The following is a 72,089-nucleotide window of genomic DNA, read 5'->3' as shown; positions in this document are numbered from 1 at the left end:
TCATAGGGTATTGGAATGCAAAAGTAGGAAGTCAAGACATACCCAAAATAACAAGCATGTTTGGCCTTGGAGTACAGAATGAATCAGGGTGAAGGCTAAAAGAGCTTTATCAAGAGAACATGGTGGTCACAGCAAACACCGTTTTCCAACAACCCAAGAGATGACTCTTCATAGACATCACCAGATGGTCAACACTGAAATCATAATGATTATGTTCTTTGCATCCAAAGATGGAGAAGCTCTCTATAGTCAGTACAAACAAGACCTGGAGATGACTGTGGCTCAGATCATGAAATCCTTATTGCAAAATTCAAGCTTAAATTGAAGAAAGTAGGGGAAATCACTAGACCATTCAGGTATGACCTGAATCAAACCCCTTATGATTATACAGTGGAGGTGACAAATAGATTCAAAGGATTAGATTTGGCAGACAGAGTACTTAGAAAACTACAGATGGAGGTTCATAACACTGTACAAAAGTCATTGACCAAAACCATCCCCAAGGAAAAGAAATGAAAAAAGGCAAAGTAGTTGTCTGAGGAGGCTTTACATATAGCTGAGAAAAGAAGAGAAGTGAAAGGCAAGGGAGAAAGGGAAAGATATACTCAACAGAATGCAGAGTCCCAGAGAATAACAAGGATTGATAAGAAGGCCTCTTCAACAAACAAATCAAAGAAATAGAGGACAAAAATAGAATAGAAAAGACTAGACATCTTTTCAAGAAAATTGGAGATGCCAGGGGAATCTTTCATGCAAAGATGGGCATGATAAATGACAGAAACAATAAGGGCTTAACAAAAGCAGAAAAGATTAAGAAGTGGTGTCAAGAATAAACAGAACTATACAAAATAAAAAGGTCTTAATGACCCAGATAATCACGATGGTGTGGTAATCCACCTACAGGCAGACACCCTGGAGTGTGAAGTCAAGTGGACCTTAGGAAGCATTACTATGAACAAAGCTAGTGGAGGTGATGAGATTCTAGCTGAGCTATTTAAAATTCTAAACGATGATGCTGTTAAAGTGCTGCACTCAATATGCCAGCATATTTGGAAAACTCAAAAGTGGTCACAGGACTAAAAAATGTGTTTTCATTGAAATTCCAAAGGCGGCAATGGAAAGAATGTTAAAATTACTGTACAATTGTTTTCATTTCACATTCTAGCAGAGTTATGCTCAAAATTCTAAAAGGTAGGCTTTAGTAATACATGAACCATCAACTTCCAGATGTATGAGCTGGGTTTCAAAGAGGCAGGCAAACTGCCCATATTTGACAGATCACGGAAAAAGCAAAGGCGTTCCAGAGAAACATCTACTTCTGCTTCAACGCCATTGACTGTGTGGATCACAACAAACTGTGGAAAATTCATAAAGGTAGGAGTGCCAGACTACCTTACTTGTCTCCTGAGAAATCTGTATGTGGATCAAGAAGCAACAGTTAGAACTGGACATGGAACAACTGACTGGTTCAAAATTGGGAAAGGAGTACGTGAAGGTTGTATATTGTCGCCCTGCTTGTTTAACAGATATGTAAAGTGCATTATTCAAAATGCTGGGCTGGATGAATCACAAGCTGGAATCAAGACTGCTTGGAGAAATATCAACAACTTTAGATACACTGATGATACCACCATAATGGCAGAAAGCAAAGAGGAACTAAAGAGCCCCTTGATGAGTGTGAAAGAGGAGAGTGAAAACGCTGGCTTGAAATTCAACATTAAAAAAACTAAGTTCATGACTTCTGGTCCTATCATTTCATGGCAAATAGATGGGGAGAAACTGAAAGCAGTGACATATTTTATTATCTTGGGCACCAAAATCACTGTGCACAGTGACTACAGCCATGAAATCAAAAGATGCCTGCTCCTTGAAAGAAAGCTATGAGAAACTTAGGCACCATAATTAGAAGCAGAGACATTACTTTCCTGACAAAGATCTGTGTAGTCAAATCTGTTTTTTCCAGTAGTCATGTACAGATGTGAGAGTTGGACCACAAAGAAGAATGAGCACTGAACAATTCATGCTTTTAAATTGTCATCCTGGAGAACACTCTTGAGAGTCCCTTGGACTGCAAGATCAAACCAGTCAATCCTATAGGAAATCAGTCCTGAATATTCATTGGAAGAACTGATGCTGAAGCTGAATCTTCAATACTCTGGCCACCTGATGCATATAGCTGACTCACTGTAAAGGACCCTGATGCTGGTAAAGATAAAAGTAAAAGGAAAATGGAGTGTCAGAGGATGAGATGGTTAGCATCACTGATACAATGGACAGGAATTTGAGCAAACTCCAGGACATAGTAGAGGACAGAGAAGTCTGGCGTGTAGCAGTATATGGGATCACAAAGAATCAGAGAAGATTCAGTTACTGAACAACAGCAAGGTTTTCTCAAGACCTCAGTTTTCTGATGAGTCTAATGTAAGTCATTAATTTTCAGTTTGTTAATCTTCCCATCCTTGCTGTAAGGATAGAAGAGATGTTTTTAGTTCTTTACATTTTTAACTGATAATAGGTAATTACATTTATTTTAATGACTACTGTATCAGTTCAGTTCAGTTCAGCTGCTCAGTCCTGTCAGACTCTTTGTAACCCCATGGACTGCAGCATGACAGGCCTCCATGTCCATCAACTCCTGGAGTTTACTCAAACTCATGTCCATTTAGTCAGTGATGCCATCCAACCATCTCATCCTCTGTCGTCCCCTTCTCCTCCCACCTTCAGTCTTTCCCAGCATCAGGGTGTTTTCCAATGAGTCAGTTCTTCACATCAAGTGGCCAAAGTACTGGAGATCCAATTCAGCATCAGTTCTCCCAATGAATACTCAGGACTGATTTCCTTTAGGATGGACTGGTTGGATTTCCTTGCAGTCCAAGGGACTCTCAAGAGTCTTCTTAAAACCACAGTTCAAAAGAGAAAATATTATAATGGGGCCAGTATGGAAGAAATAGTGCTCTTAGGAGACAGTTGCATTTTGACTATATTTTAAGGGAAGCCTCAAAAAGTTTGCTTTAATAATAGAAAGACAAAGTTGAGAGAGAGAGGGAGGAAGAGGTGAGAAAAGAATGACATCAACATTTTTATTATGAACAACAGAGAATGGAATGCCATTTACTCTCATTATGGAGAGATAGAAACAGGCAAAGGTTTTAGGTTGGCAGGGGGAGAAAAGACCATAAAAAGACAACAAAATATCAGAAAATTATTATTAAAAAAGAATTCACTGTTAAGGAAATGTCAAAAGCAGAGGGCATAACCTGGAATAATAAAGCGATTGTGTGGGAATATAAAGGGAAATTTGGTCCAAAAATATGACCTTATTAGAAGTCAGTTTATTGAGAACTAAAAATCCTTCCCCTAAAGATTGAATTTATTATAACCTCATTCTATGGAATGAGAAGGGTAAAGTAATTAAATTTGGTTAGAGAAATACCTTGGAAACCAGGGTCATCTTGCTGTTTTTTAGTTCAACAAATTATTACTTGAGATATTTTCTCTTTAGATTCTTCTAAGCTTGTAATTGCTAAAAGAAAAAAAAAAAAAAGAAACTACTTCTTACTACACACTGGTTAAATGTGAAATTTTATATTTCTTTTTCCATCATCAAGTTTTTAATTATACTGCAATAATCTTAGTTTGTATTGTGAGCTAATGCTCTCTATAAATCTGATTATGATGGTAAATGTCTTTTAGTGGCTTTCTGAAAGTTCATCTGTAAATTTGAAAGCAAATGGAAAGAGTACATTATGAAAAATAATAACAGCTTAATGAAGCTGAAACTTTCATTCTTATTCTGAGATTTTAAGCAGTAGAAATATATACCCTTTTAATTATTTAGTTATGCCAATTTCTGGTGTTATTTAGAGGATGGAGACCTTTTGAGTATTCTTAAGTTTAACACATGTATTAAATTCAGTCTAATACTGAACTTAATTGGCATGGGTAATTTTGACTCTTACGGAAAATACTAGGGACACATTAAAATACAGTATTTTTTACACAGTCTTCCAAAGTACATGTTGAAACATTTATACTATTTTTTTTTTTTAAATTTCAATCCAATGTGTTTATATTTCATATTATTCAAAACATAACTTTAGCAATTAGCTATTTCTCTATTTCTTGTTCCAAGTATTTTCTCTTATATTCAGTACCATTTTCTTCATTAGAAACATTAGAATATATTTATATTAGGTTGGTTAAATGGCTAGCTATGAGGAGAAAAGAGAAACAAAAGGCCTGGAGTCAACAAACCCTTGGCAGTGAATTGAAAGCAGTAACTTGAATGCTGTGATCTTCTCTATTTCTCCCTCCTTTTCCATTTCTGCCCTTTTCAAAACTCCTATGCACTCTTTTTCAGATGTTTTGAATCCTCCAGTTATCATGATAACACAGATCAATTAATATGACCAAGCTTTATAAGCCTTTATTTAAGAAATTAGCCACAGAGAAGCAATAATCTCTTAACTCAATCCCACATTTCCTAAAAGAGATTTCACTCACTTCAGTTAGGGAAAGAAATTTGGTCCTAAAACAATCTCTGGCATAGTCTGATAATGTTGAGTTTGAACATTACTAATCTTCTTTTTGGACTTCCTTGGTGGCCCAACAGTAAAGAATCTGCCAGGCAATGCTGGTGACTTGGGTTCAATCCTTGGGTCAAGAAGATCCCTTGGAGAAGAAAATGGCTACCCACTTCAGTAATTTTTGCCTGGAAATCCATGGACAGAGGAGCCTGGCAGGCTAGAATCCATGGGGTCACAAAGAGTCTGACATAACTTAGCAACCAAACAATAATCTTTTAGCCACCACTTTGGGTAGGAGTGATAGGATTTTTTCTAAGATGGTATGAAAGATTCAGTTCAGTCACTCAGTCCTGTCAGACTTTTTGCAACCCCATAGCCTGCAGCATGCCAGGCTTCCGTGTCCATCACCAACTCCAGGAGCTTACTCAAATTTATGTCCATTGAGTCGATGATACCATCCAAACATCTCATCCTCTGTTGTCCCATTCTCCTCCCGCCTTCAATCTTTCCTAGCATCAGGCTGTTTTCCAAAGAGTCAGTTCTTCGCATTAGCTGGCCAAAGTACTGGAGTTTCAGCTTCAGCATCAGTCATTCCAATGAATATTCAGGAATGATTTCCTTTAGGATGGACTGGTTGGATCTCCTTGCAGTCCAAGGGACTCTTAAGAGTCTTCTCCAATACCACAGTTCAAAAGCATCAATTCTTTGGCACTCAGCTTTCTTTATAGTCAAACTCTCACATCCATACATAACTATTGGAAAAACCACAGCTTTGACTATACAGACTTTTATTGGCAAAGTAATGTCTCTGCTTTTTAATGATATCTAAGTTGGTCAAAGCTTTTCTTCCAAGAAGCAAGCATCTTTTAATTCCATGGCTGTAGTCACCATCTGCACTAATTTTGGAGCCCAATTACATTTCTAAAATTACATGGGTGGTGAAAGGATACCTGTGTGGGACAGTTTGTCCTAACAAAGTATTCATTGTGATATTCTTTTCTAGTCAAAATTAAGATTATAAGAAAATTTCAGTAAAGTAAAATTAAAGCAAACTACTATTTTACCCTTCTCTACCACCTCTCCCCCACCCCCTGCAAGAAATAAGAGACAAGACAGGTAAAAGTTCATGAAACAACTTCTTAAATGAAATTTTTTCTTTCATAGTTCCCTAGATGGTTGATGATACTCTGACAAAGAGAGTTTGTGTACCATGGACCATTGTGCTTTCAGGGGTTGAATATAAAATCATAAGTGATTAGTGGATATAAACACAAAAAATATTGCAATGTGAAAATATTTGTAAAAGGGCTAATACTTCTTTACTAAATGTATGAATGCATTCCTATGTTTGTATGGGCATTTACTAAGTGGAAACTTAACATTATGTGTATGTGTAGATACATACACATACACATATGTACATACATGTGAGGCTGGATAAACTTCATAACATATGACATTATTTCATCCACATATTCACATAAAAACAATCAGATTATGCAGTTTCAGAGAGTATGGAACTTGAGTTTAGAGACAGGTTTCTTTCTATATCAGTAATTTAAGTCAGTAATTGTTTACTTTGCCATTCAACTTTTCTGTGCCTCACTATTCTCACCTATAAAAAGATAATTATAATATCTTCTGATGAGGTATATTCACAGAGTTACATATGATAGTGTTTTAAAAGTTCCTGGCATACAATATGTGATAAATCAAATGCAGCTCCTGTGATTAAGTTTATCATTAATCATCATCATCAATTATTTATTAAGTAATCAACATGAGGTAGGAATTAGAAATGATACTGGGGAATGATGTAATTTTCTTTAAGGTGCTCACACAGAAACCTTCACCTTGTAGCTAACAGCTGACAAGTGACCTAAACCACAGAATTCCTACAGGTGATCTCTGTGGCAATGTTGGATTTACACTGCTATTTATATGCTAGAAATTTTGAACTGCTACCAGTTGTGATGTGGCAGCTTCAAGTCTTCCATTACTGACTCTACAAATTTCATCTTCACAAATATTTTCTAGGTCCTTTGTCTTTCTCCCTTTTGTCTATAGAGCACTCCCAATATTTAAACAAAGTTTTCACACCAAACCTGAGTTTACAATTGTACAAAGGTATATTTATCATTTTTTAGATAATACTTTTTTATATTATGAGTATTTAAAAATATTTCTTTGCTTGGGGGCCAAGCAACCATTTATAACTACCATTTTGTTTTTGTAGTTCCATTGCACTGACATACTGCAAAGGGCTTTAAAATGTAATTAACTATACCTAGCATCTTGGAAGGTGCTTGTTTTCCGCTATCATAATAACCTATCTGTAATGAACCATGCCTTGCAGTTATGAAAAGACATGAGCTCCAGTGTTTCACTAGCTTTTTCTGACAGAAAAAAACAATGTAAGAATTAGTAAGACAGAGCAAAAATAAACAACAAAAATCACAAAATATTATTAGTAAAGGTTTTTCCCCCCTGGGCAGAATATAGATATGATAAGGATAACATAATGTCATAAATTCTCATCTTCCCTGATTTACCAATCCATTTAGAATTTAGTGTATAATATTTTAAATGTTTTATTCTTTTCTGCAATTATTGCAATGTATTAGAAATAGACAGCTTACTTTCATATATATGTTAATACAGAACTTTAGTATCCTTTTTAATACTATGTCACATATCCACTTAATTCAAAACACATGCAACTGCTTTGTAGAGTATTTAGCCATTATCAATTGCAATTCATTTATGATGGTTTTCACTAGATATCAGTCAATATTATATTATTTCTGAAAAGTGATATATTCTTACGGACATATATGGTGAAAAATATTCTAAATTAGAGATGAGTATTACTTTCTGTACCTCTTTCCTCAAAAACCACAGAGAAAATAGTTTGCAGCTTTAACAGTTATATTATATATAAAACATATAGCTTTGATTTCATGTATTTTATATTAATTTCAAAATGTACATATGACGTTCTTTGCCTTTAAAAATAATAGTGAAAAGCTAGTTTATATGCCTTTTAAAAAAAAGTGAGTGGTTTTTGCTTATTCTTTCTCAGTTGGTGAGACATTTCCAAACAGGACTCTGTATAGTATTTAAAAACTGACTGGTTCCAATTAACAGTGTTTAGTGAAGGTTTCCATCCTCTATCTATTTTCCAACAGCCTATGAATATTTAGATTCCTCTTTCTCGTAAATTGCTTACAGCAATTCTCACAACAAAAGGAGGAGGTGAGTTTTTAAAGTTTTGTGAAAAAAGCTAGATTTGGCCAGACACTATTTACTTGTGGTTAATTCATCAGTGACCTACTGGGTATTGTTTGCAAAATAGTTATGTACTTTATAAATCTAAATGACAAACCACAAATCTTTGAGAAAATAAAGATGACTAGAAAAACATATACAATTTGTAGTAATAAAAAATTTGTCAAAAATATGATTATTATACAATTTGGCTATTCTAAGAGTCTCGGCTTCATCGTGGGAGTATTTCATTCATTTCTGCATAATGCTATCCTCCTTTCCCAAGGGCTTCCCTGATGGCTCAGATGGTAAATGGTCTGCCTGCAGTGCAGGAGACCCAAGTTCCATTCCTGAGTCAGAACAATCCCCTGGAGAAGGAAACAGCAATCCACTTCAGTATTCCTGCCTGGAGAATTCCATGGACAGAGGAGCCTGGTAGGCTACAGTCCATGAGGTCGCTAAGAGCCAGATATGACTGAGTGACTAACACATCATTCTCCCTAAAGAGAGTCTGTAAAAATGAATATAAGGGATTCATATTTTCTACAGTGAAATTTTCCACACTGATTGTTATAAAATTGGGGGGAGACATATTATTTAAAGTTAGTCTTTTTCTAAGTCTACATTCCCAAATTTACTTTCTGTTTGGAAAAATCTCAAGTATCCCCCTGATTAAAAATGACTGATTTCTTCAAACTCACAGTAAAAGCCAATAATGACGTTTTGGATTTCTCTAGTGGATTATGCTTTAGGAATGAATATTCCACGTGTGTGTATATATGTGTGTGGGTGTGTATATATACATATATATATGCACACATGTATATTATATATATATATAATTCTGAAATAAATAGCTATACATTTGCCTTCAAATTATTCTATATATGAAATATAATATATACTGCTATATTTAAAATGGATAACCAACAAACCAACAAGGACTTAGTGTACAGCACATGGAAATCTGCTCAAGGTTATATAGTAGTCTGGATGGGAGGGGAGTTTGGAGTAGAATGGATACATGTATATGGATGGCTGAGTTCCTTCACTGTTCACCTAAAACTATCACAACATTGTTAATTTTGCTATACCACAACAAAAATGAAAACTCAAAAAACTGAGTATAATATAATGTATACATGATTGCAAACACTTATATTTTTATTTATTTATAAATCATAGAAATCTACATTTCTATTTCATCTGTATTCCACTTAGAATGCTTTACTATTATACTTATGTTAAATATTTGTGATATTTATCTTTATTTTGTATATGTAGAATTTTATTCTATTGTCTATACAGTAAAATATAAAGTCTGTTTAGTTGACCTGTGAAGTGGGTGTGGGGGGGTAGATATTCTTTCTTGTTTGTAAGTGAAGAAACTGGATAAAAGTAAAATGATTTACCCAAACATAATGGCTGGTAACTGGTTGATCTGGGGCTGTTATTCCTGTTACTCATCCAATACAGTTTCCCCTATTCCAGTATCTTACATTTGCTTATGAAACAATACTGTGGATATCAAAGCACTATTATCTTCATCTAGACCATTCTGATATTTCTGCTTTAAGCACCTTTCTTATTATTTTCATCATGTAGTGAATGTTTATTCACAAGATCCTAAGTGTTTTAATTCTATTAAATGATTTTACCCTCCAGCAATGGTATCAGAGGATAAACATGCTACTTAAATTCCTAGAGAATTTTCATTTCTCATATTAATCCTGGTAGGTAGACTTTTACCATTTTCCCCATTTTAGATATAAGTAAACTAAGGTCTAAAAGCTAAAACAGACTTTGTAACCAGGCTATCATACTAGATGATAACACCACCTACAAGCTGTGTGATCTTGCATGAGTTCTTTCCTTTCTCTGGGCTTGCATTTTTCTGATCTCCATGATGAATAAGATAATAGTTCTTATGTTTAAAAATAGCTATGATAATAAAATATGTTTAATGGGGTTAGGAGAGTACCTGGTGCAGGATTAGTTCTTTAGAAAAACAGCTCTTATTTCACTGAGTTTTAAATCAGTGTCTCAGACTTAATTCATCAATTAATTTAAACAGTAAAATTAGACATAAATTTAATTTTTTAATCAAAGATATGTCAACATTAGAACCTTAACCAATCACCTATGCTCATGGCCACACAGAAGTGAAGTCATATCAGCGCTGAGTTATGTCTAATATGATGAGAGCAGTTGTCTATAAATAAAACTGACATGGGATAAGCACGACAGAGTAACAACTAAAAGTCCAAATGAGGCAATACTATGCTGTAATCCTCTACTGATAGATTCCTTGGTGGCTCAGTGGTAAAAAAATCTGCCTGCAGTGTGGGAGACCTGGATTTGATCCCTGGGTCAGGAAGATCCTCTGGAGAAGGAAATAGTTACCTACTCCAGTATTCTTGCCTGGAGAGTTCCATGGACAGAGGAGCCTGGTGAGATACAGTCCATGCGGTCGCAAAAATTCAGACATGACTGAGCGAGTAACATACACACAATCATCAACTATTAAATCTAACTCCTATGTGTGTACATGCTAAGTTGGGTCAGTAGTGGTCCAGCTCTTTCAGACCCTATGGACTGTAGCCTGCCAGACTCCTCAGTGCATGGGATTCTCCAGGCAAGAATGCTGGAGTGGGTTGTCATTCCCTCCTCCAGGGGATCTTCCCAACCCAGGGATCTGAACCCACATCTCTTATATCTCCTGCATTGGCACTAGAGCCACCTGAGAAGTCCCCTAACCACTATAACTAAAGGAATAGTTAATAATATTCTATTGATAGTAAATAACATAATTTATTTGTTGGAATTTAGAAAGAATTGTTTGTTTCTTTTTTAAGAAGAAAATAAATACCACATGGCTACTATTGTTCTAGTTATCTACCATTGCGTGACAAAGCAAACCAAAATTTGGAGACATGGCACCTGGCTTCCCCTAGTGAAAGCATCCAAGCATTCTCAGGAAAGGGAGTAAAAACTGTTAGTCTCAAAGTTTGGGATAGGTAACTAGCATGTAATCAATTATTCCATATTCAATAATAAAAATAGTCCCATGTCTGCCCAGATTCAAGAGGAAATAGATGCCACCTTTTAATGGGAGAAATGTTAAAGAATCTGTGGCCATCTTTAATCTTTCACAACCATCCTAAGATAAATAGTCCACATACTTTCAACTATTTTATCCATTTATATTTGTATCATAAAAAATGTATTATTTCTCAATGAATGAGATCACTTAATAACAGACAGTATTTAAAGCTTTAAAAAAAGCATTTAATGCTTTTATAGTATTTCATTAATGGAGAGCTATAAAGTCTAATTACTGCTGCACATTTCAGTTTGTTTATCATTTCTCAGTGTTAAAATCAATACCTTGATGAGCTTAATTGTGGAGGAATTCCAAAGTAATTTCCATAAGAATTACTCTTAGAATCAGGATTACTGAATTTTCATAGGTACTGGGGAATATTTAAATGTGAAATTAAAACATGAATCCCATAAGACATCTTTCCCCTATATAAATCAAAGGATTTCTATAACTCATCTCACTTCCACCACACCACAAAAGAAAATTTGTAGAACATCTTCATAGAGAGAGAACTTCATAGAAATAATATACTTAAGATGTTCACAATCAAGCAGTGCTAAGGCTCAAATTCTTTCAGTATTTTATGTTTTGCTATGATTTATGCAATGGCTGCAATAATGGAATCATTGAGGAAATCCTAGATTTTAGATAGACTGTGCCCACACTTTAGGTACTAAAATTCTGAACAATAACATGGAATCAATAAATTCTTAACTACATCTGAACGTAGAAATGAACATTGCAAGAACCAGGATAAAAAAGTAAGAGGAGGTGGATAATTCCATTCTAAAATAACCCTAGCTCCTCATTGGAAGTGTATCCCCCACAACCCAAAATGTCAGTAATATTAATTCTAACTGAAAATAACGTGCAGATTATTTTGGATCAATAGGCTATTCTTAAACTATGTGGTCCTGTTGTGCTGTTACTTATGCAATCTTCAACAACTTCCAGGACTCAATCATACTTCTCAAAGCTATTCTATACAGAATACCAAGGGTATTTTGAGAAATTCTGGGAAATCAGACTTAGTAGCTTTTTCACTTGTTAAAGATAATAGCTACTTTCTTTGAAGTGTGGAAAGACTATGGCAGTGGAAGATATATTGAGTTATGACAGATCTCTGGGGCTCTTATTTTCTATTCAGAGAGGCAGGACTTTATATTGTTCTAAATCCTGATGATTAAGTTGGGTAGAGGAGCAACACTAAGATGATACAAATCTGATATGTTTCTCTTAGGATTTATAGTTTTTACTGGTGAGAAGTCAGCTTATCCACCAAGATAAGTATGTCATCTTTTACACTGAATATACTTTTTCCCATGTAAAACATAATACAAATTATTTAATATAAGTATTAATGCATTTCTCAAAAAGTTTTCTTTGTATATAATATTGTTCCTTTTATATTAAAAAAATTGCAAAAGTGGACACCAAACTTCATTAAGTAACAAATTTCAGGTATGTTCTGTAGATGGTCTTTCAGATCCTATATCATTGCTCTGTAAATAGTCAATGTAAATTTATAATTTAAAAGGTTTTATCTTTTTTTCTCTAGAAGCTTTTAGTACTTTAGTATATTTGCTTAATTAATTTTCTAATTAGCATTGTACAAAATAAAGAGTAGCCAGAGACACTTTTCACTGTTCACTTGATACAATTAAATGTACATTACATTGTATAAGTAAATCCATTTTTGTTGTTGTTGTTGTTTTTTAAATAACTCTGCTGGCTCAGATGGTAAAGAATCTGCCTGCAATGCAGGAGACCTGGGTTCAGTCTCTGTATCTGGAAGGTCCCCTGGAGAAGAGAATTGGCAACCATCTCCAGTATTTGTGACTGGAGAATTCCATGGGCAGAGGAGCTGGGCAGGCTACAGTCCAAAGGGTGGAAAAGAGTTGGGCGCAACTAAATCTTTTACTTTCACATAATACTAAAGGCAATTGAATCCTGCAGGCAGAACAATTAATGGATAACTCTGCCAAGATTTTCATTTGCTAGGTTAATATATATATTACTTAGAATCAAACCAGTTGTCTGGTTGTTCAAACACTGAAAGAAATAAAGCAACAGGCAAAGTCATTTTGTATATGTTTAAAATAATGTTTAATTTCATATTTACATTATGCCTCTCATAAAATGCTCCACTGGAACACACAACAAAAATGTAACATAGAGAAACAAATAATAAATCATAATAGAAATTAAACAGATCACCAGCCCAGGCTGGATGCACAAGACAAGTGCTCGGGCCTCGTGCACTGGGAAGACCCGGAGGAATCGGGTGGAGAGGGAGGTGGGAGGAGGGGTCGGAATGGGGAATACATGTAAATCCATGGCTGATTCATGTCAATGTATGACAAAAAACACTACAATATTGTAAAGTAATTAGCCTCCAACTAATAAAAATAAATGGAAAAAAAATGTATTGAGACTTCTAATCTGAAACTTCAAAAGCCATTCTGATTGTTCATTTACATGAAATTGATGGAAAATAACAGAGAACAGATTCTTCCTTTTTAATGATAAAGCAAATATTTTTTAAAAAGTCCTATGTGGTAAACAGTACAGATCTTTCCTATTTTGTCCATTAAATTATTTTAGATTGAAATAGATGTTAATTTCTAACATCTCTATTCAGAGATCTATTAGAGATCTCTTCAGGATCTCTAATACTACAGAATTAGACACTAGAATTTAAATAGAATTTTATTAGACTAAGTCCATGTAGACTTTCTCAAGTTTATCTGAGAATTAAAATTTTCAGTACTTAACAATTTATCCATATAAAAACACCCATATAGGGCTGTCGTTACCATGTTTCTAAATTCCATATATATGTGTTAATATACTGTACTGGTGTTTTTCTTTCTGACTTACTTCACTCTGTATAGTAAGCTCCAGTTTCATCCACCTCATTAGAACTGATTCAAATGCATTCTTTTTAATAGCTGAGTAATATTCCATTGTGTATATGTACCACAACTTTCTTATCCAATCATCTGATGATAAAAAAAAAAAAAAAACAAAACTTTAAACAATTTGATTTCCATATACTGAGCTTTCCTTCCCTGAAGAAGTAGATAATGCTATGTGCTTATATTTATACATATATGGTTTAAAGTGATTTTTATTTTGTAAGCCAAGTTTTTCACAATCAGAAGTTATAATAATGAGTGATTATAAAATTGGGAAGGGTTAATTTTGACTCCATGCTAAATCTGTTTCTTTGAATTTAACCCTTTTTTGCTGCTTTTGTAAGTATAACCATACATAATGCCCCCCAGACACACACACACACACACACACACTTAAGGAGCCTTTGTTTAGCTCACATGCAGTTTGAACATCAAAGGCTATTGTTAAGTCAGGAAAACCAGATGTCAAATTAAGGAATTTAACATCCTTCTATGTATAGGAAGATGTATGAGTCTGGGAGTATTGAAGTCATCTCAGTTATGGAGGCCAGAATTCTGCATATTTACAGAGATGTTTTTCTGTTCCTGGGGTTCCTTTAGGGTCTTCCAGCTCACACTGGAGGGCTGTGATCACTGATGGATGTAACATCCTTGGGTTCTTTGTGTAGGTTGTGGCACCATTAACCAGCATAACTCAGAAACTCATGTCTGGCAAGCTGGAGTCGCAGATAACTGTGACATCCTTGTTTACTGATATGGCAGGAGATATTCCATTTCACACCACCTGTGAAATGACTGTAAGAAAAAGAAACTAACACAATCCTCTGCCTGAGGCTTGCCATTCTCGGAGATATTTGGAAGAATTAAATGGTCTTTTTACTTTATTTAATCATCTTCCCTCATCTCTGATCCATAAAAGAACTTGGCATCCAGGCCCTGACAAAACTGTTATTTTGAGATGTTAGTCTGCCATCTTCTGGATCAGCCAGCTTTCTGAATAAAGTCATACTCCCTCCCACACACTTCGTCTCTCAGACATATTGGCCTATAGTGTGGCGAGCAGAGTGAGTTTGGACTCAGTAACACGAGAATAATATACAATATGCCAAACCAACTTTCCAATACAGGTTAAATTATTTCAGGGATTGAGTCACTCTTAGAGATTATCTATTCCAACATTCTTATTTGCAGATTTGCAAACTAAGGTCCCAAAGAAACAAAACTCTGTTCAATATCACATAGTTAAATGGCAAAACAAGATCAAGGTCTATGTTCTCCTGATTTCTCATCTAGAATATTTAAAATATTACATGCTATTTTTTTGTATGGTATTAGCCATTTTAGTTATTGTGTAACATTGGCAATTTAGTGTATCTCAAATTATACATCTGTTCTGGTTCAACTGTGCATTTTCTTTCTCCAAGTGCTTTCCTATAGAAAGCCAAGATTTTTTTGTTCCCACTGATGTGAATTGCAGAACTTGGAAAACAAGGACATAGTCATATGCATTAGAAAAGTAAACTCATAAATATTTTCTATGAAGTTAGAGGGTTTTTTTTTTTTGTTTTTTTTGTTTTTTTTCCCTTCCCCATGTGTCTGAATTGTGTTTTCCAGCCTGGTAGAGGAATTTTTTTTTTTTTTTAGGAATTTTTTTTTTAACTTGGATATTTACAGTGATGATGAAAATAGGAAAAGATTTAAAAGGCAAGAGATCTTCAGTTATTTAGATATATTTCATAAAAACAGATACTTAAGGTTTCATACATTCAGAGACAGGTTTCAATAGTTTAAGAAGATAGATGCACATGTTAAAACTGGATGAGGGTGATTTTCTTGGTACTGCTCTCAGTTGTGGTGATCCATCATAATCAGTTACCACTGTTTGTGCTGTGCTTATTGCTAGGTCATGTCTGACTCGTTGCAATCCCATTGACTGTAGCCCACCAGGCTCCTCTGTCCATGGTATTCTCAAGCCAGAATACTGGGGTGGATAGCCATTTTCTTCTCCAGGGAATCTTCCCAGCCCACATTTACTCGTAAGATCTAAGTATAAGTTGTTTCTCCAAGTATACAGTTTGGCTGATATTTGTCTTTGTCTTTGTGTTTCAGTTCAGCTCAGGTTCCACTGGCAGAATTATGCCACTTTCTTTGCTATATATTTAAGATTCAAGATGATGGAAAAGTACTTAAAACACTTGATAATTTAAAAACAATGATTGTAATTCAGACATATGTCAAACATGGGGCTTAATACATTCATTGTAAGGTCTGATTTGAACACAGTGTGCATTTGTGTACCCATTTCTTTAAAAAAATGAATACCTTAAATGAACCAAATTCTTTGTCACCCTGACACAGGTGAGATTACTAGAGGGCTTCATAAAGTCTTCCAGGTCATACACACACACATATATATACACACATACATATACATTTGCATCTTTTAATTAATTACTAGAATTATTCCTAGTGGGTTCACACTATGTTAATAGACCATTTAAATCCATGTTATGGGCAGGTGCAAGAGAGGAATCTAAAAGTGATGTGCAAACTAATACTGCTTTCCTTCACCTGGTCACATGCCTTTCTAGAATATGTCCTTAAGACTTAGCTGTTGAATATAAAATTAACACATAGAAATCCCTTGCATTCCTATACACTAACAATGAGAAAACAGAGAAATTAAGGAGACAATTCTATCCACCATTGTGATGAAAAGAATAAAATACTTGGGAATAAATTTACCTAAAGAAACAAAAGGCCTATATATAGAAAAGTATAAAACATGATGAAAGAAATCAAAGATGACACAAATAGATGAAGAAATATACCATGTTCATGGATCAGAAGAATCAATACAGTGAAAATGAGTATACTATCCAAAGCAATCTATAGATTCAATGCAATCCCTATTAAGCTATCAATGGTATTTCTCAGAGAACTAGAACAAATAATTTCACAATTTGTATGGAAATACAAAAACCTTGAACAGCCAAAGCAATCTTGGGAAAGAAGAACAGAACTGGAATATAAACCTACATGACTTCAAACTATACTACAAGGCATACTGTCATTAAGACAGTATGGTACTGGAACAAAAAACAGAAATACAGATCAGTGGAACAAAATAGAAAGCCCAGAGATAAATCCACACACCTATGGACAATTTATCTTTGACAAAGGAGGCAAGAATATACAATGGAGAAAAGACAATCTCTTTAACAGTGGTGCTGGGAAAACTGGTCAACCACTTGCAAAATAATGAAGCTAGAACACTAACACCATACACAAAGATAAACTCAAAATGGATTAAAGATCTAAATGTAAGACCAGAAACTATAAAACTCCTAGTGGAAAACATAGGCAAAACACTCTCTGACATAAATCACAGTGGGATCCCCCATGACCCACCACACAGCAAAAATAAAAATAAAAGCAAAAATAAACAAATGGGACCTAGTTAAACTTAAAAACTTTTGCAAAATGAAGAAAACTATAAACAAGGTGAAAAGACACCTTTATTCCTTCAGAATGGGAGAAAATATCAAATAAAGCAACTGAAAAAGAATTAATCTAGAAAATATACAAGCAGCTCATGCAGCTCAATTCCAGAAAAATAGACGACCCAATTAAAAAATAGGCCAAAGAACTAAACAGACATTTCTCCAAAGAAGACATACAGATGGCTAACAAACACATGAAAAGATGCTCAACATCACTTATTATCAGAGAAATGCAAATCAAAACCACAATAAAATACCATATCATGCCAGGCAGAATGGCTGCTATTAAAAAGTCTACAAACAATAAATGCTGGAGAGGGTGTGGAGAAAAGGGAACCCTCTTATACTGTTGGTGGGAATGCAAACTAGTACACCCATTATGGAGAACAGTGTGAAGATTCCTTAAAAAACTGGGAATAGAACTGCCATATGACCCAGCAATCCCACTGCTGGGCATACATACCAGGAAACCAGAATTGAAAGAGACATGTGTACCCCAATGTTCATCACAGCACTGTTTATAATAGCTAGGACATGGAAGCAACCAAGATGTCCACTGGCAGATGAATGGATAAGAAAGCTGTGGCATTTATACACAATGGAATATTACTCAGCTATTACGAAGAATACATTTGAATCAGTTCTAAAGAGGTGGATGAAACTGGAGCCTATTATACAGAGCAAAGTAAGTCAGAAACAAAAACACCAATACAGTATATTACACGTATATATGGAATTTAGAAAGATGGTAATGATGAACCTCTATGCGAGATGGCAAAAGAGACACAGGTGTAAAAAACAGACTTTTGGACTCTGTGGGAGATGGCAAGGGTGGGATGACTTGAGAGAATAGCATTGAAACTTATATTCAGTTCAGTTCAGTTCAGTTCATTTCAGTTGCTCAGTCATGTCTGACTCTTTGCGACCCCATGAACCGCAGCACACCAGGCCTTCCTGTCCATCATCAACTCCTGCAATCTACCCAAACTCATGTCCATTGAGTTGGCAATGCCATCCAACCATTTCATCCTCTGTCGTCCCCTTCTCCTCTCGCCCTCAATCTTTCCTAGCATCAGAGTCTTTTTTAAACGAGTCAGCTCTTCGCATCAGGTGGACCAAAATATCAAAGTTTCAGCTTCAAAATCAGTCCTTCCAATGAACACCCAGGACTGATTAATCTCCTTTAGGATGGGCTGGTTGGATATCCTTGCAGTCCAAGGGACTCTCAAGAGTCTTCTCCAACACCACAGTTCAAAAACATCAGTTCTTCAGCGCTCAGCTTTCTTTATAGTCCAACTCTCACATGCATACACGACTACTGGAAAAACCATAGCCTTGACTAAATGAACCTTTGTGGGCAAAGTAATCTTTCTGCTTTTTAATATGTTATTTAGGTTGGTCATAACTTTCCTTCCAAGGAGTAAGCGCCTTTTAATTTCATGGCTACAATCACTATCTGCAGTGATTTGGGAGCCCCCCAAAATAAAGTCAGCCACTATTTCCACTGTTTCCCCATCTATTGCCCATGAAGTAATGGGACTGGATGCCATTATCTTAGTTTTCTGAATGTTGAGTTTAAGCCAACTTTTTCACTCTCTTCTTTCACTTTCATCAAGAGGTTCTTTAGTTCTTCTTTACTTTCTGCCATAAGGGTGGTGTCATCTGCATATCTGAGGTTATTGATATTACCATATGCGAAATAGATTGCCAGTCCAGGCTTGATGCTTGAGACAGAGTGCTCAGGGCTGGTGCACTGGGATAACCCTGAGGGATGGGATGGGGAGGGAGGTGGGAGGGGTTTCAGGATGGGGGACACATGTACACCTATGGCTGATTCTTGTGAATGTATGGCAAAAACCAGTACAATATTGTAAAGTAATTATCCTCCAATTAAAATAAGTTAATTAATTAGAAAAAAAAGACAGCTGTTGAGTCATTTCTGAAACAGTCATTTCTTTGAATTTTAGAAGTGAATGGGATTTTACAGATTTTTTAAAACTCGCTTATCAAGTCTACTATCTTGCCAGGTGGCTCAGTGGTAAACAACCGACCTACCAGTGTAGGAGATGCAGGTTCCATCCCTAGATTGGGAAGACCCCCAGGATAAGGAAACAGTTACCCACTCCAGTATTCTTTCCTAGGAAATCCCATGGACAGAGGAGCCTGGTGGGCCGCAAAAGACTCAGACACGATTTAGCAGCTTAACAACAACAGTGTTGGCAATTTAGGGTTATCTCAATGTCTGTCAATAAGATTTTTTAAAAATCTGAACTGACACAATTACTCATCATTCTACAAAAATATGAACTTATATTTCAAAAGAATGTATGCATGTAAGTCCCAAATGCAAATATAGAAAGTTTCTTGTAATATAAAGGCAGCAAATATAAAGCTGTCCATTCGAAATTTAGGCAATGGAGATTTTTTGAAGAAAACATATCAAAAATATAAAATAAATTTGAAAGTCAACACTTCTGTTTCAAACAATTAGATTTTAATTGAATTCTCACAATCTGATGATGACTGAAGCATAAAAAAATGCATTTTTGGAGGGAGAAATGCCTCAATGAACATGGAAGAAAAATTGGTAACTAAAAAGAAAATATGTGCTATGGAAGGTAGCATTTCATCCGTTGAATTTTCTGCATTATTTGCTCTGGGCCTGCACCCTAATAAATGAGTTATTATAAAATCAAGGTCAGTTTCTCACACTGACAGTATTCCCACAGCATCCTCCCACTCACAGTACCTTTGCTGCAAAGCCATGTAATTGGTTTAACAGAATAAATCATATTATCATGAAAAGAAATGTGAAGTAACATATGCATCAGTATTATTTATGAATCATTGTACTGGAACTTCTCTAGGTATATATGCTAAGGTTAGAAAATATTTGTGGATCATTTGCTACACAGCTCACAATAGTGGAAAATTCTGCCAGTGCATTGTTAAAAACTGATGTTGGCATTCCAAGAGGGCCCTGAGTGGCTTTCAGTATGACAGCTAATACATTTTATATTAGAATCTTTGCTTAGAAAATTCCTAACGAGGTTGCCAAAGGGGTTAATAAATTTGAGTTACAAAACAAATTTATTATTTTTATATGCAGTCTCATGATTGTATGGTTTAATATTTATTAATAGAACCAGTACAATTTTCTTGAATTGTTTGATTGGTATCATGACCTAAAGAGTTATTCTCACAAAAGTTTGACAACACATATACTGAATACTTTGAACAATTAAATTATCATGTTATGAGATATATACTTTGATAAATATCTTAATTTCATGATCCAGAAAGTCCACCTTGATCTGTCTTTCAGGTTACAACATACATTTCCCCTTTTAAATACATTATTAACAAAATTTATAGTCCCTGAAGAGTAGAATATTGAAAATAAACAGCTGCATAAAAAATAAAACACCATCCTTCTTCAGATAAAGAACCTACTATTTCCATACAATTTGAAATAGGTATTAAACTATAGATATGAAAGAAAAAAAGAACCAATGCTATAATTAGAAAAGATTAGGCATATTATAAGTATCAGGTAATAATATTACACATACTTATTATTTAATATGATTTTGGGATAGAGATTATCATCCTATTTTTAGATGAAGAAACTAACACTCATCTTTTAAGTGTACATAATCTCTGCATTAGTAAAATGTTGTATGTATTTCAAAATGCATACTTATTCATTACTCTAGACCAGGGTAGAACCTCTGAATACATGGCTCAGTGTCCACTCTTCTGAAGGAAACTAAGTCCTCCACACCACTTATTCTTGCCTTTACCAGTTAATTTTAAAGTATACATGGCCGTGACCACCTATCGTCTATCACCCTAAGTGTTCTGAACTTTCTTATTACCTGAATGCCAAACTTTACAACTGTATACTCAAGACTGTGTACCATAACTAAGAAATCCTTTAATGATTTTAATCTCTTAAAGTTCTCTCCACTTTCATTCTTTCTTACAATGACTCACTTGCCAGTGATATTGAGAATATCACTGAATGGTAGCTGTTCAATAAAGTTCTCAAGTGATTGTTGTCAGTGTTCTCCATATCTCTGCAGATAGTATACAGAGATTATTCCTAACTCCAAATGTTTAAAGATATCCTGCTGCCATGGTTGAATGCTTGTGTCCCCCACAAATCCACGTGCTGAAATTCTAATCTTCAAAATTTTGTGTGATGGTATTAGTAGGAGGGGACTTTAAGGAGGTGATTAGGTCATGAGGGTGGTACTCTCAGGAATGGGATTAATGCTTTTATAAAAATGACCCCACAGGACTCCCTAGTCACTTTCATCTTGTAGAAGACACAATTAAAAGTCTGCAACACAAAAGAGGGCCTTCACTAAAACCTAACTATATTGATTCCCTTCTCCAAAACTGTGGGAAATGAATTTCTGTTGTATATGAGCTCCAGGGTAGGTGGTATTTTGTTATAGCAGCCCAAATTGAATAGACACCTGCCATTTTCTCCTCACATTCTGGGGTTGCCCCCATTGATTCCTGCTACAAACTGTTCATCAACTGGCATGAGACATTCTCCTTAAATACCAAGTCCTGCTCTGTTTCAACTTCTATGAGCAGCTGAATATTCCATTAATCCTTCCACTCAGTGAAGTCCTTAGCCTGTTCATAGCCACTGACCTTCTAATCTATTGCACTTCAAAGAGTTACCTCCACACTCACACCTGGAAGCCTGTCAACAAACTAAATCAATCCAATTTCAAATAACTGATTCAATTATCCCACTCTGAACCAACACTTGGCTACTTTCACTTTGCTCATTTCTCTGTGACTTCTTTACAAACTTGTCAAGATATGCAATCCATTTCTATACTTTTTCCCATTCCATTTACATTATTTTTAATCATCCTCTTATTCTTAATTTTCTCGTTATCTAGCTTAGATTGCTAATTCAGGAAGATTCTTTGCTGGTCTTTTTTTTTTTTTTTTTTTTCCAAATCTTTAAATAAAATTCCCAATATTACATGCACATATTCTGGATAATCTCTGCACTGTCACGTAAGCAAACTAATACTACTAGCAAAAAAGTCACACTAAAAGACAAATTGTTTCCACCATTAATGTGTGAAAAAATAAATAATAATAGGCCATTGGAAAGACTAAGCGGTATTACCATCTCTTTAATCATTCTCTCTACAAAGATTAAATCAAATATTTATTTTTTTTCAGTCTGAAACTTCTAAGTATTCATATCATTTTCTGAAGCTTAATTTTGCTTTCTGATTTACAGAGACAATAGAGGTTATGCAATATGGACTCCTTTTTTATGCAAATACTCAACAAAAATAATACCTGTATCTAGCAGTGTTTGCCCAAATTGTTATCTCAAAGAGCAGAATGTAGGCAGTATTAGCAGCTTTTGCAGGAGCTGGTGGGAAGATGCTACCAAGTGTTAAGAACTTTGGTATAATGAATCCTCCAGCAAGGAACTCATGCCCAAAAGGAGAGTATCCGTGGGTGACAAAAAGGGAAACTGAGTATGTGACTTATTTTAAGTACCAGGGTAAGAAATTATAGTCATGGAGTTGTGGGTAAGGACAAAACAAAACAAAACATACTTGAAGGGTCAGCAAGTGACCAAATAGGGCTCTGATGGTCACAGATGTAAAGAACCTTAGAAACATCCATCAAACACTCTTTCTCAAAGGATAGAAATTCACCCTGTGTGCAACATTAGAATTTAGACAGGCAGAAAGTTTGGGAAAAAAGGAAAAAGAAAATTAACTAAAAGCCAGAATGAATAGAAAGAAAAGCAGAAAGTACAGTGAGTATAAAATACAACATATAAATTAGAGAGCATTTTCTTGAAAGGCAGTATCTATATAGATTTAGGAAGATCTAGATAAGAAGGCATGCATAAAACAACAAAAAAATATCCATATTGAGGTAAAGCTAACAGATGTTGAAGAAGCTACACAGGTCATATTTTGAGTGCTTCATGATGATAATAGATGAAAAAATGTCAAACTGTGAAAATCTGGAAAGTACCCTAGCTTTACTAACCTCTTCACAGAGAAATAAAATTATTTAAATATGAAGAACCAAAAGGTTCAGTTCAGTTCAGTTCAGTCACTCAGTCATGTCTGACTCTTTGCCACACCATGGACCACAGCACGCCAGGCCTCCCTGTCCATTACCCACTCCCGGAGTTTACCCAAACTCATGTCCATTGAGTCAGTGATGCCATCCAACCATCTCATCCTCTGTCATCCCCTTCTCCTGCCTTCAATCTTTCCCGGCATCAGAGTCTTTTCAAATGAGTCAGCTCTTCGCAACAGGTGGCCAAAGGATTAGAGTTTCAGCTTCAAAATCAATCCTTCCAATGAACACCCAGGACTGATCTCCTTTAGGATGGACTGGTTGGATCTCCTTGCAGTCCAAGGGACTCTCAAGAGTCTTCTCCAACACCACAGCTCAAAAGCCTCAATTCTTCGGCACTCAGCTTTCTTTATAGTTCAACTCTCACATCCATACATGACCACTGGAAAAACCATAGCCTTGACCAGATGGACCTTTGTTGGCAAAGTAATATCTCTGCTTTTTAATATGCTGTCTAGGTTGGTCATAACTTTCCTTCCAAGGAGTAAGCATCTTTTAATTTCATGGCTGCAATCACCATCTGCAGTGATTTTGGAGCCCAAAAAATAAAGTCTGCCACTGTTTCCCCATCTATTTGCCATGAAGTGATGGGACCAGATGCCATGATCTTAGTTTTCTGAACGTTCAGTTTAAGCCAACTTTTTCACTCTCCTCTTTCACTTTCATCAAGAGGTTCTTTAGTTCTTTACTTTCTGCCATAAGGGTGGTGTCATCTGCATATCTGAGATTATTGATATGTCTACCAGCAGTCTTGACTCCAGCTTGTGCTTCATCCAGCCTAGCATTTCTCATGATGTACTCTGCATATAAGTTAAATAAGCAGGGTGACAATATATAGCTTTGATGTACTCCTTTCCTAATCTGGAACCCATCTATTGTTCCACATCCAGTTCTAACTATTGCTTCCTGACCTGCATACAGATTTCTCAAGATGCAGGCCAGGTGGTCTGGTATTCCCATTTCTTTCAGAATTTCCACAGTTTATTGTGATCCACACAGTCAACGACTTTGGCATAGTCAATAAAGGAGAAAGAGATGTTTTTCTCGAATTTTCTCACTTTTTTGATGATCCAGCTGATGTTGGCAATTTGATCTCTGGTTCCTCTGCCTTTTCTAAAAGCAGCTTGAACATCTGGAAGTTCACGGTTCACATATTGCTGAAATCTGTCTTGGAGAATTTTGAGCATTACTTTACTAGCATGTGAGATGAGTGCGATTGTGCCATAGTTTGAGCATTCTTTGGCATTGAGACAAAATAAAGCTGAATCAAATTTAAAGTCATGAAAATGGGGGATGCAGATCATATGAAACCATTATTTAATATGTTTAAATGAAATAAATTAGTAAAACTATATGGGTCTTAAGATAATTTAAAATGTTAGAAAGAGGATGTCTTGGGAATGAAATATCTTAATCAGAGACTGAAAAATTGAGAACTGACCACAATCAAGAAGTGCTAAAAATTAAGACTGATTTTAGAAATGAAGGTTAAATTAGGGGCAAATGAAACCAAAATATATATCACCAAAAGCATAATAATTAAATTAGAGGATAGAAAAGGAAACTTTCAATGTTAAAAATTTAAAGAACACATGATTTGAAAAAAGGTGATAAATAAAGAGCATAAAGAAGGTGCAACATGCATATTTGGGATCCTTGTAAAGTCATTCAGGAGTTCAGGGCAGGTATTTAGCTAACAGAAGAAAACTTTTCTGAAATATTTAATAAAAGGAAATGTATATCTATATATTTAAAAGCACACTATGAAATTCTATTCATTAAACATTTCTTAAATTATTTTATTGAAAGAAGATTTCTAATTTATTTGCTAGCAGGTCTGGTCTCTTCATACATGGACTGGAGTTCACATTTATGAGAATGAATTTATTTTGAAGCATAACATTTTCTCAAGATGTCTACCATTCCTGAGTGATTTTTCTCAATTTAAGTAGTTGTCATCTCTATGAAAACCATAACAACTTTTAGTTATGTCTAAATAAATAGGAAGTAAATTCTTCATGAGAATGAGATTACCTTAAAGCTTTCTTCAAAACAAGCCAAAGACAACTAAACCCTGTGCTCATGTGTGTGTATAATCTGTTGTCTTATTCTTTCAAGCTCTCGTTCAGGCAGTTGCATTTTTTAAAGGAATTTGACCATTTTACATATATGGAGGAAAACTATCCCAACATTTGCTTTTTAATTAGTTCATTCAATTTGCTGAGCCTGCTCTTCTCTCTTCGTTTCCTAATTATGACAGTGAATCTAAAACAGATGCAGAATGAACATGACATACTTGAAAATTCAACAGCTAGGGCTCTAAGTTTTGAGGAGCATTATCAACACTAAGGAAACATCAATTCAAGTGGATTCCAATATGCAACTGAAGTCATTAGTATGGATTGGTGTCAAGCTTTTAACTATTTATCTTATTTATTGAATGACCCATTATTTTCTAAATGGTAACAGGAAGAGGGTGGAGTAAGAAGATACAGACTCCAATACAAACATCCTTAGGGCTTCCTGCTGAATTCAGAACTATTGTCAATTAAATATTTATTAGCATCCTTTCTCTTATATGTAGATAATGACTCTGAGTGGATACCTAAAATTTAAGCACTAAAATGGAATTAGATATTGAAACTCAGTTCCAATAATCCCTTTAGGGAATCTCCCATGATGTATTATTCCATGCACAAGGTATTTTACTTATGTGCATTTTAATTATAACTTTTAAAATGACCATGGAAGATATATCTTCTGACCTATGCTATGCTTAGTTGCTCAGTCGTGTCCGACTCTCTGTGACCCCATAGACTGTAGCCCACCAGGTTCCTCTGTCCATGCGGATTCTCCAGGCAAGAATACTGGAGTAGGTTGCCATGCTGTTCTCCAGGGGATCTTCCCAGTCTAGGGATCAAACCCAGGTCTCCTGCATTGCTGGTGGATTCTTAGCTTTTGGCCTCTAGAATATATCAAATGTATATTCTCACGTTCTTGTGCTAGATGCAAATTAAATATGAGCTATTCAAATTAAAATTTCCATGAATGTATCATTTTGCAAAACGAGCTTTACAAATTCCATGTTTTATGCAGTCCTAAGAAGAAAAACAAAATGCTTACCAAGCTAAATGGTGCTGAAACAGTTTACCAGCTGAATGACGGCAGCCAGCAATTAACAGTCAAACTTTGCAGAACTCAGCAAGATATTTAAAGGAAAGGTACACCACGAATATTACTTAAAAAGGAAAATGTCTCTGATTCTTTTCTGATTTCAGAATAGGAAAATAAAAGTAAGGAAAGAAATTTTTTAAAGTCAGGCCACCACAACACATTTAAATTTTATAAAAATAACAGTAAAATAGTGTTATGAACGCTTAACTTTTCATTTTTAGAATTTAGAATAATTAGGATTCAGATATAATTCTAGTTATAGCACATCTATATACAGTTTAGTTGGTGCTTCTAAACCTTGGTTTTATCATATATAAGTGGTCTCCTATGAGCATGAAATGAGGTAGTCAATATACAATAACAGGCAAATCAAATGGGAGATAGTAACTTCACATAACAGGTGTCAGTAAATATTTGGTTGTTATTCTCTGTGTTCCTCTATTACAATCCATTTCTTCAAAGTATTAAAATAAAAATTATGGCTATACCCACCACTTCAATAATTGTTGTATTCATAGTCAAATCTGTCCTGTTTTTTTATAATAAGGTTATAACGTAAATAACTCACCACTATTTTTAGATTAATTGGCTAATAAAATAGTGCCCATTGAAACCATAAGATACCAAAGAAATGCAGATGCACATAAATAATGATAACTTAGAATTTGTATTAACTATGATAATTAAAGTCTGTATAACAGGTAACCCCAAAATAACCTTTTTAAATTTCTTTTTTCACTTTTCTGACTGTGAGAGTTGTCACTGTGGTTCATAGTATTACATCTGCAGTCAGAGCACATGCATTCCTGGGGGGAAATGTGCCTGCATAAGTGTAAAGGTGAATGATTGCAATATTGCAGTTCCGTGGTTTAGCTTGTAGACTTTGAGATGTAAAGGATCAGCCACAGAGCACACACTCAACTAAATCTACAATCTACCTATCTGTTGAAAATCAGTATCAAATGCAAGCACATTATTTATTAAATATACTTCACTTGAAGATACATAATTAATTCATAATGTTTTAAATTAAAATTTTTGAAATTAAAATAGATGTGTTTAATGTAACTATTTTCATAGGTAGAAAGAGAGAAAATGAGAAGTGTAGGGGAGAGAGGCAAGCAGAAAAGGACTAGATGATGTTATTAGAAAAAACAGGCATTTAATCCTCAGGGTCACCATTTTGCCCACATGGGTCTTCCTGCAATATAAATGCTATTATGTTTGTTTTCTTTTGTGCTTACATTCTACTGATTTAATATAAAATTTTGCTTAAAAAATCTTTAATTTTAAAGCTATTTCTTTTGTCTGCATATTTCTCAATATAGTTACATGGGTATATCAAATTTAAATATTTTCCACAGCATATTCCATACAGATATGTAATTATGGATATTTTACATCTCTTAATAAAAATAAATAGCTTAAGTAGTAAATAATAAGATCACATGGAGACTCTCGTGAGAATTTACAGCCATAAATCATTCTTTGAATTTTCATAATTTTTAAATATATGAGATAATTGATATGGGCCTCTAGATTTGCATGCTGAGAAATCAACTTTTAATTATTTTTTAAATATGGCATATTTTCAGTGTTTTTGTGAGTGAAATACAGAGAAACAGGCTACTGTGTATATATTTTAGTCTCAAAGTACAGTGACCCAATGGGATTATTCAGATTATAGAAAGTCCATTCTCATATACAAGAAAGAGTCTCTTTAGACTCAATCACAGCTGCTGTGAAACTCCCTAACATACAGAATGCCAGTCTGTCACTTAATTACTACAAAGAAAAAAATACAAGCTCTTTGATTTATGGAGATGTTAATAACAAAATGCCAGTCATAAAACTACGTTTTCCTCCCCACTATATCCTCTTATCCAGTCCCCCTACCCCTTTCCACATCCTTGCTCACAGTGTCCCACTCCCAATTAAAAATAACCATTATCCGTAGTAGGCAGAGGCTTTTTTCTTAAGTATCCATTTATTGAGAATTGATAAAATATTACTGAGATATGTTGCTGGAAGAGGAGCATATCTGAAACTGTAGGACACTTCAGTATTGTCGTAAACTTGCTAGAAATCTGATCAGATTTCGTTATTTCTTTTCAATGACAAGTTCTAAATATATATGATTTGTATTATATCCCCTCACACTATTTGGAATTTGACATATGGTATTTCACACATCACAGGATTTTTCACTGAAATAAAAATGTTAAATGGGAAAATGATAAATATTTACTTCAAAGCCAATCAGGATTCTGGGTTATGGCTTTAGTAACAAAAACATGCGCTTTTCATGAAACAGAGAGATTTGTTAGGGTTTGGAATGTCTTTTGCCTAATAATGACCTTGACATGTTTGAAGAATGAAGATATTTTGATACACACAAAGTAATTGCTTCTTCTAAAAGTTAATAGATACCATTTAAAACAATTATAAATCTAATAGATTTTCCAAGGAAATAATTCTAATATCTTTGAATCATTTTGTCAAGAAGTTTTTCTTAATAGTTATGTCTTAGTTTTCTGATAAAATGATGTAATAAAATTTAATGCAACTTGATTCTTTATTGTAACAGATAGACCTCATATTTTATTTAATAATATGTAAATTAATATGCATCTATTATTAACATGTTGCAGTCTTGAGAGAGAATAAAATATTATTGCCCTGTCATTTTTGAGATCAATAATGGATCATCATTAAACTTCATACCATATAAGATGCCATTTCATGAATTAGTGAAAACATCATAAATATATGACCACTGTTTATTTATTAAGAACCCACTCAAATATAATGACTGCATAAAAATTTTTTGAATTAGTATCTCTTTTTCTCCTCTCCATTACCAGATATTTGTTTTAATTTATGCCATATTGATGGCTTAGTCACAAGGAAACCATTATTGTACCTACATTTCATGAAAATTCTGATACTTTGAAATTTATATTGACTTTCATTTAAAAGCAAGCTTTATAGGATACACATTTAAATGAGAATCAAAGACAGAATGGTATACTTAAGGATTTTTTTTTTTCCTGTGTAATCAGTTGCTTAGTTGTATCTGACCCTTCGTAATCCCATGGACTGTAGCCCACCAGGCTCCTCTGTCCACGAGATTTCCCAGGCAAGAATATCAGAATGGATTGCCATCTCCTGCTCCAGAAGATCTTTCCGACCCAGGGACTGAACTCGTGTCTCTTACATTCCCTGAATTGGCAGGCAGATTCTTTACCACGAGCGACTCCTGGGAAGTGGGAAACTATTTGTCACACTCCTTTTTATGTTTCCTGTTTTGGAAAACAGTTTCTTTTCCTCTTTGCAAACTTTAATAATAGGACTAACTCATGGAGCTTTTGGAGAAGGCAATGGCACCCCACTCCAGTACTCTTGCCGGGAAAATCCCATGGGCACAGGAGCCTGGTGGGCTGCAGTCCATGGGGTTGCAAAGAGTTGGATACGACTGAGTGACTTCACTTTCACTTTTCACTTTCATGCATTGGAGAAGGAAATGACAACCCACTCCAGTGTTCTTGCCTGGAGAATCCCTGGGACGGCAGAGCCTGGTGGGCTCCCGTCTATGGGGTCGCACAGAGTCGGACACGACTGAAGCGACTTAGCAGCAGCAGCCCATTACCTCCTGTATGCAGATTCTCTGCCACTCTAGACCTTGATCAATGGGGAAAGACAGTTTATGAGAGAATGGAAACTAAACAGAATGAGTGTATAGCCTAGCAGAGAAGGCAGGCTGTATTTTCTGTTGAAATTCTGGGAACCCACCTGATTACAGTGTAATTGTGGCCTTATAGAAAAAGAAGCCAGAGAAGGCAATGGCACTCCACTCCAGTACTCTTGCCTGGAGAATCCCAGGGACAGAGGAGCCCTAGCCTAGAGGACAGGGCTGCCCTCTATGGGATCGTACAGTGTCAGACACAACTGAAGCGACTTAGCAGCAGCAGCAGAAATAAGAAGCAGGATACACGTAGGCAGAGTTTGGTTCAGAGATTGTGGTACTTCACCCTCCTTCAAGTCCTATGTAGCATGGAATGGTTCTAGTGATGAACTAATGATGAATGGTTCATCACCATGAACTAGTGATGAATGGTTACCCAGAGGTTCTAGGGTAAAAAGTCAAACATAGCTGAGATTTGGGAGAGAGTCCTGACCTTCAAAGGATGGAGTAGTTGTGTGAAGAGACCTTGAATTAGAATCTGTGGAATGTATAGTTTAGCTGAGGACCATATAGAGGACTTAGCTGTGAATCTGGTATTTGCAGATCCAGGGAGAAGTGGGGGGACAGACTGGAAGACAGTCAGCTCTGACTGCATCCAGATAAGAGACCATACATTAGCTGTGATTAGTTTTTATTAGGAGAAGCAATGATCACATTGAAATAAGTCCAGGAAAGAGGAGTTACCTAACAATGGAGAGAGCAGGCGACAGAAAAGGCTGTACAAATGATCAATCACCCTTTCTGCCAAGAGACACCTTCTTTTGTCCTGACATGCCGATGTGGTATGCCTAAGATCCTTGGGCTGCCTCTGGATTTGGGGGTTATTGTCCTTTAACAAAAATGAGAGAAGAAAAATCAGCCACTGTATGTTTAAGCATTTCTTCTTTCCCAAACTGTGTGTGTGTGTGTTAGTCACTCAGTCATGTCTGACTCTGCAATCCTATGGACTATAACCTCCCAGGTTTCTCTGTCCATGGAATTCTCTGGGCAAGAATGCTGGAGTGGGTTGCCATTTCCTTCTCCAGGGATCTTCCCAACCCAGGGATTGAACCCTGGTCTCCTGAAGTGCAGGCAGATTCTTTACCACCAGGAAAACTCCATACTCTATATTCTTTTTTAAAAGCGATCAGGTATATATTCAACTATCTTGTACTATCCTTCATACCATTTAACCTTCTTTCATTTTCCATCTGTCTACCTGGACTGCATCCTATACAATTTAATTTATCCATTTTACTGTTTATTATTTCTTTAGCTGTGTTTAATCTTCTAGCTAATCCATCACTGAGCTTGAAATCTGAACTAGACTATTTTCACTTCATTAAGCATTGTTTCAAATATTCTTCTCCTAATCTTACAAATTTAGTCTTATCTCCTAATGCATCAAATGTACTAAACAAATGTATTTTATGTTTAATTCAGATACTTTCAATAGCTGAAGTTATTTTGGGTCTGTTTCTGTTGTTTCAGTGATTCAGATATCTTAGAAGGTTAGGATATGAAATTTACTGAGACTTTGTGCTGTAAGCGCAGTGGTGAATAAAATCTTTCGTACTGTCCCTTTCTTTGACGTTACTAGCTTTGTCTCTTTTTTCCCTATCAAGATCTATTTCTTTTTCTTGATCTTCTCTCATTTTGACCCTTTCTTTACTCTGTTGACATTTGCCACTATTTTAAATCCTTCACTCATTCCATCCTTCTCATTCCTCATGTTGTGCCTGTCTCTTCATTAGAACCATCGTCTCCGTTCATGTGTCTATACTTTGACTTAAGGAGAAATTAGAGAATGTTCGAAGTGAATCAAGTAAATTACCTACAGGTCTGTGATTGTTAGAAAGGTGTGTAACTAAGTATAACCAAATGAATAAAGATATATGTGCCTTTCTAGTGAACACTATAGTTCATCACTGACTTTTCACAGTAGCCTGAAATAAATAATTCATGTTAGTATTCTGGGTCCTCCACTCAACAAAAATTACATGACTGGTAAATACCAGTCAAAACAAAATTTTTCTGGGCTTTAAGTTTTTCTAAGGTCCAATAATAGATTAATACAGATTATAGAATGTATATCCTTATTTATTTACATACACTCAATATTGATTTAATGTTGCTAGGAAACAAATATACTAAGTAAGAGTGATTCAAAGTTTCTGCAAATGTTAAGGACATATGATATTCTTATACAAATTTTCCTTTTTATAATGCAACAGATGAGATATCTCATAATTTAGTGATAGAGAGCTTTTCTCCTAGAGAACTGGCATCCATCATCTTTTCCAACAATGAAAACTAGATAACGGCATATGTTTTCGTTTTATGCATTCTTCTCTATGTAACTCTGGGACTTCTGAAATTCATGCATAAAAAGGGCATTAAAATGCATGCTTGGTGCCTTTGTTATCTTCTTCTTTGACTATGATTTTCTATTTTTGTTTTACCACTTCATTTTCCATGACTTTTGTGGTAAGTCATCAGCCTTGAAACTTTTGCATGAAGACAGAAATAAATAAACACACACACACACAATGGCTGTAAATGGGAGAGTCCACAAATAATTTAGAAGGATCTAAAAAGTAATCTCACATGCATTTGACACTTTTATAATGACAATTATTATTTCTTATGATCCTTTTTTCTTTGTATCACAGATTGATATTATCTGAACAATCTAATGGCAAACCAAATTCTGTTCTCACCAGTGTTCTCATAGAAATTAATTTAAAACTTCAAAAATATAACACAATCTGTATGTTTCTGTAACTTCTAACTTCCCTAAACTTAAATTATAGAACTACTTCAATATAGAATAGAAATGAACAATATAATACATGAACACAAAACAATCTTAGAGACAAGTATATAAAATGTCATGATTTTCATCTAAGTTTTGTCATTTCTCACTTCAATCAGAATGTGATTGGCACTATGGAAAATCATGTTACTCACAAAGAAATGTTAACTATATGAGGATGATGTGAGGAGGTTTGATTTTATATGTCATTCAGTACATGGAAATTTTATACTTCATATTATTAGAGAAGATTATTATTGTTTAACTAGTAAAAATTTGGTTTGCCCATGCCCTATCATATTTTATACTAGATAAAGGATCAATTTTTAAATAAATATTTTTAGAAATAAAACAATATATGTGCATATATATATATGTTTTATAATAAATACAGTATAGGTTTGTCTGCTAAAATCTAATTAGCTATATCTAGTTAGAATAAGGGAACAAAAATCCAGGGCTCCCAGAGAAAGCTACCAAATCAATGAATTAATGGAAACCAATCCAATAAGGTTTTCTGATTTGTTATTTCACTTGCTTTCTAAATTTTTCATTTTATACCATCATATTTTTTTAATATATAAAATTGAGTTATATTTATAATACTGTAAGTATCAAATAACTCATTTAAGAATACAGTTTTCTCTAACTACAGTATTTAAAATTCACCTATTCTCTATTTTAAACTTTTATCCAATTATATTAATAATTTATATAGTTTATTTATCAATATTATAGGTAATTAAAGAATAAGCCAATGGGAACTTCTTTTAATTAGAGTTCCCCCCCAACAAAGGAGAAAATTACAGAAACTTTAATCTCTCAGTTTGGCATACAAAATATCAGCATGCATTCCATGTTTCAATATCAAAATATTCCTAGTTTCTAACAAGAAGTGATTAACCAGTTCATAGAAATCATTTCTGATAAGTTAAATGTATGTCACTGGAGAATGAAAACAAATCAATATTTAAAAAATGAAATTATTTTATGAAGGTATGATTTCACTTCATCTTTTAATTGGGTTTTCTGAAGAATTAAACTTTTAGTCTAAACTCTGTTTTCCCTCTAATCAAAGGTCAGTAGACAGGTTAAATATATATCTTGGGGAATCTTGATCTTTTTTGAGGAAAAGGGAAAAATTACTGAAGCAAATAATCTGCAAATTCAAATTCATCAATGGTTACCAATTCTGCATTCTTGCATAAATCCTAGAAACATGGGTCAGTGCATTTTTTTGTGGACATATAAATTTGTAAGATAAATGGTATTGATTCTTCAACATTAATGCCCCTGAATCAAGAAAAACTTTTATTATAATATTATATAACATTTTCCAGTATGGTATTCATGCCGATGTTCTACACAGATCTTTAATCGTTTCCTTAGAGATCCAGATATGACTAAATTCTCAGCCAAGTAAGATCTCTTACTAAGACATGGAAACAAGGAATAGAGATAACAAGATGAGTTCCTTGATCACTGGGGCTCCTCAGACTTCTCTGAACACTTGGAGCTTACAGAGGTGGCCCATCTAATGTATTAAGAACTTTCATTTTCTTTTCTTGAGGAGATACTGCAGACTAAAAGGCAGTCCCTAAAGGAGCTGTCCCAGGCTGATAATTATAGTTAAATTTCAGCATAACCAGGTGGGCAATATGCTAACTTTGATATAGAAGGGAAGAGATTACAACCCAAAGGAGCTGCAAAAATTAGCTAGCATGTAACAACAGGATCCAAGGGAGTACTCCTGATACTGGATTTTGACCTTAGCAACACTATGTTTTATTAAGTAACTCATCAACTTCCTGTCAGCAAAGCCCTCTTGGCTGTTCCTCTGACCTTGCTGATTTTTACAGTGGTTAAGTAGCACTGCTGGCCTCTACTGCTGTATATCAAGGGATCTGGAATAGAAACTAAACAAGCAAGAATTCATTTAATGTAGGGGCACTTTTATGGAATAGAATGGCAAGGAACCTAGGGATATGTAAACTAATGGTTAGGGTCGTCCTTATAAAACCTAGAGAAAATGATGGCCCCTAGTGAGGTTGAAATAGAGGAAAACAATGGAATGGGAAAGACAAGAGATTTCTTCAAGAAAATTAGAGATACCAAAGGGAACATATAATGCAAAGATGGGCTCAACAAAGGACAGAAATGGTATGGACCTAATAGAACCAGAGTATTAAGAAGAGGTGGCAAGAATACACAGAAGAACTATACAAAAATGATATGCACAACCCAGATAATCATGATGGTATGATCACTCACCTAGAGCCAGGCATCCTGGATGTGAAGTCAAGTGGACCTTAGGAAGCATTACTACGAACAAAGCTAGTGAAGGTGATGGAATTCCAGTTGAGCTATTTCAAATCCTAAAAGATGATGCACTCAATATGCCAGCAAATTTGGAAAACTCAGCAGTGGCCACAGGACTGGAAAAGGTCAGTTTTCGTCCCGATCCCAAAGAGAGGCAATGCTCAAACTACCGCACAATTGCATTCACCTCACACGCTAGTAAAGTAATGCTCAAAATTCTTCAAGCCAGTCTTCAACAGTACCTGAACCGAACTTCCAGATGTTCAAGCTGGATTTAGAAAAGGCAGAGGAACCAGAGATCAAATTGTCAACAACTGTTGGATCATCGAAAAAGCAAGAGAGTTCCAGAAAAACATCTATTTCTGCTTTACTGACTATACCAAAGCCTCTGACTATGTGGACCACAGCAAACTGTGAAAAATTCTTAAAGTGGTGGGAATACCAAACCACCTGATCTGCCTCTTGAGAAATCTGTATGCAGGTCAGAAAGCAACAATTAGAACTGGACATGGAACAACAGACTCATTCCAGATAGGAAAAGGAGTATGTCTAGGCTGCATATTGTCACTGTGCTTATTTAACTTATATGCAGAGTACATCATGAGAAATGCTGGGCTGGAGGAAGCACAAGCTGGAATCAAGATTGCTGGGAGAAATATCAATAACCTCAATATGCAGATGACACCACCTTTATGGCAGAAAGTGAAGAATAACTAAAGAGCCTCTTGATGAAATTGAAAGAGGAAGGTGAAAAAGTTGGCTTAAAACTCAACATTCAAAAAACTAAGATCATGACATCTGGTCCCACCACTTCATGGCAAATAGATGGGGAAACAGTAGCAAGCTTTAATTTTGGGGGCTCCAAAATCACTGCAGATGGTGATTGCAGCCATGAAATTAAAAAGACGCTTACTCCTTGGAAGGAAAGTTATGCCCAACCTAGACAGCATATTAAAAAGCAGAGACATTACTTTGCCAACAAAGGTGTGTCTAGTCAAGGCTATGACTTTTCCAATAGTCATGTATGGATGTGAGAGTTGAACTATAAAGAAAGCTGAGCACCGATGTATTGATGCTTTTGAACTGTGGTGTTGAGAAGACTCTTGAGAGTCCCTTGGACTGCAAGGAGATCCAAACCAGTCCATCCTAAAGGAGATCAGTCCTGGGTGTTCATTGGAAGGACTGATGCTGAAGCTGAAACTCCAATACTTTGGCCACCTGATATGAAGAGCTGACTCATTTGAAAAGACCCTGAGGCTGGGAAAGACTGAAGGTGGGAGAAGGGGATGACAGAGGATGAGATGGTTGGATGGCATCACCGACTCAATGGACATGAGTTTGAGTAAACTCAGGGAGTTGGTGATGGACAGGGCAGCCTGGTGTGCTGCAGTCCACGGGGTCGCAAAGAGTCAGACATGACTGAGCGACTGAACTGAACTGAACTTAGTGACATTGAAGCGTCTCAGTTACCTCAACAGTTTCTAGATAAAGGAATAAAAAGACTTGGTGGATGTGTGCATAAAATGATTATGTAAATTAAGACCAGAGGACCCACAAAAGAGCATGTGCCATGGGAAGGCCCAGTGTTCTCACCTTTTGTCAAAGACTTACTAACTTCAGTGGGAAGAGTGACATTAGCATAGCCAAGAGCAGGCTCTCATCCCCAGGTTGGAGCAGGTGGTAGAAGATGTAGCCAGAGAGCTTGTCTGTTAATAAAAAGGAAAGAATGGGTCTTCAGATTATAACAGGCCAGGTGTTGCTCTACCTGATGCCAGATAGTCACAACTGCTGAAAATAACAGGGTTGGAGAATGGATAGAATACGGTGTTTCTAGGGCAAACCAAGCAGGGAATGAAGATGCTGTTCGATATTTATAATCAGAAAAAATATGAATGGAAGAACAGGAATATGAAGGTGGTTTACACAATAAAATCTTCTGATCCGTTTCTCAACTCCCAAACATGAACCAGTTTTCAGATCTAGAACTCAGTGACTTAAGCCAGTCTGTACTCTAGTGATTCTTCCAGTTTTTCCCCCAAAAGAGCCTATGGATATTTGTGCTTAGTCACTCATTTCACCAATATGTGCTTAGTTATGTTCGGCTCTTTGCAACCCCATGGACTGTAGCCTGCCAGGCTCCTCTCTCCATGGGATTCTCCAGCAAGAATACTGTAATGGGTTGCCATGCCCTCCTCCAGGGGATCTTCCCAACCCAGGGATCGAACCCAAGTCACCTGAATAGCAGGCAGATTCTTAACCGTCTGAGGCACCAGGGAAGCCCATTCACCAGTATGTCCTCTGCCAAAATCTGAATGATCTTGGTGGCCATTTCAACTCAAACAAATAGTAGCCACAGTTGCAGCTGCCATACTGGCCATATTTATTGTTGCTATAAATTAGTAAATCCTCAGATGCATGGTACACAGATGTTAACTTGGAAAATACATTTAGTTTTATTCCAGCAGGATAGAAGATCCAAACCACTCCATATCCACCTGGACAGTACAACATTCAGTTACAGTTTTGCCCCAGGTCTATGTTAAATCTCCCTTTCTCTGGCCAACGTGCTTTAGACCAGGGGTCTCCAGCCCCAGCCATGGACCAGCAATGGTCTGTGGCCTGTTAGGAACCAGGCAGCATGGCAGGATGTGAGCGGCGGTCCAGCAAGCAAGTGATACTTCATCTGCAGCTCCCTATCATTTACACTGCGTCCTGACCATCTCCCCATCCCGGTGTGTGGAAAAATTGTCTCCCACAAACTATATTGGTGCCAAAATGGTTGGGGATCGCTGCTCTAGACCATCTGGGAATCCCATGGAATATCACAGTGAATCATTACATCAACGGTATCATGTTGATCAAGTCAAATGAACACAAGATAGCTAGCCTGCTGAATGTTTTTGTCAGCTATGTGAACTCCAGACAGTGACAGATAAACCTTTGGAATTGAAGGATCTGCGACTTCTGTAAAATATTTAAGAATACATCGGACAAAATACAGCAGGAAATTCCCTCCAAAGGAAAAGTCACTTGGCTGCACTTTGCATCCACTACTGCAAAGGAGCTACAGTGCATGATATGCCTCTTTATATTTTGGAGTCAATATATTTTACAACTAGGAATACTGCAACTGCCCCTGTTCTCTATGACATGGAATTTTGCCTGATTTCAGTGCATTCAAAAGTAAGAAACTGTTCTTCTCTAAGTTAGGATACAATGCAAATAGCTTTATCCATTTAGGCTACACTATTGTCAGACTTTACGTTGTTAGAGGTATCACTGGTGGGAAATGATTCAGCATGGGATGCGTGGCCAGACCCAGTGGCAGAATCACAATCTGAGCCACTGGAGATCTGGAGCAAAGCTCTGTCACCTGTACTGGAGTATCATATCTTTCAGTAAATAGTTTGTAGTATGTTATTAGTTCTGATAGACACAAATATTTGACTCTGGATTACTAAGTGGTGATTCATTTGGAACTGCTCATTATGAGCTAGCTTCTTTAGACCTATCAAGTCATAAAGATAGACCATCATTAGTTCATCCTAAGATGACATGACTCATAAAGTACCAAGCCCAAAGAAGAGTAGAGGACATGAGTGAACCATACAATCTCCTATGAAACTCCATGGTATGAACAAGGGTCCTTAGCTGACATACAGGGCTACAAAGAAAGGGCATGGTTCCCATTTAACTAGCTGAATGAGGGGAAAAAATCTGGTGATATCTTGATGAATAAGTCCACTCAGTGGGTCCTTGTAGCTGAAAAGTGGATGGCAGCTACATTCCAGGGGCATTCAGGGTTTTCCTTGAGAGATAATACTGAAGTAAACTCTCAGCAATGAAAGAAAAGTTCATTCAATAAATGAAAAGTTTCAAGAAGAGAACTGACCATCCCTTCTGTGGAAGATGAACTGATCTGAGGTAAGAATATGTACAGAATTCTGGGCAGTGACTGATGACAGACTGCTGGTCAAGTTCTGGAGTAATAATGACTAGAAGATCTGAGACAAAGAGGTCATGTACACTGATCAATGGGATTAGATAATGCACATTTATGTCTCAATGTTTGTGAGCATTTATGTATCAATGTTAATGCCCACCAGAACATAGCCACCATGGAAGACACACTGGAATACTAAGAATACAAAACAAATTGACTAATTGATATCAGTCAGTCTTTGTTATTAGCCATAACTGAATGATGGACACATGAATGGAATAATCACAGTTGCAGATACAGAGGCTATATTTGACCCCAAAGCATAAACTCCTAGTTACTGAGGTCAATCTAGATATTCCCTCATATGAATGTTTAGTCTGGCAGAGAAAGTACAGATTCCCCAAGTATGGCACTATTCCTCTAGGAGAATAACCAACCACTTGGTTGCAGGTTGATCTCTTTGACCCTCTTCTCTAGTAGAAGAGCCATAGGTCTATCTTCACAGGGACAGATATCTGTTCTGGGTATGGGTTTCCTTTTCTTACCTGCAGAGATTCATCTAGCAACAATAAATGGGTCTCTACCAAATGTCTGACCCATAGCCATAGAATTTCATAGAACTTAGCCTCCAACCAGGAGACATACTCCACGACACTGGAGGTGCAGAGCGGGAACATGATCTTTTGATCTGCTAGTTGTATCATATGAAACACTATCAAGAAGCAATACGTCTAATAAAACATTGGGATGACCTACTGAAGATACAGTCACAGTGTCAGCCAGAGAACATACTCAAGTACCAGAAAAAATACTCAAAAAGGAGAGGTTACCATCCTCTAAAATACACTATACATGCTAAAAGCAAGGCCTTCGTGTGCATTCCTGAAAGGAAGAATACATGATTCTGGTAACCAAAATAAGAGGAAAGAGTAGCCCCCCTTATAATTCCTGCCCAAGCCCTACTACTAGAGAACTTTTGTCTCTTGTCCCTGAAATTCTGAGCTCTGGATGATTGGAGTGCTGGTTTCCATGAAGGCTACCCTCTTGCCAAGGGACATAGCAAGCATCCTATTAAAATTTATATTACAGTTGCCATCTGGGAACTTTGAGTTCTTTGAACCCACAGACCAGTGGATGAGAAGGGTCGTCCTTTTGGCAGGAATAACTAACTCTGATCAACAGAAGAAACCTACTTTTTGGACATAGTGGGAGCCAGAAAGTTTGTAACCCCAGTGACTCATCTGTGTACCCTTTGATTCTCTCTTGCCTAATAGCTATGGTGAGTAGACAAATGCAACAACTCTGACTTTGAGAAGCATAATATTCATGAGGATTCATGAATAAGGCTCAGAGGATTCAGGAATAAAAGTTTGGATCACATTACCAGGAAAGTAATAAAGATCTAGAAAGGTGATAGCTCTGAACAAGGGGGATTTAGAATGAATAGTGCAGGAAAGAAGAGGATTAACAGTTGCAGCCTTAAGACCAACACTAGTGACATGAGCTATAATTTGTCCAACTGACTTTCCTCTTCTAAGTTTTTCCTACAGAAAACTTGGAGAAATCACTTTCAAAAAAAAATTGGTGCAGCTCAAGACATATAAGAAGTCAGCTATACAAACTAATCAAATGCAACACTCAGATCTTTTTTCAAGTGAGAAACTACACTGAGAACTATAGACAACAGCCTCCATCTTCTATTTCTTTTGAGTTCATTACAGCACTGGGGCCAGTTTCTCTCTGGGCTGCCCCCAGCCAAGGCCTGGGCACAGCAAAGGTACTAAAAATACAATATTTGTAGTCTAAAGTGCTTCCTACTATCTAGTCCTCCCCTTGTCTCATCTTCTTTCACAGCTATCAGATGTTCATTGGAAGTTTTTCTTGCCAACCTCTGATTTTCTCTTCTTCAGATTTCCTAGAGATTAACCTCAATAAATCCCAGTCATGTTAACTTCCCTCTATGCTTGCCCTTCTTGTAGGACCCAACACGGCACACTAACTCTACCAATCTACTAACTCTTACACCCAGAGAAAATGAAACAAGACCAACAGTGCTAGTAGTACTATTCTTCGATTATAGGTAATCCATCACAAGCCATACCGACTACCACAATATGACAGGTAGCTATAGATATAATTGCCAACCACTGTCATACATGTACACATATAAATTAATGAGATATGGTCTTTATCGTTAAACATAGGATCTATCTGGAGAGACAGACATACAAAATTACCAAAATTACATTCATGCACTGATAAGACCCTGTCATAAATGAAATATATCAAACTATTTGGAAGGAAAGAAGCTTAAAACACTTGTGACCAGGAAACTGAGGATTTTCTAGTGAAAGCTAGCACTGATCCACTTGTAAATTTTTTTCCAAAAATGACCATAAGAGCATTTGTAGTCTCATGTGATATTTCAGAAGCTTGTCACTCTATCAAGAGGTAGAGTCTATTTCCTCTCCCTTGAACCTACTATTGTATTTGAAACTGATGTAATGAATAGAATGCAGTAGAAGTGATATTGTGTAACTGCTGAGTTCTAGGTCCTAAAAAGGAATGCAATTTCACCTCAGCAAAGAGAAACTTAAACAAACAAACAAAAAATGCTATTACCTTAAAGAGTCCATGTTGCAGAGACACAAGAAAAGACTGCATAGATATAGAAATGGTCAAGGAGGCCCAACTCTTTGAGGCTTCCTAATCCAGACTTCATGAATGAGCAAGTCAGATGGTTCCACCAAGCAAGCTGCTTTCCAGTTGCTCCAGGGGCAGCAGAAACCAGCTTTCCTTTTCAAGGCACTCCAAATTACAGTCCAAATCATGACTATAATAAGTATCATTTTCATCAGTTAAGATTTGATGCATAAAATGATGTCAAATGTACAAACTTCCAACTATAAAATAAGCCATGGAAATATAATGTAAAGCATGGTAACTATAGTTAATAATATTGTATTGCATATTTGAAAACTGTTAAGAGAGTAAATATTAAAAGTCCTTATCACACACAAAAAATTACAACTATGAATGGTAATAGATGTTAACTAGCCTTAATGTGGTCACGTTTTGCAATGTATTAATACACAAACATCAAATCATTATCCTATATACTTGAAAGTAGTATGTTATATTTCAATTATACCCCAATTAAGAAATTTGATATGCTTTTCCAGATTCAATTACAAATGAACTTCAATTTTTCAACTGATTGATAATTAGAAGTATATGCAATGAATGTCTGTGTATTAACTGTTCATTATCTGTTCATTATGGGGGTTTCCACTCATCAATTTGTATGAGTTCTTCATTTTTAAAATAAGATATTAGTATTATTCATAACTTTTATTTTCAAATGACAAAATATTTCCGACTGCAGCTAAAATGGAACTTATCAATTCATAAAGTAGGAAGGGCCAGGAATTTAAGAATTCCAGACATAGATTCAAATTTTCAAGCAATACTTAAGAATCCTTCATTTTATCTTTCAATTATAGCCTTATTTTTATGTTGTCCATTTCCAACCATTCTATTTGTGGCACTAAAGATGGCCCTGAACTACTCTGGATTCCATGATCCATACAATCAATTATACCATCAAACTCAAGACCATTTCTTAGAAAGTCATTCTAGCATACTTCCTGAAGATGATTCACTGGCTTTACTGGAAAAATCTGTTCATCTGTGAATGACATGTATGGCCTGGGAAATGAATTGTCCTCTTGCCCTTGCTCTTAGGCCTAAATCATTGGTTAAGTGTATGTGCTCAGTTGTGTCTGACTCTTTGTAACCCCATGGACTGTAGCCTGCCAATTCTGTCCATGGAATTTTCCAGGTTAAGTTCCATTAAAAAATACTGACAAATTCACTGAAGCATCCTTTTAAATCAATTATTATAAATATTTTTCCTATTTTACTGTTGCCCCCCTTTTTTTAAGGTATTTCCACTTTGATGAATAGTTTTTCATTTTCATGTAGGCACGAAAATTGATCTTTTCCTCTTTAATAATTTTGAATGTCTCCACTCCATGTATCTGATGACAAAATGACATACATTAATGTTTCCACAGGAGAATATTTCTGTTTTATAGTTCCTAATATTACATAGTTTCATTATTTTTTTTTCCATTAGGGGTTTTGCATATATAGTTTACCTTATTTTTTAGATAAAATTATCAATCTCTTTTAAATTATAATGACTGTTATTTAGCCAATTAACAGATGACATTTTTTGAAATGATAAGCTATTCAAAGACTTTCTCCTGGATCACTTAAGATCATTAAAAGAGAAACACCTCCTAAGAGTTGTCATCAACATGACACAAAATAACAGTGAAAAAATGTATTTGACTATGAACCACTTGTGGTTACACAGCATATTCTTAACTGAATGTTAAAATCAACTGCATATTGGATTTTATGGTGGTGGTGGTTTAGTCACTAAGTTGTGTCTGACTCTTGTGATTCCCTGGACTATACCCCACCAGGCTCCTCTATCAGTGGGATTCTCCAGGCAAGAATACTGGAGTGGGTTGCCATTTCCTTCTCCAGGTGGATTTTATAACCAATCTTATTTTTGGCCTTTTAATTCTACTGATTTAGGCACCTTCCACCCAAACTTCACTGTGTCTAACCTGTTTGCCCATGCCCTTAATCAATCACTTCCATAACTGCATTTAGTAAAATTCTATTATTTAACAGAATTCTTCCAAATATTATTTTACTCTAAATTAGTTTGAATTAAATGGTTTAATTCTATTAAAAGTTCAAAGTAAAACAAACTACACTTAAAATTTTAAATGTTAATTATCAAGAATTCTAGTAACGTAACTTATTTGATAAGTCCAGAGGACCTTCCAAGGTATTAATTTAAGTTTTCCTCTAATGTCTTCTAAAGATCACCTTATAATTCACTGTTAATTCAGCAAGAAAATTTTATTAAACGCATGCTACAAGCCATAAACTATGCTAGATGCTCTGACAATTCATGACATAGAGTAATACCTAATCGAGAAATACCCTATCATTTACAACCACTCAGATTTATGCTCACTGTGTTTGAGCTGTACTCATTATTAGCAAAATGACCACTTGAACAGACCATGCTGTTTACCCTGTATTTATTCTATCAGTTGTTTCTTGTAATTTAATATTAAATAATTAAGATAGAAACAAAAATATTTGCATTTGCATTAGTAAATTGATCAAGTTATGGTAATAGGATCACATAAACAACTCTACATTATTAAAAAATCTGTGAAAAATGATGAATTTCATGAATTAAATATACAGAGTTATTTGCTATCATGACAATGCAAAAATGGGAGTTAAAGTTTTTAAAATTTATTTTTGATTTATTTACTTTACCATTGCTTTGTCAAATATTTGAACACTTTTAGTTCTTGCTGAAGTCATCAACATAAAATTAAACATAATAGATGTTTTGTTTGATTGAAAATAATTAAAATTTCATTACAGTTTCATTCTCTGCAATGAAGCTCTGACAATGAATCAGTATTTGAGAGGATTCTGCCAATTTGAGATTTTATGTTGTAAGAAAATGAATTGTGATATCAAAATAAATGCTTATGGTGATACATTTTTTTAGTGACAGTTTCTAATTCTTTCAGCCTCCTAGTATGGTATGGCGTTAAACATATATTTTGCATAAGATAAGGATATCACAACAAGAAATGAAATTTCTAAGATGAAAAAGGTTTAGATACAAATATGTGAATTAGAGATAATTATCCTATCTTTACTTTGGTTTCTGGAATGGATCTACTACAGATATAAATAAATACATATGCACACATACTCTGAAAAACCCTTTTATTTTTCAAGGACAGATGAAAAAAATATAAATAACTGTCTAACTCAATGACTCAAAGTGAACACAAATTAAATCACTATGGTATAAGAATAGGAATACTCTATGCAAGGTCTGGGACTCAACCCCAAAAATAAAAGTACTATTCAGTATCATGGATATGAAGATTACTGTTCTCACTCAACAGAAGGTAATTCAATATACCCCCAAATTTCAGTAATGCCATGAAGACAAAGAGATTAACTATAAAACCATTAGTGGGCAGTGGTGATCATTTAACTTAAATATCAAATTCAAATATCATTTACAAAACTAACACAACATTGCACATCAACTATATTTCAATAAAAAAGAAATATCATTTGCAATTCAAGAGAATGTTATTTATCACTGCTGCTAAGATGTAGTTTATTAGGTGTTAGAGACTGCAAAAAAAGAGACCCAAGGTTGGATATATATTCATACTGTAGAGTGATTTCCTATTTCAAATGATTGGAACACACTTCTGGCATCCTAATGCTCCTGTGCTGATGGGCTCTTCTGATGTTCAATGTGTCTAAAGCAATAAAGTCAGCTTGTAAGCTTTGACTCTGCAGCTGAGCACTGCATGCATTCAGGTCATTATGGTGGTAGGGATACTTAGATGGGAAAATGTTATACAAATAACTGATAATATGAGCAAAGTCTGATTAATCCTTACTGGCCGGTGACTATTTTTAGGATTTTCTTGTATTTGAAAGGATTTATGCTTTTAAGGAACTGAATATAAAAAGTGTGAATGTTAACTCCATTCTGACAGCACAAGAGGAGTTTTTAGAAAACAATTATTTTAGAAGTGAGTTCTGAAAATCAGAGCATGTTGTGTGCCTGTGTGTGTGCGTGCACACACATGTGCACATTAGTTGCTCAGTCATATTCAACTCTTTGTGAACCCAGGGACTGTAGCCTGCCAGGCTACTCTGTCCATGAAGCTCTCCGGGCAAGAATACTGGAGTGTGTTGCCATGACCTCCTCTAGGGGATTTTCCCAACTCAAGAATCGAACCCAGATCTCCCACGTTGCAGGCAGATTCTTTGCTGTCTTGAGCCACAATTTTTAAATGTACTTGTATAGTTTCTAAAGTAAATATGCACAATGATTTGAGAACTAGTACAATGAGAATATTTTATAGAAGTCCCTTCAAAACATAAATCTCAAGGAAAGACAACAGTTGTTTTGTATTAGTATTATAGTCTATTTCTTAGTGATAAACTTTGGGTGCATTCTCTTCAGTTTATTTCATCATTTAAAAAACTGTTTCTATCGTCTATACTTTCTCACTGTCTACTTTCTATTTTATCTCTCTCCCTCCCTCTCTCTCCCTCTTTCTCTCTCTCTCACACACACTACCCACAAAGATATACAACATTTTTCCCAAATAAGGAAATGAAGTAGAACTCAAAGAGGTATACAAATATATTCATGCATCTGATATTTGGATATTTATAAAATTGCATTTTGAGTTATACAAGTAAAATTGGTAGCTTCTAAAATAATTATGCTACTCCTTCAATTAAGATAAATAAGCTTATCTTGTCAATTAATAGCATATATTTTGATAAAAACTATGGCTACATATTTAAAGTTTTCATTAACTCATGGCCAACCACAGAATATCTGATCAAGCTACACTTGTCTATTATTTGAGCTTTTGTTGTGCTGGAAGTATCTAATGTTTGATAAATATTATCATAAGTTTTATCAGACAATTTAGATTTATAAGTACACTATCACAAATATGTGCACATGAGCTAACCAAATTGGCTGTTATCTTAATTTCAATTTTTGTTGTTGTTCAGTCTCTAAGTCATTTCCAACTCTTTGTGACCTCATGGATCTCAGATACTGCCAGGCTTTTCTCTCCTCCATGATCACCCTGAATTTGCGCAAATTTATGTCCATTGAATTGGTGATGTTACCTAACCATCTCATCCTCTGCTGCCCGGTTCTCCTTTTGCCTTAAATATTTCCCAGTATTTTTTGAATGAAAAGTCTTTAATGAAAAAGTTCAGCTTCAGCAACCAGAACTTCCAATAAATATTCAGGGTTGGTTTCCTTTAGGATTGACTAGTTTGATCTCCTTGCACTCCAAGGGACTCTCAAGAATCTTCTTCAGCACCACAATTCAAAAACATCAATTCCTTGGCACTCAGTCATCTTTATGGTCCAACTCTCACACCTGTACATGACTACTGGAAAAACTACAGCTTTGACTATATGGACCTTTGTCAGCAAAGTGACGTCTCTGCTTTCTAATACTCTGTTTAGGCTTGTCATAGCTTTCCTTTCAAGGAACAAGCATCTTTTAATTTCAATTTCAATATGATGGGATTCTTGGTGCTTTTCTCTAGTCAGCCTTTAGACAACTGATAATACTGACTGTTATTACCTCTCCTGGTATTAATCACCAATTTTTGAGCATTTCTAAAAAGTGCTACTCCAGTATTTATATTTATGATTCATAATTATCAGATCTCCTTTGAATATTAAGTAGTATTCCTATTATACAAATAAGAAGGGCACTACAATTCAAGGCTTGACCTATGTAACATAACTAAATTAGAGAGCTAGGGCTGTAATGCAAGGTTGTATAGTTCCAAAATCATGTTATATTACATATTATGTCATGCTACCTGAGGCTGATTTATTTTTATTTCTATTTTAAATTTTTTTGTAATCTATCTGAAATCTAATCCCAATTGGTGATTATTTCTTACCACAGGCAAAATGAATATTTAAAACTAATCACAGCCATTTAGAGTAAACATCTGTGATTTATCTTGCCATGGCATTTATCTTGGCATACTACAAAGATGAATGTAAAAAATTCATTGCAGATTATAATGAATAGAATTAATCACTTGGGATTTATAAATACTATTAATAATACCCTAGTCACTATCACTACAACTTCTTCCTTCTTTTCTTTTCCTTCTGAAAATACTAATGTTGATAACTAGATATTACAATTAACTAAAAATATAGATTCTATAACACATAATTTTCTTTTATATACATTTAGATTATGTTTATAATAAAATAGTAACACAGTTCTACATTTCAAAATTACTGTTATGGCCTGTTAAGTGTTGTTATGAATGAAACTGCTTAAATACTGGGAATAATTTGATTTGTTAATTACAATTCCTCACATTCTGGGGAAGAATTAAACTTGGCAAGAAATTGAACCTATAAAAGAACATGTATAAGCCTGAATATATTTATTAACTATATCTCCTGTATCATCTCTTAGCATTTTGTATATCCTTTTAATGTATCTAGAGAACAGTATTTTAATTATTTATTTTACATGTTTGTTACTCTCCCCAAATTTAATCTTTCATGAATGAAGTTCCACTTCCTCTTAAGATTAATAAGACAAAATATGTTGTTATAGTTTCATATTTTTAAAAAGTGCAAAGTTGATCTATATTTAATATCTGCTTGCCAGTGCAGGATACATAAGAGATGTGGGTTCAATGCCTAGGTTGGGAATATCCCCTAGAGGAGGGCATGGCAACCCACTCCCGTATTCTTGCCCAGAGAATCCAATGTACAGAGAATTCCATGGACATGGTGGGCTATAGTCCATAGCATATAGTCCAAAGCAGAGCTGGACATGACTAATCAATTTAGCACACATGCATACAATGTCTTGTTAAATTCAGAGAATAACCTTTACTTTGAAAGCACAAATACTGACATATTTCCTACAGAAAAAAAATGCACATGTGTATGACTCTGAAGCAAACACAGCTACTTCATGGGCACTGTCATATTTGTAGTTTAAGAAAGCTCAACACATATTTCAAAAGTGACATTTCAATAGGGGTATATTAATTTAGATAAATACATACAACTCATTTTGATAAATATCTAATGAAAAATATTGAGACAATTCTATTTTAAAGAGGGAAAGACATAACTCATTTAGTATTATTAAAAGATGTATAATGAAAACCATAACAAAGAACCAACAGCAATTATGGAGCTGAAGAATAAAATGAAAGAAATTTTTGAAAAAGTTCAATGTAGACTGTCAAGAACAGCCTTGATGAGGCAGAACAAAGAATCTGTAAACTAAAAGACAAATTATTTGAAATTAACCATAGTAAAAAAAAGTGATCTATAAAGTCAGAGCAACTCCTATCAAAATTTCAAAGGCATTTTTCATAGAGGTACCAAAAACAATCCTAAAATCCAAGTGGAATCACAAAACACCCTGAATATCCATAGTAATCTTGAGGATTAATCTTGGAAATCTTGAGAAAGATTAACAAAACTGGAAGTACCACACTTCATGATTTCAAGCTGTATTACAAAGCTACAGTAATCATAGTAGAATGATATTGACAAAAAGTAGACACATGGATCAGTGGAGCAGAACAGGGAGCCCAGAAATAAACACACACATATTCGGCCAAGTGAACTTCAACAAGAGTACTTAAGAATACCCAGGGAACAAAGAATAGTGTCTTCAAAAATAATGCTGGGAAAACTATACATCAACATGAAAAACAATTAAAATGTACCTTTATCTTACATCATATACACACACACACACAAAACTCAAAATGAAGTAAAGCCTTAAACATAAGACCTGAAACCATAAAACTTCTAGAAGAAAATATGCGGGGGGTGGATTTCTTGACACTGGTCTTGGCAATTTTTAAAAATTTGACATTGAAAGCATGGCAACAAAAACAGACAAACAGGATTGCATCAAACTATAAAGTTTATGCACAGCAAAGGAAGCAATCAACAAAATGAACAGGCAAACTATGGAATGGGACAAAATATTTGCAAATCATATGTCAGATAATGGGTTAATATCCAAAATATATAAGGAATGCATATAATGAACAGAAAAAAAAAAAAAGGCAATCTGCAGGAACCTAAATATACATTTTTCCAACACGCACACAAATGGCCAACCAGTATATGAAAAGATCCTTGACATATTGATATTTCAGGGAAATGCAAATTAAACCACACTGAGATATCACCTGACACCTGGTATAGTCATTTTCAAAAAGTGAAAAATATAAGTATTGGTGATCCTGTAAAAAATGGAAATTCTTATTCTCAGCTGGTGGCAATGTACACTGGTACAACCATATGGAAAAGAGTAGACTGGTTCTTCAAAAAATTAAAATTAAGACTACCATATAATTAGACAATTCCACTTCTGGGTATATTTCTAATGAAATAAAATCAGTATCCTAATGATTTTATTCTCCACATTATTCCTAACCTCCAGTATAATTTTCCTCCTCCCCAAGTGTACGTACTCTAATATATTTTAATTCTGTCCTTGGGTATATATTTATCTTCATAAAATATTTAGTGCTGTGTTTGATGATAGGACTTCATGCATATATCCCTTTTTATTTTCATAACTGCTATGATTCTTTAGATTTTATTCTATTCCTTACTGTTTAAATGTACAGTTGTTAAAGCATATGTATATTTATATTTGTAAATACTTTTTCTTATAAGTCCCTAACCAAGTAGCAGTCAAATTGATTTTTCTTGTATTTTTTTCTACTTTACTTCTATTTTTCTAAATTTTCTTATATCTCCATCCTAACTTAAACTTCTGCTTCAATCATACTGGAACTTGTTTGGTCCCAGCCCACTTGTCATGATTTTCTTTCCTCCCATCTTTTTCATCTTCCTAAAATCGCTTTTCCTTTCCTGTGTACTTGAAAATTCTCTTCCAAAGACTGTTTGTTTAACTGTTGAGGCTGCCTACATTATTAGTAAGTTCATTAAACAAATGAAATAAATTAAAACTTAAACTGACTTAAAACACAGGTGGGAACACAGACATACTCACTAATTTACAGAGCCATGATCTTAAAGAGAAGGCAAGTAGGTAACGAAAACAAGGATGACATTTTTTGCTGAAATACTGAGCAACATCCTGGCTTTGCTCTGCCCGTTGCATGTTTGCTACAACCTGAGACTGGACCCTTAATAATTGCAGCAGCAATTTGGGCCAAGCTTTTCCACATGCATAATTGTGAGCAAGGGAGCCTGTCTTCCTCAGGTTGTATTTTAATGGGAAGGAAGCTTCTTTTCAGGAAGCCTGTATCAAATAGTTCTCAGGTTAATTGGCCAAATTTGCTTAGGCCTGCTCTCTTGTATGTCAGATACTTGCAGGAGGAATGGGTTTACCAGGATTAGATTAGAGTGTTCAGAATCCATCAATCATTTTCCCTTGGAACACATGGGTTGAATTCTTGAGGAAGTATACATGCATCAATCAGGTTTCTCTCACAAAAGCAGAAAGCACTATTTGCACACTGGGAAGAAATGACATGGATGCCACACAAACTCACTCCTTATTCTGTTTAGTTGTTAAGTCTTGTCTGACTCTTTTGTGAACCCATGGACTGTAGCCCGCCAGGCTGCTCCGTCCATGGGACTTTTCAGGCAAGAATACTGGAGTCGGTTGCCATTTCCTTCTCCAGGAGAACTCTATGACCCAGGGATCAAACCTGTGTCTCCTGAATCTCCTGTATTGGTAGGTAGATATTTTACCACTAAACCACCTAGGAAACGGGTATGCTATTTAGTAAAAGTAAATAAATTCTCTTCTCTTAGAGTTTACACAGCACAATAAATATAAACATGAGTATGAGTATCATATGTTTCATTGTAGAAGATCAGTACTTTCAAAAACAGGATGAATACTAAGCAGGTAACGTTATTAGATTTAGCTTCCTCATCATTAAAGAAGGGATATGATATCATCTGCCTCCTTGCTTGGCTGTAGCATTTAGCACCATTAATTAGCACACCATGCTTGTTATCCTCCTATCTTGGTTGATTACTCAACAATACTATTATTAATAACTCTTCATTCTAGATAAGCGTGAGTTCTGTAGTTAACTATTTTCTAGTATGGTTTACATTCATTTCTTTAGCCACAGAGGAACTTGAGTTTATAACCTTTGGCTTAAGTCAAAGTTTAATAAAAAGGCCTCTTTCAGTCTTGTAAAGAAATTCCATTGTAATTGAAATTGCTTTTGAAACATACATTTACAGACACCCTCAGGGTAGAGATTCTCAGCTGCAGGTGGGATAGTATCAAAGATTTGTTTTCAGAGATAATTGGGAATACTCATCTTTTAACTTACTGAACATTTATCATTTTCCCTTCTTAGATATTCTTCCTGTCTTAGCACATTCAAATGTGCTTATTCATCTTTTCTTGATCTTTTACACTTTAATACAAATCTCTTATCAACAAAGAGCTTCACTGGCCCACTCCTCCAGTAGTAGACCTGACCACACTTTAAACAGAAACTTGGGACCATGTTCTTTGCATTCCATAATTCAGATGATTTATTAAGTAATAAATTATACATTTATTTGTGATGATTTGATTGTCAGGTTATTTTCAACAAGACTCTTTTCAGATTTTGTTCATAATATTACTCACTTCCTACTGCATATTGAACAAACATTTGTTTAATATACTGGATAAGATTCTCTGGAGGTTGTTAATTTATGAGTGTTCTGGGTGGCCTGAGGGAAAAGTCAGTATTCCAAATGGATATTAGTCTCAGGCTATAACTTCTAGGTATTACAAATGTAACTTCACTTTTCTATTAATGAACTTAATTTACAAATGAGCTTCATTACATTACATGATAGAGAAGCATTACCCAATCAATAATTAAAGTCTCAATCCATAATGTGTTTCCCCAGTCAAAATATGTCTCTTTCACCCCAGAGTGAGTTCTACAATTGGAGGCTTAGGCAGTAAATTACTTGGAGGGTGAGATTATAAATTCTTTGGGAACTGTCACCTTATCCCACTGGCATCTGCTGAGTTATCTCCATCCTCACAAAGTCTCACAGAGCTGGACAATATAAAGTGTTGTTCAGGCTTCCTTCTACCCATCACAAGATTTCTCTAAACCTGGCTGTTAACACTTTATCCACACCATTCTTGGGCACAACGGAAACACAAGGTTACTCATACTGGCACAGAAAAATGTAACAAAAACTTTCTCAGGCCCCTTTTGACTGAAGAGTTCTTGCTTCTATCTCTATTTAATGACTTGTGAACTATGCTGGATGCTATAGATGCAACAAACTGTGGACAATTCTTCAAGAGATGGGAATACCAGACCACCTGTCCTGCCTTTTGAGAAACGTGTATGCAGGTCAGGAAGCAACAGTTAGAACTGGACATGGAACTATACAGATGGGTTCCAAATAGGAAAAGGAGTACGTCAAGGATGTAGACTGTCACCCTGCTTATTTAACTTATATGCAGAATACATCATGAGAAATGCTCGGACCTGATGAAGCACAAGATGGAATCAAAATTGCTGGGAAAAATATCAAGAACCTCAGATAAGCAGATGACACTACCTTTATGTCTGAAAGTGAAGCAGAACTAAAGAGCCTCTTGATGAAAGTTAAGAAGAGAGTGAAAAAAGTTGGCTTAAAACGCAACGTTCAGAAAACTAAGATCATGGCATCTGGTCCCATCACTTCATGGCAAACAGATGGGGAAATAGTGGAAACAGTGACAGACTTTATTTTGGGGGTCCAAAATCACTGCAGATGGTGACTGCAGCCATGGAATTAAAAGACGCTTGTTTCTTGGGAGAAAAGTTATGATCAACCTAGACAAGCATATTAAAAAGCAGAGATGTTACTTTGCCAACAGACTTTACTTTGTCTGTCTAGACAAAGCTATGGTTTTCCAGGAGTCATGTATGGATGTGAGAGTTGGACTATACAGAAAGCTGAGGGCTTAAGAGTTGATGCTTTTGAACTGTGATGTTGGAGAAGACCCTTGAGTCCCTTGGACTGCAAGGAGATCCAACCAGTCCATCCTAAAGGAGATCAGTCCTGAATATTCATTGGAAGGACTGATGCTGAAACTGGAACTCTAATACTTTGGCCACCTGATGCAAAGAACTGACTCAGTGGAAAACACCCTGATGCTGGGAAAGATTGAAGGTGGGAGGAGAAGGGGATGACAGAGGATGAGATGATTGGATGGCATCACCGACTCAATGGGCATGAGTTTGAGTAAACTCCGGGAGTTGGTGATGGACAAGGAGGCTTAGCATGTTGCAGTCCATGGCATCACAAAGAGTAGGGCACAACTGAACAACTGAACTGAACTGATACATGCAATGAAGGGTGCCAACTTCTCAGGCAACTTTAAAAAAGCAAAGCTAAATTAACAGTATCACTTAGAAGGGTCTGATTGATAAAGAAGATGAATACAACCCAAAATAAAATAGTTACACATGTATAGTCTATTTCAGGAAAAGATACAGTATACCAACAGCATTAAAGTAAGGATATATATCACAGATGATGAATGCCTTTTAGGAAAGTCTCCAAAGAAGTCAAATGTGAGCCACAGTCAACCTGTAAGGCAGTATCAAACATAATTTCCACCTCAGATCAGAACCATTGTATACACACAAAATACTTCAGTAACAGAACCCAAAATGGGGACTCCCTTGAGGTTTCTAAAGATCATGTAAGTGTATTCCACCTAGTAGACCCAAAGACAAGTTGTTCCAGAGACCTCACAGATACCAGGTACAAATCATCAATCTCGCTATTATCAATAAAAATGCTGGCCACACTGTAAAAAACCATCTCCAGGCTCCTCAGACCTATGATTACCAAGCAACACAATTAATCAGTGTGTTTTATGCCTTAATCAGGATTCAGGTCTCTCCAGGTAATTCAGGGAATGGAGCAGCCCAATTCCAGGGTGAAATGCAACTCAGCAAAAAGGAAGAGTCTGGATTTACTTGGGTAATGTCCTCCAACATATAGTTACACATAGTTTATTTTTCTCCTTTTATATTCTAGCAACAGTCTATAAATATTTAAAACATTTGAAACTATGCCAGTGTTCTGGCAGGCAAAAAAGGCACATTCAAATGGAGTAATTACGGGGACTTAAATAAAGAGACTATTTTCAAATGTTGATTGGTTTGACCAATAAAGGATGTTGCTATTCCCAGAACTAAAAACAATGGTAAACTATTAGCTGCCCCAGGTCAGAGTACCAAGGAGATAATAGCCTTTGGAAACAAGAAAAAGTAACTATATGGAAAAGATAGTTGATGAAGGTCCAAGACCTGTGCACATCAGACAATGGACACAGCCAACCAATGTTGATCAACAGCAAGAGAGCTCTAGGGAAATGGAGATTACATGCCTTGACCAAACTCTCTTCCTTAAATTAACTCTGATGTTCTGCCAGAGGGCAGGGGAGGTTATTGGTGCATTCAGTATGGTGTAGACTTCTGAGACACAGCAGGAGGAGAAGAAGAATGCATCTGGAGAGGCAAGAAGAGAATATCCATCATAGTGTCAGGGAAAGGTAAAAACCTGGCTCTTACATCATGGTACGTTCTTGAAAATCCATAGTATTTTATGGAAAATAATTTATCTTTGACTTTCCTCAGGGATTGAAAAGCAACACTGCAGGACATAAAAACATGAAAGTGCATGCATTTTATAGTCAGAATCAATTTTTTTTTTTGTTTTTCTTTTACGATGGAATTCCATCCTGCATGCAGTGACAAATTAGCTGGGAGGGCAAAAGGAAATTACTAAAAGCTTAAGAGACATTATGTTAATATACAAAAGTATAATTTACTACTATGGTTATAAATCTTTTGTTTTCTATGATCTCATTTTAATTGATAATAAAATAATATCCTCATAATGTTTTGTGTTTATACGTCTACTAAAATACTTAGGATATATAGTTGGACAAATAAGGATATTTAGGTTCTAAGAAATTAAACCACTCTTTTAAACTCACACATAGGTTTTGTTTAGTCATACCTAGAATCCACACCTAGTTTTCTGACTCATTTTTCTTTCTATTATAAAAGTTGACTATACAAATCAGTCATTTGATCCAGTATGATAAATAAATAAGTAGATAAAAAATTGGCCATAACATTTGTTTTACATTTCAACATGATACTAGAGCACAACTACAGAAAAAATTCTTACACAAATTATGCATTTTGAGAAATGAGTTCCTCAATTATACAATATAATAGAGTACACTACATTGTGACTATATGCTGCCATAATATTAAAAGTCAGAAGATTGAATATTTTATCATTCCAAATGCTACAAATTGAAGTGTGTGTAATTAACATCTCATGTTTACAAATTGGATTTTATAGAAATTACAGATAGTAATTTTAGACATAAAACTTATCTGAGTAAAGTCTCGAATTAAAAATCTATATTTGTTTTTTAAACTTAAAATTCAAAGTCCAGGGGGAGGAGCCAAGATGGCGGAGGAGTAGGACGGGGAGACCACTTTCTCTCCTACAAATTCATGGAAAGAATAGCTGAACGCAGAGCAAACTTCACAGAACAACTTCTGATCGCTAGCTGAGGTCATCAGGCGCCCAGAAAAGCAGCCCATTGTCTTCGAAAGGAGGTAGGACAAAATATAAAAGATAAAAAGTGAGACAAAAGAGCTGAGGACGGAGACTCGTCCCGGGAAGGGAGTCTTGGGCGGCATTGCTTGGGGTAGGGTCCGGGCCTGAGTGCCGTGAGGACAATCGGAGGGAGCGTCTGTGAGTTGCCAACTTGAACTGTGGGAGACCAAAAGAGAGAGAGTACATTAACCGGCCGAACACACTGCCGGCCGTTCGCAGAACAAAGAGACCGAGAAAATCCAGAGAAGAGCTCGCAGGCTGCGGACCGGCCCAGCCCCGCCGGAGGCAGGAGGCAGGGGGGAGAGGAAGGTCGCGGCGAGACACAGGGCGCAGGCACCCGACCGGCGCGGGCGGGGACTGGGGCTGGGGACGCGGAGGGCGGAAGGCGCGCGCACCCGACTGGCGCCTGCGGAAACTGAGACTGGGTCCGCGGAAGGGAGTGGGCGCGCCACACCTGGGGAGAGTGCGCCCACCAAGCCCCTGGCTGCCTGGACCGCTCTGACGGGGAAGGCAGAGAGAGCAGGCGCAGCTTTTCGCTCCGTGCTTTTGTGGAACACCCGAGGGCTGGAACCTCGCGCAGCGCGGGGTGCGCTCCATATAGAGCAGCCGGGAGCCTGAGCAGCGCAGACGGAGAAAGCGGCGTCAGCCCCTCCCGGCAGCGCCAGCCCGTCCCGGCGGCGCAAGCCCGCCCTCACAGCGCCAGCCCCTCCCCGCAGCGCCAGCCCATCCCCGCAGCGTCAGCCCCTCCCCGCAGAGCGACTGGAACTAGCTACCTGAATAAGAGTCCACCTCCGCCCGCCTGTGTCAGGGCGGAAATGAGGCTCTGAAGAGACCGGCAAACAGAAGTCAAATAAACAAAGGGAACCGCTTCAGAAGGGACTGGTGCAACAGATTAAAATCCCTCTAGAAAACACCGACTACACCGTAAGGGGCCTGTAGATACCGAGAAGTGTAAGCTGGAACGAGGAGCTATCTGAAACTGAGCCGAACCCACACTGACCGCAACAGCTCTAGAGAAACTGCTAGATATAATTTTACTTTTTTCTCTTTTTTTTTTCTTTTTTTTCCTTTTTTTTATTTTTTATTTTTTCTCTTTTATTTTCCTTTAAAATCCCCTATTACTCCCCCATTACTCCTTAACTTTCATTTTCTAGATTTTTACGATTTTTTTAATTAGGGGAAAAAAAAAAATTTTTTTTTCTTTTTTTTTCTTTTTTCTTCTTTTTTTTTTCTTTTTCTTTCCTTTTTCTCTTCTATTTTCTATTTTTCTTTTCCTCTTATTTCTTTTAAAGTCCTCTAGTACTCCTCTACTACTCCTTAATTTTCATTTTCAACACACTATAACCTTACAAAAAAAAAAAAAAAAAAGAAGAGAAGCCCTATTTTTAAACCGAAGATTATTCTCTCCCAATCTTGACTCTCTGTTTTCTACCTCAGAACACCTCTATTTCCTCCTTTCCCCTTCTCTTCCCAATCCAATTCTGTGAATCTTTGTAGGTGACTGGGCTACGGAGAACACTCTGGGAACAGACAGCTGCGTAGATCTGTCTCTCTCCTCTTGAGTCCCCCTTTTTCTCCTCCTGCTCATCTCTATCTCCCTCCTCCCTCTCCTGTTCATGTAACTCTGTGAACCTCTCTGGGTATGCCTAACAGGGGAGAATCTTTTCGCCATTAACCTAGAAGTTTTCTTATCAGTGCTGTATAGCTGGAGAAGTCCTGAGACTACAGGAAGAATAAAACTGAAATCCAGAGGCAGGAGACTTAAGCCCAAAACCTGAGAACACCAGAAAACTCCTGACTACATGGAACTTTAAGTAATAAGTGACCGTCCAAAAGCCTCCATACCTACACTGAAACCAACCACCACCCAAGAGCCAATAAGTTATAGAGCAAGACATACCACGCAAATTCTCCAGCAACGCAGGAACATAGCCCTGAACGTCAACATACAGGCTGCCCAAGGTCACACCTAACACATAGACCCATCTCAAAACTCATTACTGGGCACTCCATTGCTCTCCAAAGAGAAGAAATCAAGTTCCACGCACCAGAACACTGACGCACGCTTCCCTAACCAGGAAACCTTGACAAGACAATCGTCTAACCCCACCCACTGGGTAAATCTTCCACAATAAAAAGGAACCACAGACCTCCAGAATACAGAAAGCCCACTCCAGACACAGCAATCTAAACAAGATGAAAAGGCAGAGAAATACCCAACAGGTAAAGGAACATGAAAAATGCCCACCAAGTCAAACAAAAGAGGAGGAGATAGGGAATCTACCTGAAAAAGAATTTAGAATAATGATAATAAAAATGATCCAAAATCTTGAAAACAAAATGGAGTTACAGATAAATAGCCTGGAAACAAAAATTGAAAAGATACAAGAAATGTTTAATAAAGACCTAGAAGAAATAAAAAAGACTCAATTAAAAATGAGTAATGCAATGAATGAGATCAAAAACACTTTGGAGGGAACCAAGAGTAGAATAACGGAGGCAGAAGATAAGATAAGTGAGGTAGAAGATAAAATGGTGGAAATAAATGAAGCAGAGAGGAAAAAAGAAAAAAGGATCAAAAGAAATGAGGACAACCTCAGGGACCTCTGGGACAATGTGAAATGCCCCAACATTCGAATCATAGGAGTCCCAGAAGAAGAAGACAAAAAGAAAGGCCATGAGAAAATACTCAAAGAGATAATAGCTGAAAACTTCCCTAAAATGGGGAAGGAAATAGCCACCCAAGTCCAAGAAACCCAGAGAGTCCCAAACAGGATAAACCCAAGGCGAAACACCCCAAGACACATATTAATCAAATTAACAAAGATCAAACACAAAGAACAAATATTAAAAGCAACAAGGGAGAAACAACAAATAACACACAAAGGGATTCCCATAAGGATAACAGCTGATCTATCAATAGAAACCCTCCAGGCCAGAAGGGAATGGCAGGATGTACTGAAAGTAATGAAAGAGAATAACCTACAACCTAGATTACTGTATCCAGCAAGGATCTCATTCAGATATGAAGGAGAATTTAAAAGCTTTACAGATAAGCAAAAGCTGAGAGAATTCAGCACCACCAAACCAGCTCTTCAACAAATGCTAAAGGATCTTCTTTAGACAGGAAATGCAGAAAGGCTGTATAAACGTGAACCCAAAACAACAAAGTAAATGGCAACGGGACCACACCTATCAATAATTACCCTAAATGTAAATGGGTTGAATGCCCCAACCACAAAGATTGGCTGAATGGATACAAAAACAAGACCCCTATATATGCTGTCTACAAGAGACCCACCTCAAAACAAGAGACACATACAGACTGAAAGTGAAGGGCTGGAAAAAAATATTTCATGCAAACGGAGACCAAAAGAAAGCAGGAGTCGCAATACTCATATCAGATAAAATAGACTTTCAAATAAAGGATGTGAAAAGAGACAAAGAAGGACACTACATAATGATCAAAGGATCAATCCAAGAAGAAGATATAACAATTATAAATATATATGCACCCAACATAGGAGCACCGCAATATGTACGGCAAACACTAACGAGTATGAAAGAGGAAATTAATAGTAACACAATAATAGTGGGAGACTTTAATACCCCACTCACAACTATGAATAGATCAACTAAACAGAAAATTAACAAGGAAACACAAACCTTAAATGACACAATGGACCAGCTAGACCTAATTGATATCTATAGGACATTTCACCCCAAAACAATCAACTTCACCTTTTTCTCAAGTGCACACGGAACCTTCTCCAGAATAGATCACATCCTGGGCCATAAATCTGGTCTTGGAAAATTCAAAAAAATTGAAATCATTCCAGTCATCTTTTCTGACCACAGTGCAGTAAGATTAGATCTCAATTACAGGAAAAAAATTGTTAAAACTTCAAACATATGGAGGCTAAATAACACGCTTCTGAATAACCAACAAATCATAGAAGAAATCAAAAAAGAAATCAAAATATGTATAGAAATGAATGAAAATGAAAACACAACAACCCAAAACCTATGGGACACTGTAAAAGCAGTGCTTAGGGGAAGGTTCATAGCATTACAGGCTTATATCAAGAAACAAGAAAAAAACCAAATAAATAACCTAACTCTACACCTAAAGCAATTAGAGAAGGAAGAAATGAAGAACCCCAGGGTTAGCAGAAGGAAAGAAACCTTAAAAATCAGGGCAGAAATAAATGCAAAAGAAACTAAAGAGACCATAGCAAAAATCAACAAAGCTAAAAGCTGGTTTTTTGAAAAAATAAACAAAATTGACAAACCATTAGCAAGACTCATTAAGAAGCAAAGAGAGAAGAACCAAATTAACAAAATTAGAAATGAAAATGGAGAGATCACAACAGACAACACTGAAATCCAAAGGATCATAAGAGACTACTACCAGCAGCTCTATGCCAATAAAATGGACAACTTGGATGAAATGGACAAATTCTTAGAAAAGTATAACCTTCCAAAACTGAACCAGGAAGAAATAGAAGATCTTAACAGACCCATCACAAGCAAGGAAATCGAAACTGTAATCAGAAATCTTCCAGCAAACAAAAGCCCAGGACCAGATGGCTTCACAGCTGAATTCTACCAAAAATTTAGAGAAGAGCTAACACCTACCTTACTCAAACTCTTCCAGAAAATTGCAGATGAAGGTAAGCTTCCAAACTCATTCTATGAGGCCACCATCACCCTTATTCCAAAACCAGACAAAGATGCCACAAAAAAAGAAAACTGCAGACCAATATCACTGATGAACATAGATGCAAAAATCCTTAACAAAATTCTAGCAAACAGAATCCAACAACATATTAAAAAGATCATACACCACGACCAAGTGGGCTTTATCCCAGGAATGCAAGGATTCTTTAATATCTGCAAATCAATCAATGTAATACACCATTTCAATTAACAAATTGAAAGATAAAAACCATATGATTATCTCAATAGATGCAGAGAAAGCCTTTGACAAAATTCAACACTCATTTATGATTAAAACTCTTCAAAAAGCAGGAATAGAAGGAACATACCTCAACATAATAAAAGCTATATATGACAAACCCACAGCAAGCATCACCCTCAATGGTGAAAAATTGAAAGCATTTCCCCTGAAATCAGGAACAAGACAAGGGTGCCCACTCTCACCACTACTATTCAACATAGTGTTGGAAGTTTTGGCCACAGCAATCAGAGCAGAAAAAGAAGTAAAAGGAATCCAGATAGGAAAAGAAGAAGTGAAACTCTCACTGTTTGCAGATGACATGATCCTCTACATAGAAAACCCTAAAGACTCTACCAGAAAATTACTAGAGCTAATCAATGAATATAGTAAAGTTGCAGGATATAAAATTAACACACAGAAATCCCTTGCATTCCTATATACTAACAATGAAAAAACAGAAAGAGAAATTAAGGAAACAATACCATTCACCATTGCAAGAAAAAGAATAAAATACTTAGGAGTATATCTACCTAAAGAAACAAAAGACCTATACATAGAAAACTATAAAACACTGATGAAAGAAATCAAAGAGGACACAAACAGATGGAGAAACATACCGTGTTCATGGATTGGAAGAATCAATATTGTCAAAATGGCTATTCTACCCAAAGCAATCTATAGATTCAATGCAATCCCTATCAAGCTACCAATGGTATTTTTCACAGAACTAGAACAAATAATTTCACAATTTGTATGGAAATACAAAAAACTTCGAATAGCCAAAGTAATCCTGAGAAAGAAGAATGGAACTGGAGGAATCAACCTGCCTGACTTCAGACTCTACTACAAAGCCACAGTCATCAAGACAGTATGGTACTGGCACAAAGACAGAAATATAGATCAATGGAACAGAATAGAAAGCCCAGAGATAAATCCACAAACCTATGGACACCTTATCTTTGACAAATGAGGCAATGATATACAATGGAAAAAAGACAACCTCTTTAACAAGTGGTGCTGGGAAAACTGGTCAACCACTTGTAAAAGAATGAAACTAGAACACTTTCTAACACCATACACAAAAATAAACTCAAAATGGATTAAAGATCTAAATGTAAGACCAGAAACTATAAAACTCCTAGAGGAGAACATAGGCAAAACACTCTCCGACATAAATCACAGCAAGATCCTCTATGACCCACCTCCCAGAATATTGGAAATAAAAGCAAAACTAAACAAATGGGACCTAATGAAACTTAAAAGCTTTTGCACTACAAAGGAAACTATAAGTAAGGTGAAAAGACAGCCCTCAGATTGGGAGAAAATAATAGCAAATGAAGAAACAGACAAAGGATTAATCTCAAAAATATACAAGCAACTCCTGAAACTCAATTCCAGAAAAATAAATGACCCAATTCAAAAATGGGCCAAAGAACTAAACAGACATTTCTCCAAAGAAGACATACAGATGGCTAACAAACACATGAAAAGATGCTCAACATCACTCATTATTAGAGAAATGCAAATCAAAACCACAGTGAGGTACCATTACACGCCAGTCAGGATGGCTGCTATCCAAAAGTCTACAAGCAATAAATGCTGGAGAGGGTGTGGAGAAAAGGGAACCCTCTTACACTGTTGGTGGGAATGCAAGCTAGTACAGCCGCTATGGAAAACAGTGTGGAGATTTCTTAAAAAACTGGAAATAGAACTGCCATATGACCCAGCAATCCCACTTCTGGGCATACACACTGAGGAAACCAGATCTGAAAGAGACACATGCACCCCAATGTTCATTGCAGCACTGTTTATAATAGCCAGGACATGGAAGCAACCTAGATGCCCATCAGCAGATGAATGGATAAGGAAGCTGTGGTACATCTACACCATGGAATATTACTCAGCCATTAAAAAGAATTCATTTGAACCAGTCCTAATGAGATGGATGAAACTGGAGCCCCTTATACAGAGTGAAGTAAGCCAGAAAGATAAAGAACATTACAGCATACTAACGCATATATATGGAATTTAGAAAGATGGTAACGATAACCCTATATGCAAAACAGAAAAAGAGACACAGAAATACAGAACAGACTATTAAACTATGTGGGAGAATGTGAGGGTGGGATATTTCAAAAGAACAGCATGTATACTATCTATGGTGAAACAGATCCCCAGCCCAGGTGGGATGCATGAGACAAGTGCTCGGGCCTGGTGCACTGGGAAGACCCAGAGGAATCGGGTGGAGAGGGAGGTGGGAGGGGGGATCGGGATGGGGAATACGTGTAAATCTATGGCTGATTCATATCAATGTATGACAAAACCCACTGAAATGTTGCGAAGTAATTAGCCTCCAACTAATAAAAAATTTAAAAAAAAATAAAAATAAAAAAATTAAAAAAACAAACAAACAAAAAAAAAATTCAAAGTCCATCATAGATAAGTACTACATTGTTATTTTTGGGAAACACTTGTGTAGTTGACTTTGTCTATATGGTTCTAAAATAAATTTTCATGATTTAAATTGTAATTACTTATCTAAAAGCTGAATTATTGAGTGTGATGACTAATTTTCTATGCCAGTGTGGCTAGGTACCCAGATATCTGGTCAAATATATTCCAGAAGTTTCTATCAAAATGTTTTCTTTCTTATACAGGTTCATCATTAACCACTACCGCTTATTCCAGGACTCTAGGTAAATAAGCCAATGAAGTTTGTATCCACTGGTTCTTAAACATTTGCTTCTTCACGCTTCTCAGTCTTAGCTCACTGTAAGACTCTCTCCTTGCCTTCTTTTATTTTTCAACATCATTCCTTTCCACTCTAGAAAACTCATTGCTTTTCTTTAATGTGTTCCCCAAATTGTACTCTGCCAAGTTCTCTTTTAATTTTCCAAACAAATTTGGTATTTTTTTCTCTGTGCTCCCAGTGGATTATTCACACTCAACAAGTACTATCAAATTTTTTTGATATTCAAAAAGTGTAAATAATAATATGAGAGAATTATTCTCACAAAAGCTACTGTAAGAAACAAAATATTATCAGTATGATATATGCCACCTTCTACTTAGAGTTAACCATCTTAATATTGGTGTTTTTTGTTTTTATACATAGTTTATATGTCTTACTATATTTTTATAAGTATATAGAGATATAATAATACATAATTTATATATTATTCAGATGTCTTCAAGCTTTATATTCTCCTTATGCATGTATGTACATGTGTTTGTGTATTCTCTATGACTGACTTTTTTGGAAAAGAGTTTCAATACATTTGTGATGTATGTGTTTAACAGGAAATCTTTGGTATCTTTGCATGGTTTAGATGTAACTCATTTAATTTTTATTCTGATAATCAAGATTTGGGACATCGATTATTACTTTTTATACTGTTACAATGTTCCTCCAAATATTTTTGTGCATATGTGTGAGTTACTTTCTCTAGGCTTCATACCAGGAAGTGAAATTGTTAGGATCTGGGACATGCGTATTTTACCTTAATTTTCACATACTGTTTTCCAAGGTGATGTCTGAATTTTACGCAACAAACAACATGTGAAAGTTTCTATGACTCCATATGTTTGTCATCATTCAGTGTTGCTTGGTTTTATTTTTTCATAATTTAATGAATGTGACATAGTAGCTCACTACTCTTTTATTTTCTCCTAACTTTATATCTTCTTGGTCATTTTATGTTTTCTCCCCTGTAAATTTCCAATCTGGTTTTTAATCTTCTGGTATACACGACAGCTTTTTGTAGCCTGTGATATCCTGAAGGGCAGAGTAAGTGTTAGTTGCCCAGTCTTGCTGGACTCTTTGCGACCCCATGGACTGCAGCCCAACAGGCACTTCTGTCCATGAGATTTTCCAGGCAAGGATACTGGAGTGGGTTGCCATTTCTTTCTCCGGGGATCTTCCTGACCCAGGGATCGAGCCCGGGTCTCCTGCATTGCAGGCAGATTCTTTACCAACTGAGCTACAAGGACAGAGGCCATGTGTTATTCATTTTTCCACTCTGGCATTTTTATGAGGCTCAATTAAATGTTTGATGATTGAAAGTCATAAGTTTCTGATAGGTGCTAGTGCAAGTCTTTTTATTTCTTTCTCATGTGATAGCCACTACATAAGTTCTTACATTTATGTTACCAGTCAGAGCACAGATTCCTATTGTGCCTCGAATTTTGATATGCTTGACTAAAAAGGTTAAATCAAAAACATATTCTAGAGAAGAGCATGTTGTATGTACTATAAATGCTGCCCATGGCTTCCTCTGCTTAGCTTTATTATAGCAATTTTAAGTAGTAAAATTCTGCTGTGAAAAATACTTTTTAAAAGTCTATGTTTTTATATTCTTAAGTATATGGTTAGGAATTCGTAATGCATAAATATTTATAAAGTCATGGTGGACATGTTTTCCTTTGTTTTCTGTTTAATGTTGCTCACAATAAATTATATGTTAGTAGATACTTGTTAAGTATTTAGATTTTATAATAATGCTGTAGTTTAAACAAAATTTGTTCCAAATGATTTGAGCTTCATGTGAACAAATTGTCCAATACTTTTCTTTCTATGCCAATTGTTGTACTTAACATTTATTGGGCTTCTGTAATGTATAGGATAGTTTGAAAATATATAATTTATATACAAATTTAGCAGAGATATTCACATTGTAGAATTTAGAACATAAAGATGTTCAAATGGCTACATACCATGCGACCAAATCATAACATATTAACTGTTGTGACCTTCCTTTTTATTTGGGAGGTATTTGGGAAATTCTATGCTCACTTCTTTTTTTTTTTTTTTAATAAAATATGACTTGTCAATATAAAAACAGTCAAATCATTAGCTTTTTATTTTGAAGCTAAGGTCTAGGCATATGCGAAAAAAAAAAAAAGTAACATTAAAATTATGACAAAGTTTGCTTTTCCTAACAAATTTCGTTTGACAGGAAGGTGGGAGAGTATAATGTAATAAGAGCAATATGTACAGTACATATATCTACATTAAGTAGAGAGTCTGGGACTTCCAGAGTATACTGGAATGAGGCTTAAAAGGCCCATAATGCTATATGAAATGGTTCAGATTTATACCATAAGAAATAACAAGGCATTGTGAAATATTAAATATGGAAGTAGCAAGATTAGATTTGTGTTATATAATAATTAAAATGACTGAAAAGTGAAAGAGAGAGGAGGAAGTGGTTGAAAAGTGGTGGCACTTTGGAAGGCCTTAAGGAGAAATGGAAACTGAAGAGTTAATATAGAATGGAGAAAGATAAGAATAAAATCTAGAGAGGTTTTCGCAGATGAACTGAGAGGGCTTAATAGTAATGATAGCTAACATTTTCATTGTGGTTACAGTACGCTAACTAGCATTATATCTAAGCTTTGGTGACTGGTAAATGCCTAACCACTAGTTCTCTGGAAACAGGGCTAGATCAGGGGAGGGCCTTGATTTGCAGTTTGTGCACTGTTTTGGCATAAACACCTCCAGTATGACCAACTTCAACCTGACAATAAATTATCAGTCAACAGAAGTCAGTCAGATATGTGAAAAAATCTATTCTCACAAGCTGGTATGTGGTGGCTCCAATATGCCACTAAATTTTTTTTTAATGTGTTAACTTATAATCCCCATAACATTTTTGTCTAAGTTAGAGTTTCTTAACCTCGATATTATTCACATGTTAAACAAGATAATTCTTTGTTGTATGGTGTTGTCCTGTGAATTGTTGAATGTTTAACATCATCCTGGGATCTACTCACTAGACACCAGTACTACACTCCCCACACGAGTTGTGATAACCAAAAATGTGTCCAGTCACTGTCAAATGTTCTCTGGGGAGAAAAATCAACTCCAGCTGAGAATGACCACTTTATGGCACATCCTATAATGCTTTTCTTTTCCATCTTCATCTCTTCCATCCTATTTCTGATTCTTCATTTTCCTCTACTTTCTATTTTTGCAAATGAAGAAACTGCAATTTAGAAGAATTAAATATATTTCCCACTGGACTGTTCAATATGTAAATTCACAATCTGACTCAAAAGCAGATAGATAGAAGGACAGACAGATAGGAACATAGACATAAATACGTAATTTCAAATGCTATAATTATTGGATAGCAAGTACCATGAATAAACCAGTCCTTGTCCTGACACCAATTTTGCATGGTCATTAATTTTATCCTTGATTTAATAGTTTTTGCTTGTAGAATAAAACAATATATTAAAGTTAATAAATGCTTAACATTATTTTAAGATAAAATTTCTTTGTGATCATTAATAACTATATCTTGGTGACTCAGTTTATTTTTTGTGTAGATGGGATAGCAATATATCTACAGTAAGAACTGCAATGCAAGAAGTAAACAAGACAGAGAAAAACAATTATTACATGATATCCCTTATATGCGAAATCTAAAAAAACTGAACTCAGAGTAATGGAGACTAGAATGACGGTTACCAGACTCTGGAGAATGGAGAAAATGGGAGACATTTGTCAAAGAGAATAAATGTCTAGTTTAAAATGAATAAGTTCTGGGGACTCTAATGTATGGGGCTTCTCAAGTGGCACAGTGATAAACATCTGCCTGCCAATGTAGGAGGCACAGGAGAACTGGGTTAAATCCCTGGATCAGGAATATATTCTGGAGCAGGAAATGGCAACCTGCTCTATTCTTTTCTAAATTTATTTATTTTGTTTATTTATTTTATCTCCTTTAGGATGGACTGGTTGGATCACCTTGCAGTCCAAGGGACTCTCAAGAGTCTTCTCCAACACCATAGTTCGAAAGCATCAATTCTGCGCTCAGCTTTCTTCACAGTCCAACTCTCACATCCATACATGACCACTGGAAAAACCATAGCCTTGCCTTTGTTGGCAAAGTAATGTCCCTGCTTTTTAATAGGCTATCTAGGTTGGTCATAACTTTCCTTCCAAGGGGTCAGTGTCTTTTAATTTCATGGCTGCAAACACCATCTGCAGTGATTTTGGAGCCCCCAAAAATAAAGTCAGCCACTGTTTCCCCATCTATTTGCCATGAAGTGGTGCGACCAGATGCCATGATCTTAGTTTTCTGAATGTTGAGCTTTAAGCCAACTTTTCACTCTCCTCTTTCACTTTCATCAAGAGGCTTTTTAGTTCCTCTTCACTTTCTGCCATAAGGATGGTGTCATCTGCACATGTGAGGTTATGGATATGTCTCCTGGCAATCTTGATTCCAGCTTGTGCTTCTTCCAGCCCAGTGTTTCTCATGATGTACTCTGCATATAAGTTAAATAAGCAGGGTGACAATATACAGCCTAGACGTACTCCTTTTCCTATTTGGAACCAGTCTGTTGTTCCATGTCCACTTCTAACTGTTGCTTCCTGACTGGCATATAGGTTTCTCAAGAGGCAGGTCAGGTAGTCTGGTATTCCTATCTCTTTCAGAATTTTCCACAGTTTATTGTGATCCACACAGTCAAGGCTTTGGTATAGTCAATATAGCAGAAATAAATGTTTTTCTGGAACTCTCTTGCTTTTTTGATGATCCAGTAGATGTTGGCAATTTGATCTCTGGTTCCTCTGCCTTTTCTAAATCCAGCTTGAACATCTGGAATTTCATGGTTCACGTATTGCTGAAGCCTGGCTTGGAAAATTTTGATCATTAGTTTACTAGTGTGTGAGATGAGTGCAATTGTGTGGTAGTTTGATCAGTCTTTGAGATTGCCTTTCTTTGGGATTGGAATGAAAACTGACCTTTTCCAGTCCTGTAGCCACTGTTGAGTTTTCCAAATTTGTTGGTATATTGAGTGCAGCATTTTCACCACATCATCTTTCAGATATTTGAAATAGCTCAACTGGAATTCCATTACCTCCACTAGCTTTGTTCGTAGTGATGCTTTCTAAGGCCCACTTGACTTAACATTCAAGGATGTCTGGCTTTAGGTGAGTGATCACACCATCATGATTATCCAGGTTGTGAAGATCTTTTTTGTACAGTTCTTCTGTGTATTCTTGCCACCTCTTCTTAATATCTTCTGCTTCTGTTAGGTCCATACCATTTTTGCCCTTTATTGAACCCATCTTTGCATGAAATGCTCCCTTGGTATCTCTAATTTTTTTGAAGAGATCTCTAGTCTTTCCCATTCTGTTGCTTTCCTCTATTTCTTTGCAATGATCACTGAGGAAGACTTTCTTATCTCTCCTTGCTATTCTTTGGAACTCTGCATTCAAATGGGAATATCTTTCCTTTTTTCCTTTGCTTTTTGCTTCTCTTCTTTTCACTGCTATTTGTAAGGCCTCCTCAGACAGCCATTTTGCTTTTTTGCATTCCTTTTCCGTGGGGATGGTCTTGATCCCTGTCTCCTGTACAATGTTACGAACCTCTGTCCATAGTTCATCAGGCACTATGTCTATCAGATATAGTCCCTTAAATCTATTTCTCACTCCCACTGTATAATCATAAGGGATTTGTTTTAGATCATATCTGAATGGTCTAGTGGTTTTCCCTACTTTCTTCAATTACAATATTACATGTTAATTATATATCTAAAAAAGCAGGGGGAAAAAAAAAGGTTTGTTATGCATATTAACAGAAACGTACTCTTAGAATGGTGACTGGTACATAATTAGCTATGAATAACTCTTAGTATAAAGCAAATAAATAAAACAAAGAGAGATACTATTAAAGAACAGCAATGGTTTACACATTTTCAATTATACCATATATTAGGAAAGTTTCAGGTACAATTTTGGGTAATCATAGGTTTTTAAAATCTACAAGATAAACAAGTCCTTATTCTAAGCACATCACAAACACTTTAAGGAAATGTTATGACATAAATTGTCCTACATATGTAAGATATAATATGTCCTCTAAGACACACAATGCCATGGATATGCATACCTAAATGTTTATAGTGGTAGTTTATCAGAAAAGAGGAAGACGTAGAAGGAAAAAAGGGAGAAAGAAGAGGAAAGAGAAAGAAAAAAAAATGGTCTGGAAAATTTGTTTGCCTCAATGTTTTTTTTTTTTTCCCCAAAATTTTAAAAAATCTTAGAGCATGTTTAACAGTCCTTAGCAAACTCACCATAATTCTAAAGAAAAAGAACATGCATGGTAATCAACTTTGGAAATTATTCTGTAAAACTGTGCCAGTGCATGGTTTAACTCTCTGTAAGGACAAAAAGTCCAAAAAGTTTTCATACAAATAACATTGTTTTATATAATCCTTTTAGCTTTTGTTTCAGTATCTATTTTGCCTTGGTTGATAAGTTTGATTAAATATAAAGCTCTCTAATTCCTTCAGTGAAGTTAAGGGGAAATAAGACTGAAAGTGCAAACAAGTCCAGCTGCAGAATATAAAAGTTGCTAATAAAGGCAGGTGTTTTCAGTCTTCTTCCACCCCCAAACCTATTGATGTAATTTCTATTGAACTTAATATTTCAAAAACTTTTATGTATTTGGTTATTTTTGATTATTCAAATAAAATAGCTTTTAGATCTTTTAAGCTGAAAAACTTCAAATATATTATGTATAACCTTTTCATCTTGTTAATATATTATCATATTTAAGTATTGCAGTATCTTTATCCTTGTGAGTTAGGCAAAACAGGACTTTTAATTCCATTCTTAGAATAAAGAAATTGAGACTCAGAGAAAATTACTTTTTTACTTTAACTTTTAAAAAAGTTATTTAAAAATAACTTTTTAACTTTTTAACACAGCAGGTAGCTCCCAAAGATGGTAGGGAGGCGATCTTCCTATCTTACTGACTTAATCAAGCTTGCTTTATATTAACAAAATTCATTCTGATTTCCTTTATGAATGTAATTCAGCTCTCTCTGAACCCAGTAGGGGTCCTTTCCCTCCCCCCTGGGTAGTTGTAACTCATAATTACTATGTCATATTTGCAGATTTCATATTTTAAACAGTTGAATGAAAATATACTTTTCATTTTAAATTTACTAACCTCTGGTATATGTCATAATAGTTTTCAAAAGTTGTGAGCTTTCAATAATTAAACTATTGGAATATTTTCTACATGTTTCCAGTTTTGCAACACTCTTCCAAGAAATATCAAATGTTGACTAAGTGTCAGACTTTGTTTTAGGCATAAGAAATATACTGGAGAGTAAGACGTAACCCTCTCCTTTCTGTGGAAATCATGGCAGAACTGGGAAAGCAAGCAATAATGAAATAAAAAGATATATTTTAAACAATGAGAAGTATTCTGAAGAAAAGCAAGGAAGGGTAAAGGGGTAGGGTATTTTACTATAAGATACAAAGTGACATGATACTACTAGAAAATAACCCTGGAAGTTTGCAAGTTGCCACTGTTTATAACTTGGGG

This window comes from Cervus elaphus, chromosome 19 (assembly GCF_910594005.1).
Source record: "Cervus elaphus chromosome 19, mCerEla1.1, whole genome shotgun sequence".
Classification (NCBI taxonomy): domain Eukaryota; kingdom Metazoa; phylum Chordata; class Mammalia; order Artiodactyla; family Cervidae; genus Cervus; species Cervus elaphus.
Note: the sequence above shows the minus strand (reverse complement) of the source record.